Source organism: Pseudophryne corroboree, chromosome 1 (genome assembly GCF_028390025.1).
Source record: "Pseudophryne corroboree isolate aPseCor3 chromosome 1, aPseCor3.hap2, whole genome shotgun sequence".
NCBI classification, from domain to species: domain Eukaryota; kingdom Metazoa; phylum Chordata; class Amphibia; order Anura; family Myobatrachidae; genus Pseudophryne; species Pseudophryne corroboree.
Genome location: NC_086444.1, coordinates 695,819,928 through 695,892,016, shown reverse-complemented (window position 1 = coordinate 695,892,016; position 72,089 = coordinate 695,819,928). Strand labels below are relative to the sequence as shown.

The window sequence follows — 72,089 nt, the reverse complement described above, 5'->3', positions numbered from 1 at the left end:
CCTAGGCTAGCAATTTACTTCACTGGCTGCAGGCTACAGGTGCGGCCCAAAATTTTTCCTATATGATCCCTGATCCCAATTACGTGTGTTATAACTTTGCTCGTGTTCTTGTCTAGGGGGTCTGACTTTATGTGTGCTTTTATATCTGCAACTCCGTGCAATATGTCCTTCCTTATGGCAGTTATAACATTTTACCACATACGACTTACCATCAGGGATCTGGGGTTTAGGCTGATGTGGCTTCGTTGTCAGGGCTTTTATACTTACTGTCATCAGCTTATCCCCCTGTGACTCCCTGTGTTTAATGATGTTCCGATCGTGCTTAACAGCGGACTCTCTTAAGGCAGCCACCGAGATACCTCTCCAGTTAGGTTGAGTGGTTTGTACCCTGGTTCTCAACGCTTCCTTTAACCCGTCCATTAATACGGACACAGCTACCTCTCTATGATGCACATTATCCTTAATGTCTTCGATCCCAGTAAATCTAGCCATTTCCTGCAGTGCTCGATGGAAATAGTCAGAAGCAGTTTCACCTTCTTTTTGTCTAATGGAGAAGATTTTATTCCACTTGACAACAGTTGGGAAATATACTCCTAACTGCAGATTGATTTGTCGTACATTCTCCTGAGTGTACTCCTCAGTGAGAGGTACTTCTGCGTCTAATTTACAATTAGTAATACATTTTTCAGGGTCAATATTGGAAGGTAGACATACTCGTAGCACTGTTCGCCAATCTTTGTTTGTGGGTTCGGTGGCATTACCTAGTTCTCTAATAAACCTCTGACATGCGGCTAGATCTTTTCTGGGATTGGGAAATTCAGACATAATTGTTCTCAATTTTGCCCGGGACCAGGGACAATGCATAGCAATGTCCTTGACGGGAGTGACTCCCTGAGCGTCAGTCCTCCCATTGGGGACTGCAATCACCCTGACAGGATTTAGTTCAATTACACCATTTTGTGTTGACTCTACAATGTGAGGTGCAATTGTCTGTGCATAATGTACAATACCGTGGACACGACCTCACCTGACCCTCCGCTAGGGGGCTTTACTACTGCTCTTACTGATTGGGCCGTGCCCACCTGGGTGTCCTGTATGGTGGCTGCTAGAGAAAGTGCCGACATCGTGCTGGGCTCACTTTCTTGCTTGTAATCCTGAGGGAAGTTTAAAATGGGGTGCAACTTGCACGGGTTAGAATTTATACATTTATCAGTTTTACTCTTATCGTCATTAATACATTTATTACATTTACTCTTATCGTCATTAATACATTTATTAGGTGCACTCTTATCATATATCAGTATGCCATTCTCTGTAGCCATTTTCTCTCCTGTAATGTACGGTGGTGGTGCGGTTGCTATCAGTTTCCTGCTAGGGTTAGAACCAGCTGTGTAAGCTAGTTCCCTCTGCATATCACTCTCTCGTTGCCATAAATGTAAACAGTTTGTGTGTCTGATCCTCTGTTTTTGGGATTTTATCAGACAGATCCTAAGCCTTAGATTATGCAATACCTCTGAGTCAAAACTACCTATCCCAGGAAATGGTGCTTTAGCCCCCACAGTCATTCGTGTCCATTCATCACAAAAGGTCTCAGTGTGGGGACCATACTTCCCCCACATTACTAACCGAGCTGACCCCCTGGGTCTGAAATCTGCAGTCTGAACCCTGACTGCTGAACGTCCCTGTGTTGTGCACTTGGCTTCCATTGTGGACCTTTTTAACACGGGAAAACTTCCTAAAATGCACCAAACACAGTAGTCTACGGTGGAAATCCTTAAAGCTCTTCCACTGAACTTCTTCTGCTCCAAGTACCACGGATCCGCCTTCTTTAGCAGACACGTGTAGCCATTGCAGGCCCTACCTCTAGAGATTTTCCTGAGAGACCAGCGAAAATTCCCTAAACCTTTACTTTACACAAATCACGCTTGTATGTGCTTCCTACAACGCGTATGATGACAAGATTTACGCACAAATATGCAAAACCTCGTATCACGTTGCGTCACGTGTTGCCCATACAACCGTGCGGTCCAATCGTACCGCTTATAGACACTTGCTATCTATAAGTGGTAGGATCACTGGAGTCTCCCCACTGTGCTCCAAAGCAGCCGGAGCGTAATACCACGAAAACTTTATCACACTCCGTCGCACGTTTTACACCTGACCGTGTTCACCACGTTTTCATCTAGGCCGTGCTTCACCAAGCTTCACCAAGCTTCACCAAGCTTCACCAAGACCACCAAGACCACCAAGCGGGGTTCAATATATTCACACCCTATTCAGCCCACACTAACATTCTATAGTTTTCTGATCAGAAAAATCCTTTCCTGTTAACTGATAGCTTTCCCCAGAGGTAATACAGAAAAAAAGTTTTTTTTTTTAAACTAAATATTGGACACTGATCAATTTGTGCTATTATCGCGTGGCTGCCGTCTCGCCTAAACTGAAACAATGCTATTGTGTGATTTGTATTTAGTGGACATATCTGTACGCACGTTGCGTAAAATACGCCACGTATATAGGCCTTTACGTTGCGTACTCAGTCTCGAACGTTTTTCCGAAACACGTGTACAATGGCCGTATACGTCTGCAGTAATACAAATACCACACTTCTATAAATGTAAACGATATTTAACTATAATCGCTTACCAAACACCACACAGTATCTCCTGTATAAACCTTTATAACTAGGCCAGGCTGCGTGTGTGTTTTACATGTACTCCCTTAAATATTACTCTATATTTTTAACTAAATAGCAACACATTTTTCAGCACGGGTCAAAATGTATCTAATAATCAATGCTAATGGCAACAAGCGAATAGATATGCAGAATACATAAATAAAATACAGGTGTGTGTTACGTGTGTTGCGTGCGCAGTTGGCACCAAACAGAAATTTAACAGATTTAAAAAAAAAACAATAGCTTTACGTTCTTACCTTTCGGATCCCACCAGCATCCCTACAAACCATGCGGAGCAGACGCTTATCTAATCAGCACCAGTGTATCCACCTGACCATGAGAAGGCTAACAGGGGATACCTTTATACCTTCCCGCCCTTTGCTGATAGATAAAGTCTGCCTTGTTCTGCTAGGCTGCGGATATGAGGAGGACCGGACGAGCTCCTCAATTGATAATGTCAAATATTAACTTAAAACATAAAGCTATACACTATTACCGTGGAGCCGCTATGGCCGCTAGACTAATTACACACTCTACGTACTAAGTACGCTATTTGCGTAGAGTACCATATGGATACGCACTTAGCGTATCAGACGCTGTGCTGTGAGCGCGACGCACACGCGGCGCGGACGCACACAGAGGGATATACAGTAAACCTTAAGTAATGAAACAATGTAAGGATATGCTTATACTTTAATCCTTAGCAGCCTAGTACTGCAACGATGTAATACCTTTAAAACCTTAAGTAGCGCTGGCAGCATGAAGTACCCGCAGTGCTTACACCTTAACAATGCATATACACCTTATACCGATTAATACGCTATGAAAGCCCTTTGCAGGAAAGTGAAAACACAACACCGGTTTGTGGTAAACCACTGGGCTCTGACACCGCAGTGGATTATTCAGAGAAAAGGGGTAAACAGATACAAGTTATACACTACAGGCTAACAAGGAAATCTAAACAGAATAATAGAGAATAATGGCTACAGAAAATATACATACGTGGGGAATCGTTCGCAAGCGCGTCCTGGACCAGTCCTCAGCTATCAGGTAGAAAGCCTTCAGAGTCTTTGATAATGACCTGGCCTGCTGCTCGCTCTTTATTCAGTAGCTCAAGACATAATACAATAGACACTGTGTGCTCTTCTTCCATTGGTTAGGGGGTGGGGCATGTCCTGCACCGGGGACCATTGGTTAGTTCAAGAAGTGGGCAATGGCTAGGACTTGGGATGTGGAGTTCCCGCCCCCTAATCAGTTTAAACCCATCACATTAAACATAAATCCGGTATTATTAATATCTTAATGAGGTAAGTTTTAACAATGTTCTTATTCCCACCAGATTAATGTTCACGTGACTCTGAACAATATGAACCCACACATGATATTACTATCTATCTCAATCTTCAAGATATTCATATATCCACATATTCATATACATATATATATATACACACATATATATACACACACACACACACACACACACACACACACACACACACACACACACACACACACTCCTGCTATTACAATTTGTTAGGAATTATATATTTATTCACTTTTATATATATATATATATATAGAACATGGAAGCAGCCCGGCACTCCGTTGTCCCCAGCGGGATAATGCTCCGGTGCCCTCCTAGGGGTATGGCAACCCCAATATGTACAGCAAGGGAGAAGCGGCGGCAGTGTCCTGAAGAAGGGGGTCTGTCCCCCGAAACGTTGACCTAATAAATGCACCCTTTGCTTTATTATCCGTGAAAGTGAAAGTCTCTGAGTGCCGCCGCTTCTCCCTTGCTGTATATATATATATATATATATAAATGAATACCTCTATCTCCATGGATTTTGGACTAGGAATGTTAGTATTCTAAATTCCTATCTGTCTGGTTTTGTTGTGGTTAGCTATTGTTTCTGATCTTCCAAACATACTCTGCTCCTGGGCATTGTTCACCCTTGTTTGTCCCTTTCTTTCAGTTGAGACAATGGCAACTCAGCACTCATTATTCTGGAGAGAAACCTGGCCCTATTCATAAACAAAGGTGTATGCAGGGCAGTTTCTTGGGGCAGGCGAGCAGTGCAACCGCACTGGGAGCCCGTCGTGGCACTAACTGTGGCTCCCTGCTTCCCCCTCCTATTTCTCCCTGTCACAACTGAGGGCCTGAGCTGACGGGAGGCAGCCTCAGTTGTAGGGGCTGAGATGTACCGGAACCTGGGAGGTTGTATCAGACCCCTGGACATGTAAGTAACATGAATAATAACTGCCCGAAGGCGTGACCACGACAACTTGGATAAAAGTCAATGATGTTTATTATGACAACTCCGCAACACAGCAGCAGTAAAAGAAAACGTAAAAGTCAGCAAAGAATAAATACAGTTCCTGGGTACTACAGGATGGCAGGAGCCACAGGGCACTGGTAGTGTGAGATAGTTCTTATGATCTTCTAGATGGAAAGTCCTTACCAGGCCCGACTGTAGCAATGGAGATAACCCAGGATTGTGCCAGCTGGTGTTCCAGGAAAAGCTGGGTTGCTGAAGATAAAACAGCTGCTGTGGATACTGGCTGGAACCAGACTGTTGTTAGCACGGAGTGGATACTGGCTGGAACCAGTTAAATAATAAATGAACTTGGGAGCGATGAAATATGAACTGAAATGTAGAACTTGAGAGCGGAGAAATAATAATACCGGTGGAGAGTGGTAAAGTGTAGAAAGGACACCGGCCCTTTAAGGGAAGCTGTACTCTGCTGGAAGCTGAGCTGGAAGCATGTAATGTTGTAGCTGGAAACAGATGAATCCACAATGGATTGGAGAGTCAGGCTACACCGCAGGTGGAATGCTGGTGCGGGTCTCTATGGTGGAAGTCTTGAGACAGGAGCTGGAACCTGGAAGACAATCACAGGAGAGAGACAAACAGGAACTAGGTTTGACAACCAAAGCACTGACGCCTTCCTTGCTCAGGCACAGTGTATTTATACCTGCAGCAAGGAAGGGATTGGCTAGGCAATTATGCAGATTATCAATACTGAGAACAGATTGGTGGAAATGATCAGCTGACAGAATCCAAGATGGCTGCGCCCATGCAGACACTTGGAGGGAAGTTTGGTTTGTAATCCATGTGGTAATGAAAACAGTAATGGCGGCGCCGGCCACCGGAGACAGGAGGCGCCAGGCTGACAGATGCACATCCAACCACGCGGACACAGCGGAGGCCGCGGCTGACGTAATCGCCACTCAGACACTCTGCATGCAGAAGTTCAGGGACGGCGGCGGAGGCCGCGGGAGACGCCATGCCAGGTGTAATATGGCGTTTACTGTGACAGCGTCCCAGAGTGACAGGAGAGGATACAGGAATGTACACATCAGGATAACAGATGGGATCCGGTCCTGGAGCGCTGAGCCAGCCTTAGGAGGCATCTGATGGGTAAGAAATGGCGTCCAGATACCCGGATCGTGACACTCCCAGAGTAACCCGCTGACACATCCCCGTCACTCCGCGAAACTCCCCCCCCCCGAGCGGGGTACAGAGGGGGATCCAAGTTAGGAAGAGTGAAAGGCCGGCGTGAGGAGCGACTGGTGAGGCGGGCCGAAGAGCGGTAATCGCCTCTGTAAGTATTCTCTCTCTCTCTCTTTCTCTCAATGTGTAAAATGGGGACACCTGCCGTAATGTGTGAAATGGGGACTCTTGCCTGCCGTAGTGTGGGGATTTAATGTATCAAGGACATTGCGGTGTGTGGCATAATATGGTGCAGGGGCATTACTGTGTGGGGCTTAATATGGTAGAATTTTTTTTCCTGTGGTGGTCGTGATCTGTTGGAGCAGGGTCAAAAACTGGATTGTGAGGTAGTCTTTTCAGAAGAGGCCATGCCCATTTAAATGAGGCCACACCCATTTAGATGAGGCCACGCCCCCTTGCCGGTTGCGCGCGCAAGTTTTTTTTTCTCTAGGTGTGTGTGTGGGGGCACATTTTTTTATGTCATGGGGGGCGCATTTTTAAATCTCGCACTGGGAGCCAAATTGGCTATAAACAGCCCTGGGTGTATGCCCTCTTCATAAAATCTCAAAGCTTAGTGTAAACAAGGCCATTGTATCTCAGTCTGTCGGAAATTTTTGTGTGACTGGGTTCCATTCTTGTCCCCTCCCCATTCGTAATATATTTTAAATACAATTTTATATCTATATTCTACTTCTGCACATAACTATACGCAGGAACATGCGATTCTTTCCTAACTAACACCGGAATGTTACCCTTAAAATACCCTACAGCTGGATACTAGACATCACCTACCAACCTTTATCTGACCCTTCCTATCATGCAAAGACGAATCTCTCCGTCCAGGAACTGTTTAAACTAATATTACTCGCTGTCATGGTCTAGGGGAACTACATCTACAAAATGCACTATTTGGGTTAAATATGCTATGTTTTAATAGCACGCTACACGCTCACAAACTCTGCCGTAAATACACATATCATGCGCACGAGTCGCCGGAGCGTCTCTTACGCAACTTGCGGATATGTGTACGCACAGGGGACCAGGTGCACGAGCAGCGTGCATGTGCATGAGGGGTTAGAACAAAGGATATGTATAACAATAATTTTCGACTTTGACAGGCGAGGTCAAGAAACAACTGGTGCAAAACGTTGCTTTCTCCCTGACAGTTCTTCAACAAAGTGGTTGGCTCCTGAACTTGCCAGAATCACTGTGGATCCCAACGACGTGGTTGTCGGCGTTGGGAATACTGTTAGTTACAGAACTGTTGAGAGTTTGTTTCTTCCAGTGGAAAAAGCTCTGAGGATTCAGAGTCGGGTCAGATCTGAAACAGTGTCAATCCATCAATAAGTTCCGTTGATTAAAAAGATGGTTACGGCCTACGAGGCCATTCAGTGAGCAGGTTAAAAGCCAGAGTGGTTTTAGCGGGACCAGTTGGACATGTGGTCCGGGTCTCACCTGCACATGCACCGGAATAATCCTATCTTCCAGGACCAGAAACTCTCTCCTGTGGTGGCTGCACAGTTCTCACCTCCTAGAGGGACGCATGTTCGGGATCCAGGATTGGATCCTGGTGACCACGGATGCAAGTCTCCGAGGCTGGGGAGCAGTCACACGGGGAAAATTTCCAGGGAAAATGATCAAGCCAGGAAGCTTGCCTGCACATAAACATTCTGGAATTAAGGGCAATTTACAACGGCCTTCGGCAAGCGGAACCTCTTCTTCGCGGTCTGCCCGTCTTGATTCAGTCAGGCAATGTAACAGCAGTGACGTACATAAACCGCCAGGGCGGAACAAAGAGCAGAGCAGTGATGGCGGAGGCCACAAAAGTTCTTCGCTGGTCGGAGAAACATGCAAGCGCTCTGTCAGCAGTCTTCATTCCAGGAGTGGACAACTGGGAAGATTTCCTCAGCAGACACGATCTCCATCCAGGAGAGTGGGGTCTTCATCGAGAGGTCTTTGCAGAAGGGACAAGTCGTTGGGAAATTCCTCGAATAGCCATGATGGCGTCTCGCCTCAACAGGAAACTTAAGAGATATTGTTCCAGGTCGAGGGACCCTCAAGCAATAGCGGTGGACGCCCTGGTGACACCATGGGTATTTCAGTCGGTCTATGTGTTCCCTCCGCTTCCACTCATTCCAAAGGTGATAAAGATCATAAGAAGAACAAAGGTTCAGGCGATCCTCATTGTTCCGGACTGGCCAAGGAGGGCTTGGTATCCAGATCTTCAAGAATTACTCATAGAAGATCCCTGGCCTCTTCCTCTACGAGAGGACCTGTTACAGCAAGGACCGTGCGTGTATCAAGACTTACCGCGGCTGCGTTTGACAGCATGGTGGTTGAACGCCAAATCCTAGCCCGAAGGGGTATTCCCAGTGAAGTCATTCCCATACTACTTCAGGCTAGAAAAGAAGTAACGGCGAAGCATTACCACCGTATTTGGAGAAAAATGTGTCTTGGTGTGAATCCAAGAAGGCTCCTATGGAAGAATTTCAGCTGGGGCGTTTGCTCCATTATTGGCAAGCAGGTGTGGATGCGGGCCTAAAGTTGGGCTCCATTAAAGTACAAATTTCGGCCTTATCTATTTTCTTTCAGAAACAATTGGCCTCCCTTCCAGAAGTTCAGACCTTCGTGAAGGGTGTGCTGCACACCCAACCTCCCTTTGTGCCCCCAGTGGCACCATGGGATCTTAATGTGGTGTTGCAGTTCCTGCGATCTCATTGGTTTGAACCTTTGCGTAAGGTTGAGTTGAAATTCCTTACTTGGAAAGTAGTTATGCTGTTGGCCTTGGCATCTGCAAGGCGGGTGTCGGAATTGGCGGCTTTGTCTCACAAAAGCACCTATTTAATCTTCCATGCTGATAGAGCGGAGTTGAGAACTCGTCAGCAATTTCTGCCAAAAGTGGTTTCATCGTTTCACGTAAACCAGCCTATTATGGTGCCAGTGGCTACTGACGCCTTGGCGGAATCGAAGTCTCTCGATGTGGTCAGAGCTTTGAAAATCTATGTTGCCAGAGCGGCTCAGATTAGGAAAACAGAGGCCCTGTTTGTCCTGTGGGCTCCCAACAAGATTGGGGCTCCTGCTTCCAAGCAGACTATTGCACGCTGGATCTCTGATACGATTCAGCAGGCTCATTCTACGGCAGGATGCCCATTCTACCAGAAAGGTGGGCTCATCCTGGGCGGCTGCCCGAGGGGTCTCGGCATTACAGCTTTGCCGAGCTGCTACTTGGCCGGGATCAAACACCTTTGCAAAGTTTTACAAGTTGATACCCTGGCTGAGGAGGACCTCTTGTTTGGTCAATCGGTGCTGCAGAGTCATCTGCACTCTTCCGCCCATTCTAGAGCTTTGGTATAAACCCCATGGTTCTTGAAGCATCCTCAGCATCCTCTAGGACGGGTGGTCTTCAGTATGCCAAGTGTCGGGATCCCGGCGCACAGTATACCGGCGCCGGAATCCCGACACCCGGCATACCGACATATATTCTCCCTCGTGGGGGTCCACGACCCCCCTGGAGGGAGACGGTGTCAGTATGCCGGCGGTCGGGCTCCCGGCATACCATACTACACCCCTATAGGACGTATGAGAAAATAGGATTTTAATACCTACCGGTAAATCCTTTTCTCTTAGTCCGTAGAGGATGCTGGGCGCCCGTCCCAGTGCGTACTGTATCTGCAGTTATTGGGGATGGTTACACACATGGTGTGTTGCATTTAAGTCAGCCTGTTGCTGACGTTATTCATGCCGTGGCATGCGTTATGCTGTTATTGGTTGTGTTTACACACAGGTTGTGTTATGCTTTATGTCAGCATTTGCTGCATATTCTTCATGCCGTCGGCTGGTGTTCTATTGAATGCCACGTTCTGCGGCATACTGGAGGTGTGAGCTGGTAAGATGCTCACCGTGGTTTAACTATAAATTCTTTCCTCGAAATGTCCGTCTCCCTGGGCACAGTTACGTAAACTGGAGTCTGGAGGCAGGGCATAGAGGGAGGAGCCAGTTCACACCCATTCAAAGTCTTAAAGTGCCCATGTCTCCTGCGGATCCCGTCTATACCCCATGGTTCTTGAAGCATCCCCAGTATCCTCTACAGACTAAGAGAAAAGGATTTACCGGTAGGTATTAAAATCCTATTTTTCCTTCTCTTACACTATGCTATACTTTATAGTCCCTTTGATGGCACCATACCCTTGGTCAATCTCCATCACGTCTGTCTCGCACCCCCACACACACTCCTGAGGTATGGCTAGCATTAGCCACTGCTGTTAGGTGAGGGGGCAGGGGACACAGTGCAAGCCACAGCCTGTTCATGCCGGGACAAAAGAAGATGCACTGGGCTGCATGCTCAGTGTGGACCTACAGTATAGTGCAGCTACAGTAATACTTTGGAGGATGCTGGCCAGTACTAATAGCACTGTCCTGTCTCTGCAACATACTCCGTATTGACCTGTGGAGCATCTGAAGAGTACACTCTGTACTGATATACTATAAAGGGCACCCATTGCCTGTCATAGGGAGGCAGTCAATTTTCCGCCTGTCGGGATCCCAGCGGTCAGGATACCTACACCGGAATCCCGACACCAGCTGAAATACCGGCGGTCGGAGTCCCAACCGCTGGCTGGTTACCCCTCTGGTAACCGTGGGGCGACATACACATGGTGAGCGGGACACGCTGTGTTTGCCGCCGGGATTTCGGGCTCCCAGTATGGTCTCCTGACCGCCGGGATCTCGTACTAATCCCCTGTCATGTCTCTGGGAGATACTCAGTACTGCCCTATAGTGCAGCTGATGAACATACAGTAGTCAGTACTAAAATATTATTAAGGGCCCCCACTGTCCTGTCATGGTACTGACCTGTGGGTCAGCTGATAAGTATAGTCAATACTAATACACTATATAGGGCCCCCACTGTCCTGTCTCTGGGAGATACTCAGACTGACCTATAGTGCAGCTGATGAACATACCAGGGACGTGCAGTCAGGGGAGGCAGTGCCTCCCCTGTTATATTTCGATATGATAATGAGAATATTACAAAGATGATATTTATAACACAGATTCTGTGTTATAAATGACTTCTTTGTATTAATCTACTTATTATGCAGGTAAATCCTAGCCATATTTGGATGTGAAGCAGCGAGAGCGCTGCCTCCCACTAACAATTCTAAACTGTACAGAGCGGGGGGCGGGGCCACGGCCGGGGGGCAGGGAAATGCCATTGAAAAAGACAAGGGGATGCGGCAGCTGTACAAGTGCCTCAAAGACAGAGCTGTGTCTCCAGCTCACATCAAGGCACACCCCTTCTGATAGTTGATGCAGGGACGGATCCAGAGGGGGCGTGACACACTGCTGTCTGACCTCCCTGATTTGTTTCTTGAAAAAGGAGGATTGGTTACACTCACTTTCATTACTCACTCCTCGTTTTATAGAAAAGGATCCTTTGAGGTCAGCAGTGCCCAGTTCTGCTAAGGGAGGTGGGCCCCGCCAGGCTGATGCCTGCTGTGACATTAATGCTGACTGTGAGTAATGTAGGGCATAGTCGTAATGTACAGCTGAGCTCAGCTACACAGGTCCTTGTTTGCAGTCTGTCCAATCAGATCTGGTGGGCGGGCTGTGATGGCACAGGGAACTCTCTGTCATTCCCCAGCAGTTCTGTCATTCACAGTAAGCTACTGGGGTGGGCGTGGCCTCTGCTTACTATACGCTGGGAAGGGAAAGGAAGCTCCCATGACTAGCACTGCCTGCTACCTGCTGCCTGCTGCCTGCGGGGGGATGCTGCTGAAAGTCCTATCATGCCCTTTAGTGCACATGGGGATAGGGAAGAATGCACACTGCAGGTGAGTCAGACTCAGCAGTCTGGGATATATAGATCACAATGCCACTAATATGGGATGTTCAAACAATTTTTTTCCAGCATTTCCATAACAAGAACCCTACTCCCTCCCCTAACCCTGTGCACTAAGTTACACCCCCATCCCACCAGGTCTAAAATAATGGGGCATTACACCCCCCTCCCCTCACAAGCACACCCTAGGGCTAATAAAGTCCCCCTGGGTCATTAACCACCCTCACCCACGGTATTATGCCTCATTATGATTTAGAGCACAGCAAAGCACATGTTGGGGGGGGGGGGGTGATAATGCTGAATCTGATTTTTGCACTCACAGAGATTATCCAAATAGTGCAATTTGCACCTCCTCTCTCTCTCTCTCTCTCTCTCTCTCTCTCTCTTTCTCTGACTGACCCTCTCCCTGTGTGAGTGCTGCACCCTCATTTTTCTAACTCTGACACTCTCACTCTCCTGTTTCTGTACTTGTCCTCTCTTTTGCCCCTCTTCTTGTGTGACTGCTCTGTCATTGCCCTAACTAATTACCCCCAGCCACAGACCCCTTCAGTCTCTCCACCTTCCCATCTCTTCCCCTCTCCCTTTGTGACTGCTCTCTCATTGTACTGTTTTTGACACCATCTATTACCTCCCCCAGTCACCTCTCTCTGCCCCTATTCCTCCCCCTGTGTGACTGCACTCTCATTGTTCTGTCTCTAACACTACCCCCCCCTCTCTCTCTGTCTCTCTTTCGCTCATTGCACCACCCACACTGGCCAGTGCCTCCCCAGCCATTGACCTCACCGCACGTCACTGGAACATACAGTAGTCAGTACTAAAATATTATTAAGGGCCCCCACTGTCCTGTCATGGTACTGACCTGTGGGGCAGCTGATAAGTTAGTCAATACTAATACTAATCAGCTGCTCTATAAGTCACTCACTGATGGGTATAGTCTGTATTAATATACTGTACTGTCTCTGGGAGATACTCTGGACTGGCATATACAGCAGCTGATGAGTTTAGTACTATAGTCAGTACTCGTACACTGTAGAGGGCAGCACCCGCTGACTCTCCTGCTCTGTCACCGTGCAGCGGGTGAGCCTGGGAGAGCAGGGGTTACTGGCAGTGGGGTGTGCTGCTGCCGCTATGTTGCCCAGTGGCCATGTGCTCTGCCAGGTGCCGGGTATAGAGGGGAAGGGGGGCTGATACTAAATCCCGTGCTCAGCCTCAGCCAGCAGCGGGCGAGTCTCTCACTACTCTAAGACCAGCAGCAACTGTCAGGAACCCCAGGGGGTGCGGGTCAGTGCAGAGCCCTCTCCACTTGCAACCCCCTTCCCCCGCCCCTGAGATGCAACGGGGGGGCTTGGCACAGTGGGAGGGGGGGAATGAGTGAGCCCGAGGCCGCCCTATTGTCCCGCAAGCAGCGGCTGATGGCAGCGGGTGACAGGCTGCTGCTCGACTGCTTAATCTGCAGGAGAGGGGTGCCCTGGGGGCGTGAGGTCCGGCTGACAGTCCAGTGCCCGGGAGGGCTGTGCCTTCTTCCCCTTCCTGCAGCAGCAGAAGCCTGCACAGTGCACCCGGTTCGGAGCCGCTGAGCCCAGGGGTCAGTGCCAGGGTGTGCGCCGTGTGTGTCAGTGCTTCCTGGGGGTGCAGTGCTCCCCGCTGACATCCTATCAGACTTCCTGCCTCCGGGTGGCTCCCGCACCACCGCTGCCGGGTTGACAGGGGCAGCTAGGCAGCAGTGATGGACTGCCGCAGCTGCCCTTGAAACCTTCTCCCACCTCCCACTTCTTTACCGTCGCTGCCCGGGTTAGAGGGGCAGCGCGACAGCAGTAATATACTGCCGCAGCTGCCCCTGAACTTCCTCCCACCTCCCGCTATTCTACGGCCGCTGCCGGGGTGAGAGGGGCAGCCCGACAGCAGTAAAGCACTGCCGCAGCTGCCCCTGAACCAGCTCACGCTCCACAGTACCACCGCTGCCGGGGATCCTGGGCTGACGGGCAGCCCAGCCGGCAGTGACGGGGAAGTAGGTGGACACTGCTGGTCAGTGTCCGCCTACTTATCATTCAGTTGGGGGGAAAATTCCCCCTACACCTGAATGATTAGTTTGGAAAATCAAACAGGTTTGATTTTCCCAACTAGTTGGACCGACCGTTTCTGGACGTTTTTTTAGCATGTGGGAGCAAACGGCTGATAATCGTTTGCTCCCACACACTGCCAGATTAGCTTTCCATCCAGCCAAAAAGTTGGCTGGTTGGAAAGAAATCGTCCTGATGTATGGCCAGCATTAGGCTGAGTCAAGTTCCACAGAAGCATGATTGGAACACCAACATTCAGTGCCCAATGTGTCAAGCATCTGTTTTTTCCTTTATTGCTCCTCTCCTTGATGTCATATCATACATACCTCAGTTTCTTTTAAGTCACTGTGCTATACAATAGAGAAAACACGATCCAAATACATCCAGTAGCTTTTGCGTTATCCTGAAACGTACAAACAGACAAACAGACAAATAAACAGATTGACAAAAATTCAGAATTTGTTTTTTTCATCTCCATACATTAATAGTCCCTGGAAGTATATTTCTAAAAAAAAAAAAACCTTACCTGGAACCACTTGCTGCTGTGTATGCATAGACATGCTGCTGACACTCCTCCTAATTGCGTTGGCTGATTCCCACTGGTTCCTCACATGGACCAGGCCCTGCATGGTAGCTGGCAGAGGGCAGAGCTTGTAGATGCTGGACTCAACTTAAAAAAAACAGAGAACGTGATTGGGTTTGTTGCACTTCTGTTGGTTGCAGGAATTCAAATGCAGTCATCTTAAAGGAAAGATGTTTATTGCTTCAATAGTCATAAAATAGACTCTTCCCCTTTGCAAGCGGAGTGCAGCAAACAAATGTTCACAGTAGTACAACCTTCTTGATGTCACAGAAGATAGATATACTGTGATAGATAGATAGATAGATAGATAGATAGATAGATAGATAGATAGATAGATAGACTAGCTAAATACCCATGCTTCACTACGGAATTTCAAGTATAATCACAAAGATTTTATTCTACGAGACTCTGTAGTTTATGGGGGTAATGCAGAGTTGATCGCAGCAGCAAATTTGTTAGCAGTTGGGCAAACCATGTGCACTGCAGGTGTGGCAGATATAAAATTTGCAGAGTAAGTTAGATTTGGGTGGGTTATATTGTTTCTGTGCAGGGTAAATACTGTCTGCTTTAGTTTTACACTGCAATTTAGATTTCAGTTTGAACACACCCCACCCAAATCTAACTCTCTCTGCACATGTTATTTCTGCCCCCGCTGCAGTGCACATGGGGGGGTCATTCCGACCCTTTCGCACGCTACTGTTTGTCGCAGTGGTGCGAACGGGTCGGTTCTGCGCATGCGGATGACCGCATTGCGCAGGCGCGTCATTGCCCGGTGACCGATGCCGCTAGAGACAAAAGCGGTCGCAGCGGCGACCGCAAGAAGATTGACAGGAGGAAGGCGTTCCGGGATATCAACTGACCTTTTCCGGGAGTGGTTCGGTGAACGAAGGCGTGTCCAGGCGTTTGGAGGGCGGATGTCTGTCGTCAATTCCGGGACCTGCATCGCTGGAACGATCGCACAGGGTAAGTAACTCTTACCCTGGTCTTCTTTTACAGGAAACTTTTTTTGCATAGCAGGGCTGCACAAGCGTTCGCAGCCCTGCTATGCACATATACACTACCCCATAGGTGGCGTCTAGTTGATCGCACGGGCAGCAAAAAGTTGCTACGTACGATTAACTCGGAATGACCCCCATGGTTTTACCCAACTGCTAACAAATTTGTTGCTGCGATCAACTCTGAATTAGGCCCAATGTGTCTTATTTTTTGGACAACGGGAGATACCTAAAGTTCACTGGTTAGTTTATCATAGAAGATCAACAATTAGACTTAGTATGGGTACACACCAGAACGATCGTGATTGTTCGACCATCGTGAGATGATCCCTTCAGCTTCTGGACAGGCCATGGCTCACGATTTGGTAAAAACGGTGCATTTGTGTCAAATGATTCCGACCTGACTTCGACCCATCTCTGATTCGATGCATGTTGCTACACAGAACACCAGGCGACCATCTTGCCAATTGGCCTGAAATTGAAATAATGGGCAGGACTAGCTGAGGGGGTATAAATAGCAGCAGCCATTTAAAGTCTTTGCACTTCTGCTTTGTGATTAGTGAGGCTTGGTTTATACCCTGCTGAACGCTGCACATAGCTATTGTGCTTTCCTTTGTTTTGCCTGACATTACAAAGTGTGCTTTTCCTGTGTAGTAATGGATCCTTCACAGCATCAACTTCAGCTGTCCTATGCTGTGCTGAGGCTGAGATGTGAGAGGGCCCAGCGTAGAAGGGTGAGGTTGTGCCGGACAAAGCAGTGGTTGCTGAGGAGTGAGACTCATTCTCACATGCCACTGCTCATGGAAATTAGGGAGAACAATCCTGATGACTACCATAACTTTCTGCGAGTGGATGACGCCACCTTCCAGGAATTGCTGCGTCTGGTGACCCCCACATCGAGAGGCAATATACAAAGTACCACATGGCTATCCCTGCTGAGGACAGGCTGGTGGCAACCCTGAGGTTTCTGGCTACAGGATGGTCTCTGGCTGACCTAAAGTTTGATTCCCTCATCTCCCCGCAAGCTTTGGGCCTCATCATCCCGGACACCTGCAAAGCTATCATGAAGGTGCTGCAGTACCAGTATTGCAAGGTAAGGAAAAATACACCACACACTTGTTGTAAATACAAAAACCGTTTTATTAAAACTAATGAATCTGTGTTTGGTTTGATTGTTTAACACACTAGGAATTATTTATAAAAGACAGAATCTGTACAAACATATATAAAACATTGTAAAAATGTTGAATCATCCAGTTTTACAATTCGCAATAGGTATGGACCCATATGATAGACGGTGCTTCTGGCGCAGATATGCAAAGGTTCATGCACATGTGGTGCAAAGTGCAAAGGCAACAGCCCTGGCCCCATCTGCACAATGCAGCACATGTGCATGGCCCTTGGATTATCTGTGCCAGAAACAGCATACATCATACCCCTCCATACATACGCGGATGATAAAACTGGGGAACACTTTATTAAATGTATCCGAACAGAGGAGACTTCTGATCATCCTCCAGTAAGGACGTATACAGGTGCCTGTGGGTGGGGGAGCAGGTTGTGAGGAGAATGCTGGGGGAACAAGTTGTGAGGAGGATGCTGGACATGGTGCTGGCGGATATGAGGAAGAGACTGTTAAGCGGGTTGGTGGAGCGAGGTATGAGGAGGGGGTGGTAAGGAGGGCATTGGAGGCCCTCAGACAGAAGGATGGTGGAGTTGGCTCCGATGTCGTCGCAGGTACAGCCTCAGTGTACGCAAGGCCCACTAGTTGTGTGTGTGAGGTAAGACTCCCTTTCCGCTGTTGGAATAACAGTTCGCTTGCTATTCGCTCGAACTCCAGCTGTTGTTCTGCATCCATCTTGCGAAGCCCATTGGTCAGAAAGGTGCCGAATTTATTCTGGCGGTCGGGTGGCCTCCTCAGTGCCAGCTTAGCACGTGACAGCAAATCGCCTTCTGCTGCTTGTTTTCCCTTGCGCTGCTGTTTCTTTGTGGGGGGTTGTGGCGGGGTTGGTGTTTTGGCAGGTGGGCAAGCCAGGCCAGGAGTGGCTGCGTCAAAGATAGGTCTGGAGTCCCAGGTGTCTCTTGCTCTGGCTCTCCACTGTGAGTCTGTGGGACAAAAAACAGAAATATTTATTAATAACCTTTCTTTTTTTCTTTTTTCTTTCTAGTTCCCTACAAGCGTGGAAGAGTGGAAAGCCATCGGTGAGGAATTTGAAGAGTGTTGGAATTTCCCAAATTGCGGAGGAGCCGTTGACGGCAAACATGTCCGCATAACCCAGCCTGTCAACAGTGGTTCACACTACTATAACTATAAAGGATACTTCAGTATCGTTCCGATGGCAGTGGTTAATGCAAACTATGAGTTCATCCTTTTGGATATCGTCAGGAATGGGCGGGCTTCGGATGGTGGCACTTTTAAGAATACACCATTCTACTAGAGACTCACCTCCAACACCCTTCACTTGAAAACTGTCCAGGAAACAAAGTGTGGCCTAAATATTGTGTTTGTGGCAGATGAGGCATTCGCCCAGCACGAGCACATCATTAGACCATATCCGCAAAGGGGCCTTAGCAAAGAGAAGGGGATCTTTAACTACAGGCTATCCAGGGCACACCATATTGTGGAGAGTGCCTTTGGAATCCTATGCAACAGATTCCGTATCTTCCACACTGCCATCAACCTGAGGGTGGACAAAGTTTACTGGGTATCAGTGCGTGCTGTGTCCTGCACAATTTGCTCCGACACAAAGCCACGCAGCAAAGGCCTACAGGCACATCTCCACAAGAAGACCCAGACCTGCCAAAGGAGGTAGTGCCAATGTCCTCAATGGAAGCACCTGCACTTCAGTACACGGGGACTGCGCGGGCCAAACAAGTCAGGGTACAGTACATGTCCTATTTCAACGGAGTGGGTGCTGTCGATTGGCAGGAGGAATCCATTAGGTAAAGTACAGTGGATTATACCTTTTCTCCTGTCAATACAAACTTGAACATTGCTCAAAGAAATTTAAATACTGTGTCACTACTTACTGAAAGTGGCTGCAACCTTTCATCCACATTTGCCACTTCGTCAACCTCCTTCTCGGCCATCACCACGACGCCACACCTCTGCATCTCCTGGCTGAGAGTAAAGGTGAGCAGGTCATAGTACGAGAGGGAGGTCTGGTACACCTCTTCGGCTCCAGCACCAGATCTCTGGGAGCTATCCATTTTCTTGTGCTCCTTTAGGAAAACCGTACATAGGTTCTGGATTTTCTTGCGGGCCCAACCCACAGTGGCCTCAGGATAGTAGGATCTCCTAAAAGCCACCAACTCTTCAAGCGCTTTGGTCCTTTTGACCTTATTCATATACCCTTTTGACTGCTGGTACACTGCACGACGCTTGAGAAGATGGCGGCAGGTGGGAGTGTACAGGAAATGACACTCAAATGATTTGGGTCACCCGACGGTCACACGACGCAAACACAGACGATCGGCACCCAATCAGAGCTCGGATTGACGAATCTTGACTGCAGCAGGTCTAGATCTCCAATTTGACATACAAACGGCGAGTACGTGCATCGGATCGGAATCGTATGCAAAACAGGTACGAAACAACACTTTTTCCATTAGATTGCATAGAAATCGGGGCTTTATACACGATGTCGTCATGGTGTGTACCCACCCTTACAACAGGACATGCTCCGCCTGCCGCTGCCAATCTTTGTCAGACCGCACCTCTGGGTGGGCCTTCTTCGGATTGATGCTGTCAAAAGGCTGGCGCTGAAGAGAATAATCCCCCTCCTTCTCTGCCCCATCCCGGCTCTGATGTTGTCCTGCTCAGTGCTGTAAATGCTGGGACGACAGGCCAAGCTCCGCCCGCTGTATGTTAAATATGTAAGGTTTGCAGGGATAGGCTGACTCTATTTCAAAGGGCCCTAGGTCTCCTTGCTTAGCTTCTCGCTCTCCTTAGGGCTCCTCCTTTGAGGTAAAAAGGTAAAGATTTTCTCACAACACTTAAGGTCACTGGTAGAGCTGTCAGTACCCTTTACACAGCAGATAAGCAGTTGCTTACTATTAAGATTTCCTTTAATGCATTTAAGAGTCAAAATATCTAACTCTCCTTTCCTCCTATTGCTCTCTGAGAGGTTTGGCAATGTTTAGTTCAAGTGACAGGCGAACCTCTGATAATTGAGACACTCTCCTCTCCTGTCTGGAAATAGGCTGGTTAAGTACTTATATCTGAAATCTATATATAAAAGGCAAATACAACTGACTCATCACAAAATCTCCTGAACCATGCCTTGCCAGTGGTAGTTGCAGAGCAGTCCATTATTCAAATAGGGGAGCCATACCCAGTGATGTTTGACAGTGTTTAGGGGCGGCAGTTGATGTGGCTCCCGTATTTTAATTATGGATTGCTCTGCAACTGCCACTGGCAAGGAAGTCCAGGAACAGAGCATTGTGTCCTTCCCCCTCCGCTACTTGGTATCACCTGCAACATGCATTCTTCATAGCCCCGGCTGGGTGGGCTGTCTTAACTCTCCTCTGTGAGGGAGGAATTCCCAATAATCATCTCACCCCTTTAAACCTCTTTGTGGTAGGAATTTTGAAAAAACCCTTCTTAGTGGGTGCCTACGTCACAAGAGCAAGCTACTGTCCAAATGTCAAGTTCCTTATGGTTCAGGAGATTTTGTGATCTGACCTGTTGTTTTTACCCAATCAAATTAAATGCACGTGTCTTGCATGCCCAAGGCATGATCACCTTTAACATTGTCCCCAATGGACAGTGGGGAGTGGTCACTCCTCTGTACCGAAGCCCACCAGTGGTGGGCTTAGGTACAGAGGAGTGTCAAAAATTGCCCTAGGTGCCGGCATGTCTGGAGTGGGGGGAGAGTTCCCTCCAAAATGCACTGCCAGAAATCTGCTAAGGGACCCAGCTCACCATCTCTAGCCTTTGCCTGAGCTTCAAGGTGGATAGACAAGATCCCCCGGCAGGGTTTTCTGGCCACTGAGTGGAAACCCTTTAGGGCTCCAGGGAATAATTAGCAGGCTGTGGGTTAGCCAGTTTTCTCTCTGCCTACCCATGCCAATTTCATGGAGTAGGCATTCCATTCGTCTAGGAGGGAGGCCAGGGGCCCCAGCAGTCCACAGATACTTCCAGATTTCTCCTAGACCACCAAGGATGCAAGTAAGTGCATTTTACTTTTAAATCCATCCATTTAAACATTTTTAAAATACCCTGTACAATATACTTTGTCTGCCTTTGTTTGCCATGGGAAATGCAGTCCCTGCTCAGTGCTGCTCATACATTTTGAATTACATTTATACATTGTTTTAAAGATTCATATATTTGTCTTTATTTTACTGTGCTCAGCGCTCAGTGCAGTCTGGTACTGCTGGGATTTTCCCCAGGTGCCATGCAGTGGACTGGGGGTTAAACCTACTATTGGCCAACCTCTGCTGGTGGTCCAGGAAGCTGGCTCTCCCTGTTCCATAGCACGTAGCCATACAGCTCTACAGCCGCGGGACACCACACTGCCTGGCCGTGGCCAGCAGCTGGCAAAGGGTGGTGGGACTTTTACCCTAAAAGTGCTGGGTATACCTTACGCTTCGGGAGTTAACTGATCACATCACTGTGCTGGGAGCAGTCTTTCCTGCTCCCCTAACAGGTGGCGTGCTCTCTTCACAGCCCTGTAATACCGGGGTGCCGGAAGCAGAGCTCCCTTACTCCAGGGGTAGGCACTTAGCCCAGCGGCTCCGGGTTTCAGATCTGCGATAGCTACTGCCTGATTGACAGTTTTTTATTTCCTTATTTTGAAAACAGACCTTAAAGGAAAAAGTTTTGCTCATATTGAAGAGGTGAAACAAGAAATAGCAAAAGTACTAAAAGGCATCAACAACGATGAGTTTAAAATTTTTTTTGAGCAATGTATTGATTGAAGTGGAGAGTACTTTGTGGGGGACTGAAGTCTCAAAATGTGCAATTAATTAATTAATAATTGAGTCATTCTTTTTTTCTTTTGGGTACCCCCTCTTATAAGTGGATTTCACCAACTGCTTACTAGATGGTTGATACAGGTGAACACATTAAACAATGATGGACTGTTGTCAGACACCGGGCGGGATGTACTAAGGGAAAAATGCGGTAAAACACCAATTTTCTGGGTTTTTACCGCATTTTCAAATGTACTAAGACCCCACCGCCGGATTTATGCCGCCGGGGGTATCGCAATCTTTTGATGGCGATACCCTATAGAAGCCTATGGGCTTCTTACTGCCGCCGCATCCTGCTGCCGGCCTGCGTTGCTCACGACGACCTCCCTCCCCCCATCCTCCTTCTCCCCCACAGCACAACCTTGTCTCCTTCCGGCTGCAGGGGGGAGAAGGAGGATCACGGGCGGGAGCAGGGTCGGTTCTGCACCTTGTGGCGCCAAGTGCGAAAGTTTCCACTGGCGCCCCCCCCCCCCACGGCAAAACATAGGGGTGTGGCTTCATAGGGGAGGGGCGTGGCCACAGTTATGCCCCCAGTAGCTGTGCCCCAGGTTTGCCCCAAGTAGTTGTGCCCCCCAGTTGATTTGCCCCCTGTAACTGTGCCCCCAGTAGCTGTGCCCCCTGTAGCTATGCCCCCAGTAGTTGTGCCCCCTATAGCTATGCCACCAGTAGATTTGCCCCAGTAGTTGTGCCCCCTGTTGCTTTGCCCCCAGTAGTTGTGCCCTCTGTTGCTGTGCTCCCTTTTGCTGTGCCCCCTGTCGCTGTGCCCCCTGTAGCTATGTCCCCAGTAGATTTGCCCCAGTAGTTGTGCCACCTGTTGCTGTGCCCTCAGTAGTTGTGCCCCCTGTAGCTATGCCCCCAGTAGATTTGCCCCAGTAGTTGTGCCCCCTGTTGCTGTGCCCCCAGTAGTTGTGCCCCCTGTCGCTATGCCCCTAGTAGTTGTGCCCCCTGTAGCTATGCCCCCAGTAGATTTGCCCCAGTAGTTGTGCCCCCTGTTGCTTTGCCCCCAGTAGTTGTGCCCTCTGTTGCTGTGCCTCCTGTTGCTGTGCCCCCAGTAGTTGTGCCCCCTGTCGCTGTGCCCCTAGTAGTTGTGCTCCCTGTAGCTATGCCCCCAGTAGTTGTGTCCCCTGTTGCTTTGCCCCCAGTAGTTGTGCCCTCTGTTGCTGTACCTCCTGTTGCTTTGCCCCCAGTAGTTGTGCCCCCTGTCGATGTGCCCCTTAGTAGCCGCTTACAAACACACACACAAATAAAAAAAAAATACTTACCACTGCCCCGCTCCTGCTTCCCGACCGCTGCTGCTGCTGCTCCGTCTGGCCTCCCATGGCTCCTTTCTATGGAAGAGACGTCATGACGTCTTTCCCATAGCAGCGCCGCACAGACACTAGAGGTCAATAATGACCTCTAGTGTCTGTCACTGGAGCCGGCTGCAGCGGATGCCCACACAGCCCACGGCGTCTCCTGTAGCCGGGGAGCGGGGTGCGGGTAGGGTGGCGGTGCCTGCAGGATGACTACGGCCGTGCCCCCAGGCGCAGGCAGTGCTTGCCCGCATCATGAACCGCTCCTGGGTGGGATGTGACGGAAGCCGCCACAAACCCTCTCCTGCAGACCATCACTGATCGCAGGACACCCCTGGCATCGCTTTGAGATACATATGCGAGTACATGTGCGATTAGCATCACTGCAATGACTGGCGATGACCCGCAATCATTGATAGTACATCCCACCCTCAGTCTTTTTGAGGTCTACTCAAGATGGCAAGTACCAGTTCTTCTGGTTAACAGTTCTCAGTGTACATCAAATATTCCAACTGATACATTTTGGATTTCAAGCAAGAAATATTTTCAAAAGCGGATACTTAGTCACAGTGCCGTTTCTTGCAGCGGGCGAGCCGTACAACCGCACGGGGCGCCCGCCGCGGCACTTCTTGAACACTTTAAAATCCTCCCTCCTCCCAAGTACCCAGCTCGGGGGGCGGAGTTTTGCGGAATGACGCGGTGCATCGTGACATCACGACGCAATCGCGTCATTCCGCGAAACTCCGCCCCCCCAAGCTGGGTACTCAATAGGAGGGAGGAGGGGGAGCCAAGCCGGCGGCGCCGCGAAGAGGAGGGAGAGGCGGCGAAGAGCGGGAAGAACCACTTCAAGTGTAAGTCAGCCTCTCCCTCTCTCTCCCCCCCCCCTCTGCCACCTGCCATCATGTATAAAAAGGGGACACTTGCCTGCCATAATGTGTTAAATGGGGACACCTGCCTGCCATAATGTGTAAAATTGGGACACCTACCTGCCGTACTGTGTAAAATGGGGACACGTGTCTGCCATACTGTGTAAAATGGGGACACCTGCCTGCCGTACTGTGTAAAATGGGGACACCTGCCTGCCGTACTGTGTAAAATGGGGACACCTGCCTGCCGTACTGTGTAAAATGGGGACACGTGCCTGCCGTATTGTGTAAAATGGGGATTCTTGCCTGCCGTACTGTGTAAAATGGGGACTCTTGCCTGCTGTAATGTGTAAAATGGGGACTCTTGCCTGCCGTACTGTGTAAAATGGGGACTCTTGCCTGGCGTACTGTGTAAAATGGGGACACGTGCCTGCCGTAATGTGTAAAATGGGGACTCTTGCCTGCCGTACTGTGTAAAATGGGGACACGTGCCTGCCGTATTGTGTAAAATGGGGACACGTGCCTGCCGTATTGTGTGAAATGGGGGCTCTTGCCTGCCGTATTGTGTAAAATGGGGGCTCTTGCCTGCCGTAATGTGGAAAATGGGGACACTTGCCTGCCGTATTGTGGAAAATGGGGACTCTTGCCTGCCGTAATGTGGAAAATGGGGACTCTTGCCTGCCGTAATGTGTAAAATGGGGATTTAATATATCAAGGGCATTGCGGTGTATGGCGTAATATATATATATATTATTTTTTTTCCTTGTGCTCGCCGTGATCTGTCTGTGCAAGGTCAAAAACTGGGTTGTAAGGTAGTCTTTTCAGATGAGGCCACGTCCATTTTACAGAGACTACGCCCATTTTAGCGAGGCCACGCCCCTTTGCCGGGAGCGCACACTCCTTCGGCGCGCGCATACCTTTTACTTTTTATATCTATGGGTGGGGGCGCATTTTTTTGTTATGTCAAGGGGGGGGGGCGCATTTTTAAATCTCGCACTGGGAGCCAAATTGGCTACAAACAGCCCTGCTTAGTCATTTCCCAGAGAGACATAAATACCAATATTTGTCCAACTGCGTGAGGTTTCCAGATCCTGCAGTCGCTAAGATATCCAGTGGTCGATTTCCTTCTCTAGTACATTTACCCAGAAGCTCAACCAGAAGTACAGTGCATTCCACTATGCATTCCACAGTGTCACACTCAGAAGTATAATGTGTTCCATTAGTTTATCGCTGAGAAGGGGTTTATAAAATTTAGTTTAATTTAATATGAGAGAAAAGGAACCCCACTCAAGGGGGTAAATTTACTAAGATGGGAATTCTATTTAAGATTGGATGTTGCCCATAGCAACCAACTAGATTACAGGTATTATCTTCTAGAAGGTGCTAGGTAAATTAGAAGTAGAATATTATTGGTTGCTATGGGCAACATCCCATCTTAAATAGAACTCCCATCTTAGTAAATTTACCCAACAGACTTTTAAAGTGATAAAGTATACTTATCTACTTTAACTTCAAAAGTCATTGAGTTCCATCTATTCTTTATATACTGTATAATATTGTATACTAGGTGACTCATCGCGCCCTACGGGCGCTCTTCACACTGTCGCAAGGGGCTGCGTCCCCTTAACCCCTGCATGCCTTTCTGGCATTCAATATTATATGGAGTATTACCTGCATTCCTAGTTTTGTTAGTGGTTAAATATTGCATGATGAAAGGGCATCTGATAGTGAAGGGGGCGTAGCTCCTTGCGTCGGGGAGGGGGTGGGAAAGTGGGGGCCGCAGATGGGGAGGGTTCCGGAGGTGCTGCAGGTGGGGGAGGGGCGGGAGTGCCACTGCTGGGGGAGGGGCAGGTGCGGGGCTGTTGCAGATGGGGGAGGGGCGGGTGCGGGGGTGCCATGGGAGGTGTAGGGGGTCTGGTGGCGCCGTGGATGGGGGAGGTGGTTTTGCGGGTGGGGCACATACAGGGGTGCAGTGGATGGGGTCCGGAGCTGCTGCGGGTGGTGGAGAGGTGGATGTGGGGGTGTTTTGGGTGGGATAGGGGGTCCAGAGGCTCCAGGGGTGGGTGTGGGGATGCCGCGGATGAGGCAGGGGGTACGGGGGCGCTGCGGGTGGGGGAGGGTCGGGTGCGTGGGTGCAGCAGGTTATTTTCTAATGCTGGGTGGAGTCACAATGCTGGGCGGAGTCAGAGTAAATGAGTCACAGATCTGGTCCTAACTGCCATGTCACAGACTGTGTTTGAAAAATGGCAGTTAGGAGCTGATTGGCTGGTACTTTTTCACTCTCCATTGTATCACTTTCCAAGCTATGATGCATCTGGCCCGCGGTCTGGGGGGGATATTTAATTAGGGTTGGGTACGGGATGCCACCAGTTAGAATACTGGCAGCAAATGAAATTAATTAACCTTACTCATACCCTCCCTCTACACAGCCTAACCCTAACCATCCCCAGCATACTAACATTCAGGATGCCGGCTGTGGGGATTCCAGCATCATATATTTGTATGCACCTTATTGTGTTCAATCCCCCCGTCTGTAAATTCATTACTGACCCAAATACAGAGAAATCCTTCAGATTTTTGCTAGATGAATTCAGTGCTGCCCTCCAGTGGCCCCACCTAAAGCTGCCTAATGGTAGAGGCGGCCCTGCTTATTATAACTCACCATTGTCTCATTTTCAGATATCAATATAGCATCTGCCCACAGTCCTAGTATTCTGCAGATTTAGAGGCATGTGTATTAGGGAAGATACTGTGTACACATTGCATGATTTGAAATGCTGTGTTTTGGGACTGTACAGCATATACTGTATGAATGAAACATGCACTTCACACTGTTATGGGATGGAGCTATAGGAGCTCATTAATATCTGAATGCGGGATCAGTACGTAATCCCGCTGGACGGGATCCCGGCGGTCGAAATACCGACGCCGGAATCCCGACCACACAATCCCGACAGGGTTGGCGAGCGGAACGCAGCCCCTTGCGGGCTCGCTTCGCTCGCCACGCTGCGGGCACGGTGCCTCGCTACGCTCGGCACACTATTATATTCTCCCTCTATGGGTGTCGTGGACACCCACGGAGGGAGAATATGTCGGGATTGTGGCGGTCGGGATTGTGGCGGTCGGGATTCCGGCGTCGGTATTTCGACCGCCGGGATCCCGTCCAGCGGGATGTTGACCGCATCCCCTGAATGCATATGCGCTCAGGTAGTGTGTAGGTGAAAAGATGCACATATAAAAGCACATATGTATATGGTAGCATTTGCACCAGGCGGAACAAGTGTCCTCACTAACATTTCTTAGCATAGATTGTAATCTCCCATGAACAGGTCCGCACTACCTCAATGCCACATATCTGCCCACACTTTGCCTACCTGCTTGTACCTCTTATGTTTTATGCTGCAATTTTATTTAAGTGAGTATTATTCTGCCGAGTTCAATTTATAGGTATGATATCTGTACTTGTTTTGTGCTACTTGCCATTGTACTTGTGCAATCAATCTTATATTTGTACTGTGGCACCATAAAAATCAATAATGATTATAGCGTGGAGGGTGTTAGTAGTTGCGATATAATGTCATTGATAAACATCATGATTATTGCATAGCATTGTGCCAACCTTCTTAAGGCTAATCTGTGGATGCCTACACATCTAGTTGTGTCACAGTTATGAGAATACCACCCTTACTGCACTCGTACTGCAATTGCTCCTGGTCGACCTCTCCAGCTAAAGGGAGACACAAGTCATCAATGCACAAAAATGTATAGAAAGATATGCTGTATGCATTTGTGTTTTTGGTGAATATGCAAAGGAGTGACATCGATATCTTCATGATAACAACAGCTGCAAATGAACCCTGTAATGTATATTTTGACGTGGGGCTGTATTAAAATCATACTTCTCAATAATATAAATGTGCAGACACGGGCATTGCAGCAGCATAAGGCGCCATGGTCATAACAGGATATGTCTCACCCAATCTAAAGTACTTTGTTGCTACCTCTACCTTAAAAACATACTCGCCAGCAGGGCCGTAACTAGGTGTGTGCCGATGGTGTCTTGCCCACAGCGCAAATGCACTGAAGGTGCACCATCTGGCATCACCCCCCACACACACACACACCTCACGACCGTTATCTTCAGTAAGTCAGTACTGAAAGTCACACCACAGCCGCTTATGTTCCGCCTGTGCAGGGGCTGGGAGTGCTGCCGTAGCCTCCATCTGGCAGCACACAGCTTCCCCCTGTCCTGCCGCCGTCCCTGAGTCCCACAGACGCCGTCCCTGAGTCCCGCTGCCACTGCGAGGGACTGGGAGCTCTGCTGCTGCAGCCATCTGACAGGACTCATGTCTCCACTCCGTCCCTGAGTCCCGCCGCTTGCCTCGTGCCGCCTCTGACAAGGCATCTGGAGTGTTGCTGTAGCCGGCAGGTCCCGGTTCTGATGAGCGTCTCTGTGTCCTCGGGATGTCAGATCGTGCCCCCAGGTGAGTAAAACACACAGACACACACACACACACACACACACACTCTCTCTTTCTCTCTTTTATACCCCTTTTCCATCTGTAGCACGGGTCACAGCCGTGTCGCCTGACATGGCTGCAACCCGTGCTACAGCCCCCTTTCCCACAGCGCTCACCAACCCGGCATATTGCCGGGTTGGTGACGCTGCTAGTGACGCGGTAGCGCCGCCCTCCCAGTGCCGCCCTCCCAGCGCCGCCCTCCCAGCGCCGCCCTCCCATACACTGTGAACGGGAGACGTGTCGCCTCGACACGGCTCCCGTTCACACTACACAGCTTACCGGGTTGAACACGTGTTGATCCGGGAATTTACAGCGGGAACCCTTTTCCACTAGGAAAAAACATGGGTAAATGCGCACCCCTGCGCATTTATCCATGTATTAAAAGCTAGTGGAAAAGGGGTATTACTTACTCACACTCTCTCTCTTACCCTCACACTCTCTCTCACACTCTCTCTCTCATGTGTGAAAAAAGGGGGGAATGCCTGCCTAATGTGTAAAAACAGGGGGACTGCAGATGTGATGTGTAAAAAATAAAAAAGGGGGACCCTGCTGATGTAATATGTAAAAAAAGGTGATCTCTGCTGCCTAATGTGTAAAAAAAGGGGACTGTGCCTGCCTTATGTGTAAAAAAGGGGGACTCTGCCTTCCTAATGTGTAAAAAAGGGGGACTCTGCTACTGTAATGTGTAAAAAAAGGCAGACTCTGCTGCCGTAATGTGTAAAAAAAGGGGACTCTGCTTCTGTAATGTGTAAAAGGGGACTATACCTGCCGTACTGTGTAAAAGGAAGCTCTGCCTAACGTAATGTGTGAAATCCGAGCTCTGTGGCCACACCCCTTCCCCATGAAGCCACGGCCCTATATTTTTGAACGTGCATTGACCCTGTTTTGTATATGGGGGGGGGGGGGGGGCGCCAATGTTTTTCTTGCACACAGTGCTAAAATATCGCCAGTGATTGACTAGTTAGACATAATCCTCATGGCCTCAGAATAGCAGTTAAAGAATCAATATAAGCTTATTTCACGTGTCCTCCAGGGCCCAACTGATATCTGAATTTCTGCTGCGGGGTACGCTGGGCTCCACAAGGATTAACATCGGGGGTGTAGAGTAGGATATTGATCCGAGGCACCAACAGGCTCAAAGCTTTGACTGTCCCAAGATGCACAGCACCGCCTCCTCTATAACCCCTCCTCCGTGTACAGGAGCTCAGTTTGTAAGTTGGTGCCATGCAGTAAGCAGGCACATAACAGGAGGGCTGCCTTTTGCAGCCTATTGATAGCTTTTTAAGAAGAAAAAGATTGAAGATTACTTCTGACAAGACTTCAGGCTGCAGCAGGTAAAGTCACACTGACTTTTCTGACTGCAGCTTCATCACCCCCAGCGGCGCTGTATACTCCCGCGCCCTGGTTGCCAGGTTACTGCAGCGGAGGTTCCGGTTCCTTCCAGCGTCAGTCACACACACACCGCTGTCCTCCCGGATCGCGTGGCCGCAGTTACGGGGGAGGTAAGGGTCTCTTTGGCCACACTTTACCGCGCCACTTTACCGCGATCCAGTGTGGCCGTGGGAGGCGGGCCGCGTGTGCGCTGGCCTGGACACTGTTATTGGGCAGCCGCTCCACTAGCCACCAGTGACATACATGGGCACAGGTCTGGGAGTTTTTACACTCAATTACCCCAGTTTTCAAAGTCTGCAGCACCCGGTGGGGATGCCAGCAGGGGGAGCAGGCCCCTTCCCCAGCCCCAGGGCGCTATTTCTGTAAATGTGCCCGCCCTGGAGCTGCATTTCTCTCCCTCACTCCCTGTCAGCAGCCATCACAAACTGAGCTGAGCTGTTCCTGGGACTGCTGGGGCAAATCCTCCTCTGTAAAGCCGCCTGATCGCCAGCGCTGTGCATATTACAGGACACTTAAGTATTCTACCTGTCACTGGGACAGTGTTAGTTAAGAAAGAGTGCATACATTCAGGGTTGTGTGGTACAAACACCCTGTGATAAACATCCAGTATCTACTGTGCTTTGTTATATCTATTGTTGACACATATAGCCATACTGAGTATTACTTTGTATTGCTAGTCCAGTGCAGTTTTATGGTACATAATTTCTGCATGGTCCGCTTGTGACTATACATGTGTGTGTGTGCATGTAGCTGCTGCGTGGCTGCCTTATTGGGTATTTCACTCAGCATGCTACTCCTATATTCCTATACCTGAGGGGGCTAAGTGTATCAGGTTTTTTTCTGTATAATATAGCATTTGTTTCACAAGATATACTTGCTGCGTATTTTTACTTGTGATTTATAGTCACTCTATATATCTCTTGAACTCCCGGTTTGTACTTCACTGGGTGTTATTGCTAGGTATATTGCTGCTTAGACTTGTACCAGGTTGCTCGCTATTGTGCACATTATTATGTCAGCTACCCATGGCAACGGAGCTGGTGTTTCTCCCACATTGTGTGGTGGTGATGCCGCAGACGCTTTGGAGGACAATATGGCAGCTGAGAGTTCAGGTTCAGGGGGTTCCTTACCCCCCCCCCCCCCAGTGGGTCTGTAGCACTGGGGGCATCACAGGACCCACCTTGGGCTACCTTTTCCACGCTGTTAAACACGCTTGTAACTAAATTGGCGCCCCCTGTGGGACCACCTGTGCCAATGCAGCAGTTTATGGTCCTTGCTATTAATCCGCCATGGGCAGATCAAATCTCCACTCAGTTACAGCATTTGAACCGGTCATTGACTAAATCTAAGTGTCACTCTCGCCTGCCTAAGACTAAGTCATCTTCTAAACAGGCCATTACCTCCTCCCAATCCACTGCTATCCCAGACACGTCCTCGGAGGAGGATGGTGCATATACTGATCCCACAGACACTGACTCAGATGTTTCTGATGGGGAAGGGAAATCATTGGTGGATGTCCCGGATTTGATTGATGCAATTAGGCTTATTCTTCAGGTGTCTGATAATCCTGAGCCTGAGGCAGTCTCTAAAAAGCCGGATAGGTTTAAACATAACAAGGTGGTTAAACAAATTTTACCTCATTCTGAACACCTGGTTGACATACGTCAGGAATCCTGGGAAAATCCGGGGACTAAATTCACACCAAATAAGAGACTGTTGGTTCGCTATCCTCTCTGTGTGGAAGTTTGTAAAAATTGTAAACTCCTCCGCCTGTAGATTCTCATGTGGCGCGCATGGTAGTTTCCTTTGCTCTGCCAGTAACTACCGTCACCTCTTTGAAGGAACCGACGGATAGACGTGTGGAGGGTTGTTTGAAAGCGATTTACATCCTAACAGGGGCTGTGCATAGGCCAACCATTGCAGCAACGTGGGCTGATGAAGCTGTTGAGGCGTGAGCTCAGGAGCTTGAGGCGGAACTGCCTTCCAACGCCTCTGAGCATGCTCGACAATGGTTCTCATATATTACCACGGCTTCTCTGTACCTTAAAGGAGGCGGCCTCCGATGCCGGGGTGTTGGCGGCCAAGGCTGCTACTACGTCTGTCTTGGCCAGACGTATCCTTTGGTTGAGATCCTGGTCGGTGGCTATGGATTCCAAGAAAACCCTGGAGGTGCTTCCTTTCAAGGGAGACATTCTCTTCGGAGAAGACCTCAATAAGATTGTGGCTGATCTGGCTACTGCTAAAACAGCTTGCCTACCTAGTACGGCTCCTTCCGCACAGAAGGCTAAAAGTACTTTCCCTCTGCCCTTTCGTCCTCCAGGTAAAGCAAAATTCAGGCTTACCCAAAGCAAGCTCATGCTTCCAGACCTACAAAGCCCAGACCGAAGCGTGCCTGGGCCGCCCATCAGCCTGCTTCCAAAACTGACAAGCCTGCCGCATGACGGGGTGGGTCTCCCTCTGGGGGATCCCAGGGTGGGGGCCAACTTCTTGGTTTTGCCCATGAATGGTTAGAGACCACTTCGGATACCTGGGTAAGAGAAATCGTCACTCGAGGTTACGCCATACCCTTCAAGAATCGTCCCCCTCATCGATTTTGCCTGACAGATGTGCCTCTTGATCCGGCAAAAGCAAACACGATGCACTCTGTGGTACATTCCCTCCTGACCACAGGAGTGGTGGTACAGGGGCCTCTAGCTCAGAGAGGCAAGGGGTACTATTCACCGCTGTTCCTAGTCCCGAAACCGAATGGATCCTCGCGGCCCATTCTCAATCTGAAGTCCTTGAACAAGCATGTGCAGGTCTCCAAGTTCCGTATGGAAACTCTGCGCTCTATTGTTCTGGCCTTGGAGCCTGGGGATTTATGGTCTCCCTGGACATTCAGGATGCCTACCTGCATATTTCTGTTGTGGTGTCTCATCAGCAGTATCTGAGGTTTGCGGTGGGCAACCTCCATTACCAATTTCGGGCATTACCCTTTGGTTTGACAATGGCTCCCCGAGTTTTCACCAAAGTTATGGCGGTCATGACGGCTACACTCTGCCGACAAGGGGTCAGGATCCTACCGTATTTGGACGATTTGTTGATCCTGGCAAATTCCCCAGAACTTCTCCTGTGTCATCTCGATCTGACGGTCCAGTGCATGAAAGCCCAAGGGTGGCTGATCAACTGGAAGAAATCCTCCCTGGTTCCTGCGCGGAAGCATTATTGGACACTCACAACCAGCGGTTGTTCCTGTCTCAGGAGAAAGTCCTGAAACTTCAGGACAGGAATTGATGCTTCCAATCTTGTCTGCAAGTGTCGATTCATTCGGCAATGCAAGTGCTAGTTCTCATGGTGTCGGCTTTCGACATGGTGGAGTATGCTCAATTCCATTCTCGCCCTCTGCAGAAGTTGATTCTGTCCAAGTGGGACGGCCTGCCTCACCGGATCAGATCTCACGTGATCTACTTGTCTCCGGAGGTTCGTCTTTCACTGAGCTGGCGGCTTCGGGACCAACGATTGAGCAGGGGCCGTCCCTTCTGGATATCCAACTGGGTCCTGCTGATGACGGATGCCAGTCTGAGAGGTTGGGGCGTGGTGTTGGGACAACACTATCTCCAGGGTCAGTGGACCGAGGAGGAGTCACTACTCCCGATAAACATTCTGGAATTGCGGGCAGTGTTCAATGCGTTGACAATGGCCCAGCATCTGATACAGAACAGACCTGTTCAAGTACAATCGGACAACGCCACCACGGTGGCGTACATCAATCATCAAGGCAGCACTCGAAGCCGCATGGCAATGAGAAAAGTATCACGGATTCTTCAGTGGGCAGAACGCCATGTGCTGGCCATATCCGCATTGTTAATTCCGGGCGTTCTGAACTGGGAAGCGGACTATCTCAGTTGTCAGGACGTACACGCCAGAGAGTGGTGCCTCCATCCGGAGGTGTTTCAACTTCTCGTGGACACGTGGGGCCTTCCAAATGTGGATCTGATGGCGTTTCGACACAATCACAAGGTTCCGGTCTTCAGAGCAAGGACAAGGGATCCTCAAGCTGCATTCGTGGACGCTCTGGTGATTCCATGGAACTTTCAGCTACCGTATGTGTTCCCTCCATTGTCACTCCTGCCCAGAGTAATACGGAAGTTCAAGCAAGAAGGAGGAAACCTACTTCTGGTGCTCCAGCGCGGCCCAGGCGGCACTGGTTCTCCGATCTCCTGGGCCTCTCATTGGATCGTCCCCTTCTTCTTCCACAATGACCAGACCTCCTCGTTCAAGGCCCTTGTGTTTACCAGGATTTGGCCCATCTGGCTTTGATGGCATGGCTCTTGAAGCTTCCGTCCTGAGGGCCAAGGAATTTTCTGAGGCGGTCGTTCAAACTATGTTGAAGGTCCGTAAGCCGGCTTCTGTTTGGATTTACCATAGGGTCTGGAATGCTTACTTTACTTAGTGTGTGTCTCACAATCATGACGTTTTCAAGTTTAGTACGGCCAAACTGTTGGCTTTTCTACAACAAGGCCTGGAATTAGGCCTGCATCTGGCCTCCCTCAAGGTTTATATTTCTGCCTTGTCAGTTTGGTTTCAGAGAAAGATTGATACCCTGCCTGATGTTCATACATTTACTCAGGGTGTGTTGCGAATTCAGCCTCCTTATGTGCCACCTGTAGCCCCTTGGGTTCTGTCGGTGGTTTTGGAGGCCTAACAAGAGTCTCCATTTGAGCCTCTTGCCTCTGCTGACCTTAAGTGGCTTTCCCTTAAGGTGCTATTCTTGCTGGCTATTGCTTCAGCTCGAAGGGTCTCGGACTTGGGTGCCTTATCCTGTAAGTCTCCGTATTTGATTTTTCACTGTGACGGGCGGTTCCTAGAACGCGGCCAGGTTATTTACCCAAGGTGGTGTCTTCCTTCCACCTTAACCAGGAGATTGTGGTTCCGGCCTTTAATTCCCCTGAGTTGTCTAAGAGCGGTCTTTGGATGTGGTACGGGTTCTCCGTATCTATGTGAAGAGAACCTCCTCCATTAGGAAATCTGATTCTCTTTTCGTACTTTTTGGTTTTCACAAACGTGGCTGGCTTGCTTACAAGCAGACCCTGGCCAGATGGATTAGAATAGTGATTGCACATGCTTATGTAAAGGCTGGTCGTCCAGCTCCTGCTACCAGCAAAGCCAATTCTACTCGGTCAGTTGGACCTTCTTGGGCAGCCCACCGTGGTGTGACCCTAGAACAATTGTGCAAGGCGGCCACATGATCCTCAGGGAACACGTTTATAAGGTTCTATGCCTTTGATACTTCCGCCTCCCTGGATGCTTCTTTTGGACGCCGGGTTCTTGTGCCTGCTACAGTGCATCTCCTCCCATAAGAAACTGCTTTAGGACATCCCGGATGTTATTCCTTGTGGAACCCAGTGTACCCCGCAGCAGAAAACAAGATTTATGGTAAGAACTTACCGTTGTTAAATCTCTTTCTGCGAGGTACACTGGGCTCCACAAGGCGCCCACCCTGACACACTTAGCTTCTTTGGGTTGGTGTGGCATAGCCGCTGACACCCTCTCCTGTGGTGAGTGTGTGGTGTACTTGGCTACGAGCGATTGTCGCCTCTGGTACCTGCTACTGCATTGGGCTGGTTAACGAAACTGAGCTCCTGTGCACGGAGGCGGGGTTATAGAGGAGGCGGCGCTGTGCATCTTGGGAACAGTCAAAGCTTTGAGCCATTTGGTGCCTCGGATCAAGATCCTACTCTACACCCCCGATGTTAATCCTTGTGGAGCCCAGTGTACCTCGCAGAAAGAGATTTAACAATGGTAAGTTCTTACCATAAATCTCGTTATTTCTCTCCCGACCACCAGTCACCCGATCCCAACCCAACCCATCTCCTTATTTTTCCCTTCCATTTATTTTTAAATCAACCTATAATGGGATCCTAAAGACTAATATACTGCATATTCCCACAACAAAATAATCTCATTATTTCTCCATCTGAACCAACTATACTTCCTATCCTTGCAAAACAGCATAGGACAGACTCCCTGCTGCGATTATGACCAGCTGCAATACTCCTATCTAGTGATAACCACCAGTTCTCTTGTTATGTATGTGTGTCATTCCCAACGATTTCAACTGTTCTTTGTGTAGCATAGAACAGATAAGAGCTGACTCTGAGTTGGGAGCAAAGCAAAAACAGCAAGTAACTGTGCACCTTGGGAAAACCATGCTGCCCTGCAGCTGAGGCAGGAGGTTATAATGTGCAGAGACATTTACATGTGAGAGGGGCATATCCTAGCTACTATCTAAATCAAAGAAATAAAACTGCTTTTGTGGACTACCAATAAATTGTTTGTTTTTCTGAGTTGGCCCGTTATAATTTGTGGATGTTCACAGAATTGAAGACTTTAATTGTATGCGATTCTATTTGAGTTCTATTCTATTTTAAGTTTTGGTTTGGAAGTTTCCTGAAGCTATTCATGTGTGCATATCTGTGACTAATTCTTGGATTATATACATATCCTCTCTGTATTTTGTTGTGTGCAAATCTGCCTTAAGGGATCCTTGCCTTGGGGTTTGGGAAAGGACTGCTGCTGAAATAAGAGTACCAGAACAGAGACCTGAAAATCCTTCTCACCCCAAAGTATTACTGCCCCACTCTTCTCATTCCCTTACCACACCCGGGTACCACAGACTAATGTTCCACCCTGCCAAGTAGCTTAAGGCCTGATTCAGAGATGTAGGCAAATGCCTTCGAAGCTGAGATTCAGTATGCTGCCAGGATTTGTATTGAGACACCCACTGTCTGCTGCTTGTGTATGAAGACGCAACCATCGGATGCACGTCAATAACCAACCTGAGTAACTATATGGTCGCCCAGCATGGGCCTCAGAAGCAAGATACTGGAGCCATGGTTACTGCATACGGGATCACAGTTGCAAGCTGTGACATGCCTCTGATACAGTCGTGGCACACCTGCATTTGGATTACCACTCCCCCACTATATCCCACAAGCTCTCCCTCACTGTGTATCACTTTGCCTATAATTCCACACTGCAACCGCTGCCACAAGATCACCGTGACATATGCACAGTGTGTCTTAGACGCGGGGGCAGAGGCAAAGAAATGCTCTGCTGTGTATAACATTGACACTGTGCCCATCTCTGAAACAGGCCCTTGGTCGCTCCACTGCCGAGGGAAACTATTGTCACATGTTACTCTGTGGGGAAGAGGGCTGAAATACTGTTCCAGAAGCTAAAGAAAGATAGAACAATATTAATTGCCAGATGTACTATCATTGTGTACCCTCCCTGAACACTAGTCTGGTGTGTTTTTGCCATCATGTGCAAAGTTGGCAGCACTTCCACCAATGTTTCTTTACTTCTAATCATACTACATGTATAAAGTACAAAACTACTTGTACAAAGTACAAACAATACGTTATAGTGGTCTAACCCTTTTAACATTTTTTCTATCACTTTGTTTTAATGTTAGCCAAGGAAACCCTTGGACACCTTTCCTCCAATCAGTGTGAGTGTACTTTTATGCATGTTATTGTATCCTGCAAGGCCAGGAAAGAAAAAACCAAAACTGTTTAAACAGCCACCGTGATTAACCCTTCTTTTTCCACTGATCACCTCATACAGCACTGCAGTGTCCATGTACTGGGAGGCAGCAGAGACTTTTCATGTACGATTGGCTGATGATTGACACCCACCCACTCTGAAAACCTCTTTTTACCCTCTCTGGCCATAGTGTGAAAAGCAGCTGAATTATTGTGCAACAGGGTTACAACAACAAAAATGAAGTATCTGAATTCTGCAGGGAGAGAAGATACAGAATTACCCAGAGCATGGAATCAGAAATAATAAAATATATTTTTAATAAACAGTTTTTACTTATGTTAACCTACTGACATTTAAATGTGATGATGTAGTAATATAATCCTGCTAGTGTACTAGTACATATCTCATACCCATGGTGTGGTGGGTTTTGTATTTACATGTGACTGTCTAATTTTACTGCACCATTCATGTTCATTGGTGATTTACACCTTACTGACCACCACAATTTCTACCTGTTTTATCTGGGTTGGTTCAACCAGGAATATCAATTGCATATTCTATATTCATTCATGAATTCATTCATATTCTCACTCTGCACTTACTGTCTATATTCCTCCTCGGCACTTACTGTGTACCCTTTTTTCACACTTATGGGCATATATATTATAAAATTGTGCACCCCAAAATATTAAGAATCCTTCTTATTAGCTAGACTGTACCAATATCAATTTCGGGGCAACATACTCCGATGGAAGTCTGCCTGGCGATCAGAAAGACGCAAAGTTATGGCGTATGCATTCACTTTACTTCTACTAATAGGCCCCTTCACAGCTACTACATGCGTGGTGCATTAACTGCGTGATGCGCAGCGAGACTTCCTGCAGCCCGCTGGTGATGGGTATGAGAAGCAGCCAGCAATTAGAATTTTCACACCTTTTTTTCACTCCTCTGCAGGATAGTCGTGATTTTGACTAATGCTGTATGTTTCTTCTGAAGCTTTGTAGTTACATTTAGAGATGTGCGCCGACCAGGGTCGGACTGGCCCACAGGGGTACCAGGGAAACCACCGGTAGGCCCCACTGCCTGAGTGTTTTGGTTTTGCCAAAACCACCCTCACGTGTTTTGGTTTTGGATATGTATTTTTTTCACAAATTGATAGAAACTGGCTGGCTGACTAAGCTAAGGGACAGCAGTAGGCGGCACAAACACGTGGCACTTCACCTTTAAACATGGCACATCTAGGAAACAGTGGCACTTTAGTGGCAGACAGGATGGCAGTTTAATAAATGATGCGACCACATACAAAGTAACCAAGAATGTTTCAATCAAGAACTAGATCAGATGGAAAGAAGGATTGATTCGGAAGTTAATTAAATTGAATTCTTTAATTCCGAAAAATATTAATCAAGGGAGGTATTGAGGATGGTAATGATTGACAATTCTTCTTTCATGGCCTTTTCCCTTCTCAGTTCCTAGGATTAGCTTAGAATTTGATGGCAGATAAGAACCAATTGGCCCATCTAATGCACACACACTACAGCTAATCTTTTTGTTGTGAGCCAACTCAACTACCAGTATATGGACATAGTGGAAATCAAACCCAGGACATCAGTGTTGCGAGACAGTGATGCTAACCATTACACCATCCATACTACCCTAGTTAATTAATTTAATTTAATTGTTTTATTCTGAAAATCTTAATCACTGGGGGCATTGGGGATAGTAATGACTGGAAATTCTTCTTTCATGGTGGTAATGATAAAAAAAAAATGTTCCTTCATGGCCTTTTCTCTTCTCAGTTGCTGTAAAAGAAAGAATGAAAGATTGATTAGTTTATTAATTTAATTTGTTTGATTAACTAATTATATTTATGAGAGCGGAGGGGGAAGTAGCATGGCCAGAGGGCCATTAATGCATTTGGTTTTAGATGGTTGAGGACAATTGTCTCCCCGTTACCAAATTCCATCTCAATTCCATTCTACCAGAACAGCAATTCCCTGCCTGTACTGGGAGGTTAAAAAAAAATTTGGCTTACAAAATGCCATTTTACCCAGTATCCACTTAACCACAGATATGTGGACAAGCAGAACTGGTCAAACAAAAGATTACATAACTGTGTATCGCCTTCAGCAGCAGTGGCAGTATCTAACACACAACACCAGCTCATTCACAGACGGGCTAATGTATCACCAGCTTCACTAAGAGGCAGACCAGTGTCAACCTGTTAGAAAAACTCAGAAATTTCATAGTTAGATGGCTTACCCCACTAAAACTCTCCTCAGAATTGTAATTTCTGATAACGCATGTAACATTCGTGGTCATTCCGAGTTGTTCGCTCGCTGCCGATTTTCGCAGTGCAGCGATCAAGTGAAAAAACGGCAAAAATGTGCATGCGCATTGTACGCAGCGCGCATGCGCTAAGTACTTTCACACAAAACTTTGTCGATTTACACAAGGTGGAGCAACGTTTTTTCTTCGCTCGAGTGATCGTAGTGTGATTGACAGGAAGTGGGTGTTTCTGGGCAGAAACTGCCCATTTTCCGGGAGTGTGCTAAAAAACGCAGGCATGCCAGGTAAAAACTCAGGAGTGGCTGGAGAAACGGGGGAGTTGCTGGCCGAACGCAAGGGCGTGTTTGTGTCGTCAAACCAGGAACTAAACGGACTGGGGTGATCGCAGTCTAGGAGTAGGCCTGGAGCTACTCAGAAACTGCAGGGAATTATTTAGTAGCAGTTCTGCTAATCTTTCGTTCGCTATTCTGCTAAACTAAGATACACTCCCAGAGGGCGGCGGCCTAGCGTTTACAATGCTGCTAAAAGCAGCTAGCGAGCAAACAACTCGGAATGACCACCATTGTGAGAGCATTACAACTTGGTGAATTTAAACATGTCCCATGTTTTGCCCACAAAATAAATTGTTGGTTCGAAAAAAAAATTTAAATGGCAGATGCCGCCTGTGGCCTGAAAATGTCTAGACATTTTCGCCATTCATTCAACAATCGTACGTAGAAGATCACAATGGCTGCAAGAACAGTTCCATTTACCATGCCAACTGAAGCAAGAGGTAGTGAACAGGTGGAATTGCACCCTTTATATGCTTCAGCTTGACTAGCGCCTGGGTGTTTTAATTAGGAAAGTGTTCCTATCATTTGCAGACTGCATTTTGGGAAGGGCATTATTATGGTAAGACCTGAATAAATGTATACAATTTGACAGTTTTTGGGATGAGCTTGGGGTCATGAGGCCCTGGGTTGGTGTGGCCTGGATGCCTTGGGGCATCACATTGCAATATTTAAATTAGTACCTTTTTAGTACCTTATTATTATATTACCTAACAACCTATGAACATTACCTCTCACCCACATACCACTCTTAACACATAGCTTATGATTCTTATGAACACTTAGGGACTGTGCATGTGAAGGACCCATTCTGTGATCTATTTCTGCATTGTCTTTGGGGGTGGACCGGGAAATGTACAGAAAACTTGGACTGTTGGCTGTCAAATTCTGGATGTGGCAAAACCAATGGCTGCGTCCTGGGAAATCCTGAATGGATAGCAGCAATGAAAAAAAGCTGAAAGGCCACAGCCCATCGGGTGAAGATGCCAGGGAAGTCTTGGGTGGACAGCGACCATGAAAAAGAGCTGGAAGGCGAAGGTGCTGGCTAATAAAATATTTGTATTTATGTATAAGTGTATAGCGAGGATTGGCTGTAGAATCTGCGATCAGGTCAGCAGAAGTTTTGTATAAACAGTCTGATCTACAATCTGATCTGCTGAGGATTGGACAAGTGTGTAACCAGCTTTATGGGCCCTACACACTAAGCGATAACACTGAAAGATATGATCGATCTCGTTCATTAATGAATGAGATATGGTTCATATTTTCAGTGTGTATGCACCAACAATGAACGATGCGCGGCCCGCGCTTGTTCATCACTGGTGCTGGCTCGTTTATACATACATGCCAATATGGACAATCTCATCCATATTAGCATGCAGGGGTATGGTGATGGGGGAGTGAAGAAACTTCACCCCCCCACGTGCTGCCGGGGCGTCCGTTGGCCGTATCGGCCGTCGTGCACCTCGGCGGCATATCTGCCAGTGTGTAGGACCTATAGCTCAGATGTTCACACACTTGAAGATGCAGCATCACGGCATCAGATCACAGAAGCTGTCAGTGGGTGTCTTTTTACTTAAGACACATCCTGTTGCTCTTGCATATTTCGCATAAAAATGCAAAATTAGTGTCCACCACTGAATCAGCCCTGTAGTACATACATACATACATACATACATACTGTGACAAGAACACTGGAATAGTGTTTGAGGGCAGGAATGTTTGTCCCAGGTTCTTGTCTTACATGTTTTAGAAAAAGGAAAACTTCAAGGAAAATGTTTTGTTTTGTTTTGTTAGAACCTTTTCAGTTTGCTGGAAAAGCTGGATGAGGGCCCTGCGAGAGAGAGAGGGCAAGTTCCAGACAGTGGGCCCAGTTCGGGTCTTTGGCCTCACAGAGGGCTAATCAGGGTTTCAGCTGTGTAAGAGTGTTATAGGGCTGCTAGCCTGATTAATGTGTGCAGACTGCCTGGGAAGACTGCAGAATCTCTGTGAGAGAAATACGCTTCCTTATACAAGTGAGCCATACAGTATTGACTGGAAAACTCTGTGGTTTTGTTTAGAGACAGTTAGGAACATCTTCTGTTTAGTTAGTGCCGGACAGGCAAGGTATTTTCTTTTGATGTTTGTTTTATTTTCTGTTTAATAAAACTGGCTGTGGCCAGTTGCACCATAAAAACTGGACTATGATTTCTCAGCTGCTGCCTGCTGCCATCTACCCCAAGAAACGGGATCTGGTTCCCCTACAGTGTTACAATACATATAACTGTCATTTGGGGGAACTTATGCATACAGTAACTCCTTACTGCCACTGAGGTCCCATAGTCAGAGACACTGCAGTAGGACCCAACTGAATGGCAGGGATGTCTATAATGACAGCTGTCTCATGCATCAGGTTTTGTTGGCAGTCATGGTCACAAATGCAAACTTTTTAGCATAAATCTAAATTGGTAGAGCTAGTATTTAATATTGGAAGTGAGACTGCTTGCATTTTGCTCACTGGCGTATTTATAATGGGTGCAGTGTGTGCCGTGCACATGGGCCACCGGGGTCCAGGAGGGCCCACACCCATTATTTTTAATACTTACCATCCGGAGTCCCGCGGTGCAGCAGCAGTGCTGCAGAAATCACAAGGAAAATGGGGCGGCACCATTTCCCCGATGTAAGTTCAGCGGGACCACGCATGCACAGTAGTCCCACTGGGTCACTTCGAAGCCCCTGTCCCTGTGGTTGCTGGATGATACATTCTTCCAGTATAATTGCATATTGCACTGCTATTCTGTGCACTTATATCACACCCAGATTGCATTGTATATGCAATTACTAATAAATGGACCATAGAGTTCTAAGGCAGGGTTGGGTAATAAGCAGCCCGCATGCTTTTTTGAAACTACTCATGACAGCATGCCCTGCAACAGTTTTGGCATGGCTAAATAGCAAACTGTGTCTGGCATGCTGGGATGTGTAGCTCTACAGCAGCTGGATGGCCACTGCAATGAGTCAATTTATGAAGACACCTAAAGAAAATAAATAGATTTTCTATCACTGCTCATTGTAGTCATATAAAATATTGCTTATGGCTATTTATCAGGAAAAAGTTTCCAGGAAAGCTTAGTGCTGCTCAGGTCCCCAGCGACACTGCCAGGCCAGTATTTACCAGCTCACACATGCACACATTTGCCCAGGACCTGGAAGCATGACTTGGTATGCCAGTTCTAGATTTATTACAAAAATAGAGAAATAAACTTGTGTGTTTAATGTGTGTTTAGCATTATATTATTGCAGATTTCAGTTATGTGTGTCTGTGTTATGTGTGTTTTCTACTCCATTGCAGATTTGCAAAGTATAAAAAATATTATTTACACAGCTGAATTCCTGATTGACTACTTGAATTGTAGCCATCTGTCAGTCAATGTTGTGTTATGTAATAGGTGTTCACTGCACAGCTCTCAATGTGTTACTGAAGTAAACACTGCTGCACGTCTGTGTGCAAATTATTCTAGCAACATCTTCCTGCTAATCTACATCCATAGCAAGAGATTGCAAAATAATCTGTCTATTTTAGGGTTAATACTATACATTGACACTGTGCACAATAACATTGTCACCCCTCCCCCTGAGTGTCCTGTGACAGACGTGTTCCAGAGTGTTTATGATAGAGGCCACTCCCTCCATCTCTGTCCTGTACATACCGTTCTTCCTCAAAGGCGGTTAAATTATATCACGAGTCTTGTGTGTGTGTGTGTGTGTGTGTGTGTGTGTGTGTGTGTGTGTGTGTATGTGTGTGCTGTATGTGTGTTTTCTGGAAAGACGTCTTCGTGCACAGTATACAGTAATTCACTGCCTTTAACCTTCCAACCTTACAGAAAAAAATGTTATCAATTACATTTTATGTTGCAGTGTTTCCAGTAGCTCTTATGAGCTTATCTTATATGAAACACAAATACATTTGCAGAATAGAAAATAAAGAACATGCTATTTTATAATGCAGGGTAAATGCAAATTGGGTTTGGGTGACCGGTGTTTGGGATCCCGCCAGTCACCATACAGACACCGGGATCCCGATCTTTAGATTGCCGTGTGGGGGAGGGCGAGCGTAACGAAGCCCCCCCCCCCCCACAGTTGCGCTCACCAAAGGTTCTATTCCCACTCTATGGGTGTTGTGGACACCCACGAGTGGGAATAGTCCCTGTTAGTCGGCATGCCGACTGTTGGAATCTGAGTCGGCCGGGATCCTGGTGTCGGTAACATAACTAAATCTCGTATATGCAGTACATAATGTATAATATACAAAACTTCAACAATTTGGACATTAGGGAGCTGATTCAGAAATGAAAATACATCTGTTGAATGAGTGTATCTTGTATGTTTTCACACTGTGCATGCTCTGGAACTCGGTGTACACAAGTGAGGCCTAGAGGGCGGCACCGTCATTGCCCTGCAATATCTGCATTTAGCATCCAGGGTGCCTCATACTTGCCAACACTCCCACACCCTACAGGAGGCTCCCGTTCCAGCAACAAGCTTCCCGCTTCTCTACAAAGCCCATCCCCCAGCCCCTTCTGAAATGCAGACTGTGCATGCTCTGGTCCAGCTGTGATGGGAGCGGAGATTAGCGCAAGCATGCAAAATAGGCCTGTCACGCACCTCAGCAGAGATTGCAAGCGGTAAGCCGCCAGTGCAGGGTGGGTATGGAGACCTTACAGCAGTTGCCCTCGGCAGCTGCCATGGCAGCAGTGTTTGATCCCTCCCCACCGGATGCAGGGAGCTGCAGGCAGTGAGACTCTTAGGAGGGGGAGTGATGGATGAGCTGGCCCAGCGTGGAGACCAGCCCTTGGGGGATATTCATCATCACTTAATTTCTACAAAAGTAGGGGAAAATTAAAATTTTCACCTACTTTTGAAAAAATTAAGTTTTGTGGGCATTCATCACAAAGGTAATGCAGGAGATATCAGTGATATCTCCTGCTTACCTTTCATTTTCGATCTGGTCCAAGGCACCCTCATTCATCAAGCTCCAAAAATATTGTCTTGATCGTGGGAGCATTTGCCATCTACAGAAAGCGAATGCTCCCTCACCCCGCTGCATTCCTATTGGAAGCAGTCCCGGCTTGCGAAGGCCGCTGGGGGCTTTGTGCACCTGTGTGAACCCTATTAAAGACTATAATTATTAAAATAAGAATTTACTTACCGATAATTCTATTTCTCGTAGTCCGTAGTGGATGCTGGGGACTCCGTCAGGACCATGGGGATTAGCGGCTCCGCAGGAGACAGGGCACAAAAGTAAAAGCTTTAGGATCAGGTGGTGTGCACTGGCTCCTCCCCCCATGACCCTCCTCCAAGCCTCAGTTAGGATACTGTGCCCGGACGAGCGTACACAATAAGGAAGGATTTTGAATCCCGGGTAAGACTCATACCAGCCACACCAATCACACTGTACAACCTGTGATCTGAACCCAGTTAACAGCATGATAACAGCGGAGCCTCTGAAAAGATGGCTCACAACAATAATAACCCGATTTTTGTAACAATAACTATGTACAAGTATTGCAGACAATCCGCACTTGGGATGGGCGCCCAGCATCCACTACGGACTACGAGAAATAGAATTATCGGTAAGTAAATTCTTATTTTCTCTGACGTCCTAAGTGGATGCTGGGGACTCCGTCAGGACCATGGGGATTATACCAAAGCTCCCAAACGGGCGGGAGAGTGCGGATGACTCTGCAGCACCGAATGAGAGAACTCCAGGTCCTCCTCAGTCAGGGTGTGCCCCTGACCAAGTAGCTGCTCGGCAAAGTTGTAAAGCCGAGACCCCTCGGGCAGCCGCCCAAGATGAGCCCACCTTCCTTGTGGAATGGGCATTTACATATTTTGGCTGTGGCAGGCCTGCCACAGCATGTGCAAGCTGAATTGTACTACACATCCAACTAGCAATCGTCTGCTTAGAATCAAGAGCACCCAGTTTATTGGGTGCCTACAGGATAACAGCAAGTCAGTTTTCCTGACTCCAGCCGTCCTGGAAACCTATATTTTCAGGGCCCTGACAACATCTAGCAACTTGGAGTCCTCCAAGTCCCTAGTAGCCGCAGGTACCACAATAAGCTGGTTCAGGTGAAACACTGACACCACCTTAGGGAGAAACTGGGGACGAGTCCGCAGCTCTGCCCTGTCCGAATGGACAATCAGATATGGGCTTTTGTGAGACAAAGCCACCAATTCTGACACTCGCCTGGCCGAGGCCAGGGATAACAGCATGGTCACTTTCCATGTGAGATATTTCAAATCCACAGATTTGAGCGGTTTAAACCAATGTGATTTGAGGAATCCCAGAACTACGTTGAGATCCCACAGTGCCACTGGAGGCACAAAAGGGGGTTGTATATGCAGTACTCCCTTGACAAACTTCTGGACTTCAGGAACTGAAGCCAATTCTTTCTGGAAGAAAATCGACAGGGCCGAAATTTGAACCTTAATGGACCCCAATTTGAGGCCCATAGACACTCCTGTTTGCGGGAAATGCAGGAATCGACCGAGTTGAAATTTCTTCGTGGGGCCTTCCTGGCCTCACACCACGCAACATATTTTCGCCACATGTGGTGATAATGTTGTGCGGTCACCTCCTTCCTGGCTTTGACCAGGGTAGGAATGACCTCTTCTGGAATGCCTTTTTCCCTTAGGATCCGGCGTTCAACCGCCATGCCGTCAAACGCAGCCGCGGTAAGTCTTGGAACAGACATGGTACTTGCTGAAGCAAGTCCCTTCTTAGCGGCAGAGGCCATGAGTCCTCTGTGAGCATCTCTTGAAGTTCCAGGTACCAAGTCCTTCTTGGCCAATCCGGAGCCACGAGTATAGTTCTTACTCCTCTACGTCTTATAAGTCTCAGTACCTTGGGTATGAGAAGCAGAGGAGGGAACACATACACTGACTGGTATACCCACGGTGTTACCAGAGCGTCCACAGCTATTGCCTGAGGGTCTCTTGACCTGGCGCAATACCTGTCCAGTTTTTTGTTCAGGCGGGACGCCATCATGTCCACCTTTGGTCTTTCCCAATGGTTCACAATCATGTGGAAGATTTCCCGATGAAATCCCCACTCTCCCGGGCGTCGGAATGAACACTGCTGACAGTGCTATCACCTGATTTTCCGCCCAGCGAAGAATCCTTGCAGTTTCTGCTATTGCCCTTCTGCTTCTTGTGCCGCCCTGTCTGTTTACGTGGGCGACTGCCGTGATGTTGTCCCACTGGATCAATACCGGCTGACCTTGAAGCAGAGGTCTTGCTAAGCTTAGAGCATTGTAACTTGCCCTTAGCTCCAGTATATTTATGTGGAGAGAATTCTCCAGACTTGATCACACTCCCTGGAAATTTTTTCCCTGTGTGACTGCTCCCCAGCCTCTCAGGCTGGCATCCCTGGTCACCAGGACCCTTCCTGAATGCCGAATCTGCGGCCCATTAGTAGATGAGTACTTTGCAGCCACCGCAGAAGAAACACCCTTGTCCTTGGAGACAGGGTTATCCGCTGATGCATCTGAAGATGCGATCCGGACCATTTTTCCAGCAGATCCCACTGAAAAGTTCTTGCGTGAAAACTGCCGAATGGAATCGCTTCGTAAGAAGCCACCATTTTTCCCAGGACCCTTGTGCAATGATGCACTGACACTTTTCCTGGTTTTAGGAGGTTCCTGACTAGCTCGGATAACTCCCTGGCTTTCTTCTCCGGGAGAAACACGCTTTTCTGGACTGTGTCCAGAATCATCCCTAGGAACAGCCGATGTGTCGTCGGAAACAACTGCGGTTTTGGAATATTTAGAATCCACCCGTGCTGTCGTAGAACTACTTGAGATAGTGCTACTCCGACCTCCAACTGTTCTCTGGACCTTGCTCTTATCAGGAGGTCGTCCATTTTCTTTGAAGAAGAATCATCATTTCGGCCATTACCTTGGTAAAGACCCGGGGTGCCGTGGACAATCCAAACGGCAGCGTCTGAAACTGATAGTGACAGTTCTGTACCACGAACCTGAGGTACCCTTGGTGAGAAGGGCAAATTTGGACATGGAGGTAAGTATCCCTGATGTCCCGGGACACCCTATAGTCCCCTTCTTCCTGGTTCGCTATCACTGCTCTGAGTGACTCCATCTTGATTTGAACCTTTGTAAGTGTTCAAATATTTCAGATTTAGAATAGGTCTCACTGAGCCTTCTGGCTTCAGTACCACAACATAGTGTGGAATAATACCCCTTTCCTTGTTGTAGGAGGGGTACTTTGATTATCACCTGCTGGGAATACAGCTTGTGAATTGTTTCCAATACTGCCTCCCTGTCGGAGGGAGACGTTGGTAAAGCAGACTTCAGGAACCTGCGAGGGGGAAACGTCTCGACTTTCCAATCTGTACCCCTGGGATCCTACTTGTAGGATCCAGGGGTCCTGTACGGCCCCAGCGTCATGCTGAGAAACTTGGCAGAAGCGGTGGAGGCTTCTGTTCCTGGGAATGGGCTGCCTGCTGCAGTCTTCTTCCCTTTCCTCTATCCCTGGGCAGATATGACTCTTATGGGGACGAAAGGACTGAGGCTGAAAAGACGGTGTCTTTTTCTGCAGAGATGTGACTTAGGGTAAAAACGGTGGATTTTCCAGCAGTTGCCGTGGCCACCAGGTCCGATGGACCGACCCCAAATAACTCCTCCCCTTTATTCGGCAATACTTCTTTGTGCCGTTTGGAATCTGCATCACCTGACCACTGTCGTGTCCATAAACATCTTCTGGCAGATATGGACATCGCACTTACTCTTGATGCCAGAGTGCAAATATCCCTCTGTGCATCTCGTATATATAGAAATGCATCCTTTAAATGCTTTATAGTCAATAAAATACTGTCCCTGTCAAGGGTATCAATATTTTTAGTCAGGGAATCCGACCAAGCCACCCCAGCTCTGCACATCCAGGCTGAGGCGATCGCTGGTCGCAGTATAACACCAGTATGTGTGTATATACTTCTTAGGATATTTTCCAGCCTCCTATCAGTTGGCTCCTTGAGGACGGCCCTATCTGGAGACGGTACCGCCACTTGTTTTGATAAGCGTGTGAGCGCCTTATCCACCCTAAGGGGTGTTTCCCAATGCGCCCTAACTTCTGGCGGGAAAGGGTATACCGCCAATAATTTTCTATCGGGGGAAACCCACGCATCATCACACACTTCATTTAATTTATCTGATTCAGGAAAAACTACAGGTAGTTTTTTCACACCCCACATAATACCCTTTTTTGTGGTACTTGTAGTATCAGAATTATGTAACACCTCCTTCATTGCCCTTAACAAGTAACGTGTGGCCCTAAAGGAAAATACGTTTGTTTCTTCACCGTCGACACTGAAATCAGTGTCCGTGTCTGTGTCTGTGTCGACCGACTGAGGTAAATGGGCGTTTTAAAGCCCCTGACTGTGTTTGAGACGCCTGGACAGGTACTATTTTGTTTGCCGGCCATCTCTGTTGACATTATCACGTAATTCCTTGAATAAGCCATCCATTCCGGTGTCGACTCCCTAGAGAGTGACATCACCATTACAGGCAATTGCTCCGCCTCCTCACCAACATCGTCCTCATACATGTCGACACACACGTACCGACACACAGCACACACACAGGGAATGCTCTGATAGAGGACAGGACCCCACTAGCCCTTTGGGGAGACAGAGGGAGAGTTTGCCAGCACACACCAAAAACGCTATAATTATACAGGGACAACCTTTATATAAGTGTTTTTCCCTTATAGCATTTTAATATATATAGTCATATCGCCAAATAAGTGCCCCCCCTCTCTGTTTTAACCCTGTTTCTGTAGTGCAGTGCAGGGGAGAGCCTGGGAGCCTTCCCACCAGCATTTCTGTGAGGGAAAAGGGCGCTGTGTGCTGAGGAGAATAGGCCCCGCCCCCTTTTCGGCGGGCTTCTTCTCCCGTTTTTCTGAGACCTGGCAGGGGTTAAATACATCCATATAGCCCCCAGGGGCTATATGTGATGTATTTTTAGCCAGAATAAGGTACTATCATTGCTGCCCAGGGCGCCCCCCCCAGCGCCCTGCACCCTCAGTGACCGCTGCTATGAAGTGTGCTGACAACAATGGCGCACAGCTGCAGTGCTGTGCGCTACCTTATGAAGACTGAAAAGTCTTCTGCCGCCGGTTTCTGGACCTCTTCACTTTTCGGCATCTGCAAGGGGGTCGGCGGCGCGGCTCCGGGACGAACCCCAGGGTGAGATTTGTGTTCCGACTCCCTCTGGAGCTAATGGTGTCCAGTAGCCTAAGAAGCCAATCCATCCTGCACGCAGGTGAGTTCACTTCTCTCCCCTAAGTCCCTCGATGCAGTGAGCCTGTTGCCAGCAGGACTCACTGAAAATAAAAAACCTAACAAAACTTTTACTCTAAGCAGCTCTTTAGGAGAGCCACCTAGATTGCACCCTTCTCGGCCGGGCACAAAAATCTAACTGAGGCTTGGAGGAGGGTCATGGGGGGAGGAGCCAGTGCACACCACCTGATCCTAAAGCTTTTACTTTTGTGCCCTGTCTCCTGCGGAGCCGCTAATCCCCATGGTCCTGACGGAGTCCCCAGCATCCACTTAGGACGTCAGAGAAATGGAAGCTGTGATAAGGCACAGGCACTAAATAAGTAGCTGCATCTATGGTCATCCAAACATGCTCCAAGAGAGTTTCTCGTTAAGTCCCAGAGGTGAATGGTATTGAGCTTGTAGATCCACTTTGCTTCCAATTGAAGCAGTTTACCAAACCTATCTCTTTCCCTTATTGACATCGGAATATGATCAATTATCATAAGTTTTAAATTCTGGAGAATGTGTCCTGCTTTGAAGTGGCGTGCAACCGGCTGCTCTGATAAGGGGGGTAATTCAGACCTGATCGTAGATGTGCTAAATTTAGTACATCTACGATCAGCTTCCCTGACATGCGGGGGGACACCCAGCACAGGGCTAGTCCGCACCGCATGTCAGGCCCGGCCCTGCACAGCAGCGATGCTTTTGTACTTGAAGAGTAGCTCCTGCGCGCTGGCAGGGAGCTACTAGTCGCTGCTCAGGTCACAGCGGCTGTGTGTGATGTCACGCAGCAGCAGTGCCTTGTCCCGCCAACGGTCCGGGCATGCTTTTGTTGCCCGGACCGCTCTCACTAAATAGCGGCCAAATGCCACTGGCCCGCCCCCACCTGCCCTGCGACCACCTCTGCCTGTCAATCAGGCAGAGGCGATCGCAGGGCTGAGACAGCCGCCAGCTGTCTGGCATGCGCCGGCGCGCTTCAGTGCCGGTGCATGCGCAGTTCAGACCTGATCGCTGCTATGCAAAAATGCACAGCAGTGATCAGGTCTGAATTAGGCCCAAGGATCCAGATAGGGCCACCTTATTTGCGGACCTGTGGATGGCCATTCATTCTCTTACACTTCAGGTGGTCTTACCTATATAGAATAGATTACATGGGCATTTGATCAAATAAATGACGTGATTAGACGTGCACGTTAATACATGCTTGATGGCCAAATTCCTGTCTTGATGGGGATGTTTGAAAACTGAGCCCATGAGCATGTGGTTGCAGGTGGTACAGCCCAGACATCTGTAACACCCCATTTTCCTATTTAGGAAGGTCGCTGGTTTGGTACCCTGGTTAGACAAGTCGGTGATATCAGTGCATAATATCATGACTTTGACGGTGTGGACTCTTTTGAAACAGGTCATAGGCTTTTTGTTCTCGAAGCACTTAAGGCTCTCATCAGTGGAAATGATGGGCCAAAGAGCCCTGGATGCCCGCGGAAGGACTGGACTCAGTGTGTTGTATGTGCTAGTCCAGGGAATCACATCCTCTGGTTCCCTCCTTTTTGGGCTGAAAGAGCTAAACACAGGGAATATTTAGAACTATCACCTTCTGAGCCCTTAGGACTGTTGGATTGTATCCCCGGGAAGTGAATTTGTGTACCACTGTATCTCGCTCCTTCTCCAGATGGGAAGATTCACTATTGATACTGGCAAATCTAATCACCTGTGATTTTGTGAGCCCCAATTTTAGAGCCCGTGGATGGTGGCTGTTTGTTCTTAAGAGCGTATTCTTATCAGTCGGTTTTGAATAGACCCCGCATTCCTGATAGTTGAATGATTGGGTGGAGTGTTGAAAAGTAATTTTGATAGGCATTGGTCTATTGTTGATGGAATCGTAAAGTTGGATCAAACGCTCCTCCTCGGCTGTCAATAAAATTAACAGGTCATCAATGTATCTTGCGTATAATGCTGTAGAACTCTTAATTGTTGGGTCCTGGAAAAACATTAGGTTCACCTCATGGAACATAAATATTGGCAAAGTACAGAGCAACATTGCTCCCCATCGCGCAACCTGTTCGTTGAAGGTTGAACCTACCATCAAAGAGAAAGTAGTTGCGGATGAGGGTTAGTTCCAATAATCTCAAAAGCAGCTCTAGATTGAGGTCCTGCATATTCTCTTTGATCAGGAATTACCTCATTGCTTGCAGTCTCTCTCAATCAGGAATGCACATAGACAGATTCCATATGTCCATGGTACAAATAATGATACCAGGGGGTACTGTTCCGAAGTCATCTACGAGGATTAAAAATTTTTGTTGTGTCTTTGTTAAACATGCTTAGGGGACCCCTAATTTTTTCTCTGCTTCCCCCCCCCCCACCCCCCCCGATGTCCCTACACCATGAAATTCCCCCCATGCATGTAATATCCCATAGCAGCATATGAGTTGAAATATAAATGACCCTCAGCTTGGGACAGGGAGTTTGGCGCCACTGAAGAGCTTGTGTCTCTTCCCTGGCCAGCAACAATGTAGCCGGTGAAAATTGGCCCCTAACTATTGGGTCCCAGGGTCGCAGTTCAGACTATACAGGGGGAGGGTTGTTGCTGGTGCCCTGGGAGCCAATGACCTTGCAGAAGGAGCTGGACCTATATAGGGAGGACCGCACCACTGATAGGAGGAGCTAAAGGTGGACATCGGGAGTCAACCATCATATGATGGCTAGGCTTCCACCATTGACACTTTCAATGCGATGGTTACTAACCATCGCTTCAAAAGTATTCGATGGTGAAAACTATTTATATGACTTGCGAATGTGCTAAAACCCTGCAACACGGTTGGCAGGAGGTGGGATTGGGGACAGGATTGGGGGTGGGGCCAGTATACTAGCCTACAATGCAGGCTGCATGTGGTGTGTATATGTATGTATGTATGTATGTATGGTTATATATATATATATATATATATATATATATACACTGCTCAAAAAAATAAAGGGAACACTAAAATAACACATCCTAGATCTGAATGAATGAAATATTCTTATTAAATACTTTGTTCTTTACACAGTTGAATGTGATGACAACAAAATCACACAAAAATTATCAATGGAAATCAAATTTATTAACCCATGGAGGTCTGGATTTGGAGTCACCCTCAAAATTAAAGTGGAAAAACACACTACAGGCTGATCCAACTTTGATGTAATGTCCTTAAAACAAGTCAAAATGAGGCTCAGTAGTGTGTGTGGCCTCCACGTGCCTGTATGACCTCCCTACAACCCACACAAGTGGCTCAGGTAGTGCAGCTCATCCAGGATGGCACATCAATGCGAGCTGTGGCAAGAAGGTTTGCTGTGTCTGTCAGCGTAGTATCCAGAGCATGGAGGCGCTACCAGGAGACAGGCCAGTACATCAGGAGATGTGGAGGAGGCCGTAGGAGGGCAACAATCCAGCAGCAGGACCGCTACCTCCGCCTTTGTGCAAGGAGGAACAGGAGGAGCACTGCCAGAGCCCTGCAAAATTACCTCCAGCAAGCCACAAATGTGCATGTGTCTACTCAAACGATCAGAAACAGACTCCATGAGGGTGGTATGAGGGCCCGACGTCCACAGGTGGGGGTTGTGCTTACAGCCCACCACCGTGCAGGACGTTTGGCATTTGCCAGAGAACACCAAGATTGGCAAATTCGCCACTGGCGCCCTGTGCTCTTCACAGATGAAAGCAGGTTCTCACTGAGCACATGTGACAGACATGACAGAGTCTGGAGACGCCAAGGAGAACGTTCTGCTGCCTGCAACATCCTCCAGCATGACCGGTTTGGCAGTGGGTCAGTAATGGTGTGGGGTGGCATTTCTTTGGGGGGGGCGCACAGCCCTCCATGTGCTCGCCAGAGGTAGCCTGACTGCCATTAGGTACCGAGGTGAGATCGTGAGACCATATGCTGGTGCGGTTGGCCCTGGGTTCCTCCTAATGCAAGACAATGCTAGACCTCATGTGGCTGGAGTGTGTCAGCAGTTCCTGCAAGATGAAGGCATTGATGCTATGGACTGGCCCGCCCGTTCCCCAGACCTGAATCCAATTGAGCACATCTGGGAGATCATGTCTCGCTCCATCCACCAATGCCACGTTGCACCACAGACTGTCCAGGAGTTGGCGGATGCTTTAGTCCAGGTCTGGGAGGATCCCTCAGGAGACCATCCGCCACCTCATCAGGAGCATGCCCAGGCATTGTAGGGAGGTCATACAGGCACGTGGAGGCCACACACACTACTGAGCCTCATTTTGACTTGTTTTAAGGACATTACATCAAAGTTGGATCAGCCTGTAGTGTGTTTTTCCACTTTAATTTTGAGGGTGACTCCAAATCCAGAACTCCATGGGTTAATAAATTTGATTTCCATTGATAATTTTTGTGTGATTTTGTTGTCAGCACATTCAACTGTGTAAAGAACAAAGTATTTAATAAGAATATTTCATTCATTCAGATCTAGGATGTGTTATTTTAGTGTTCCCTTTATTTTTTTGAGCAGTGTATATATATATATATATATATATATAATATACACAGTGTTCCAGCACTAGGAGTACCCTCTGTCAGAGGTGTAGCAAAGTGTCATGGTGCCTGGAGCAAGGTATGTTTCGGCGCCCCCCTCCCCTGTACTGAATTGGGGGCGTGGCTACCTGGGCCGGTTCTAGACCTTGTGGCACTCAGAGCGAAAGTTTCTTTTTTGGGCCCCCACACACACACCCGCAGGCGAAACATAGTGCGCGCCAAAAAAAAGGATCATGGCTTCATAGGGAAGGGGCATCGCCACAGTTGTGCCCCCTGTAGCTGTGCCCGGAGTAGTTGTGCCCCCAGTAGTTGTGCCAGCGATAGATTTGCCCCTTGTAGTTGTGCCGTCAGTAGAGTTTCCACCTGTAGTTGTGCCCCCTGTAGCTGTGCCCCTGTATATTTACCCCCAGTAGCTGTGCCCCTGTAGCTGAGCTCCCTGTAGATTCGCTCCCTGTAGATTTGCCCCCAGTACTTGTGCCCCCAGTAGCTATGCCCCCAGCAGAGCCGGCAACAGAAATCTCGGGGCCCCGTACAGTGATATCTGTGGGGCCCCATCTAATTTTATATATATATATATATATATATATCCACACAAAGAGGCTCCAGCAGGGGCTATGCTGCAGACAAGACCAGCACTCCATTCATAGCATAAAGTTATTTAATGTCATCCAAGACACGACTAGTGCAAAGTCAGCATATGGCATATTGGAATATTCTCACAAATAACATCCATGCTGGGGACATGTGTCCAACCCAGCTGTGGCTCCCTCAGTCTGTCTGTCCCCAATGACTACATGCTGCATTCCCAGCTCCCCTACCCTATGCCAAAGCAATTTATACCCTCACCAATCCACTCTTACCCCGGGGAGAGATTCACCTACGCTGCACTTTCCACTATCCAGACCCGCACACCACACAGCAGGTACCATGCGGCCCTCACACCCCACCAGAAGAGGCCAGCACAGGGCACAGGAATCCTGCCCAGCGGAGCTGCTGCCATGTCCCATAACTGCTTGCAACAGATAGGGACCCGGAATAGCAGGTGCACACTTGTGCCGCATAATGACTGTGTGTAAGAGGCTCCTGTCACTTTGAGGCTCCATTGTAGAGAGCACACCCCCTTTTTCATTTTGTACTTTTGTACTGAGCCCTTAGGGAGCCCTGGAACTCTCCACATGGCCAACTGTCTCAGTCCTATACAGCGCAGACTTGCTACCCCCGCCCTCCTGTTTACTCTGAGGCTGCGCCCACACCACCTACAGCTCGCTGCCCTATTTGGACAAGACGGCTCACATCCCTGACGGTCACTAAGTGGCATATCCTTGGGGCCCCTCTGACCCTTGGGGCCCGGTACGGTTGTCCCCTTTGACCCCCCCTGTCGCCGGCCCTGGCCCCCAGTAGGTGTGCCCCCTGTAGATTTGCCCCCAGTAGTTGTGCCCCCTGTAGATTTCCCCACAGTAGTTGTGCCCCCTGTAGATTTCCCCACAGTAGTAGTGCCCCCTGTAGATTTGCCCACAGTAGTTGTGCCCCCTGTAGATTTGCTACCAGTAGTTGTGCCCCCTGTAGATTTGCCCATAGTAGTAGTGCACCCTGTTTATTTGCCCCCAGTAGTTGTGCCCCCTGTAGATTTGCCCACAGTAGTAGTGCCCCCTGTAGATTTGCCCACAGTAGTTGTGCCCCCTCTATATTTGCCCACAGTAGTTGTGCCCCCTCTGTATTTGTCCCTAGTAGTTGTGCCTCCTCTATATTTGCCCCCAGTAGTTGTGCCCCCTGGTAGCGCCGCTTCACGCACACAAAAAAACGAAATAAAAAACAATACTCACCTGTCCCGCTCCTGCTGCTCCATCTCCGCAGTCCTGTCCCATCTGGCTGCGGCGCATCTCCACCCGTCGGGCATCTGACGTCATGATGTCAGCCGCCCGTGCATCACAAAGCATGGAGCAGGGGAGGGAACTGACGCTGCTCCGGCTCGCAGCTGTCAGTGACTGACAGCTGCTAGCTCTGTGCGGCCAGACGGAGGTCCCGGTGGAGTTGAGCTGCGGTGCCCTGTAATGTCTAGGGCGCCTGGAGCTCGAGCTCCACCGGAACCACCCTCCCTACGCCCCTGCCCTCTGTATACACTACTTCATCACTGGGCACTGTGTGTGTATAATATATATAATGTATGCACACAATGCCCAGTGATGAAGTAGTATATACAGAGGATACTCCCAGTGCTGATGGAGCAGTGTGTATATATATATATATATATATATATGGAGTGCACACATTATGTGCTATCAGTCACACTGCATGTCCTGAGCTCCGTGTATCAGACTGTGTGGAAATTGCTGTGTGTGTGTGACTGGCTTCTGCAGCAGGGAGAGGGTTGTGCTCCGATTCGCTCTCTCAGTGAGAGTCAGTGAGAGCCAATCAGAGCTAACATTGTGCACTGTTGCTTAGCAGCAGCCTAGAGAGGGGAGGGAGTAAGAGGACTGAGCTGGCTCACGTGTGAGGCAGAGAGTCAGCCTCCAACGAGCCCAGGAAGAGTCTCTGATATGGACACAGCAGCCAGGGGAGGCATCCTATCAGCAATAAAAAATAAAATAAAATCCACCATCGGAACACCATTGAATGATCACCATTTGATGGTGGCAAACATTGGAAGGTCACCATAGAATGGCAAAAACACTACCATCGAAAGCAAAACGATGTTTCAGAAACATCGACCATCGCTGTCCATCAGTAGGAGGAGCCCCCTGGAGAAATGGGAATGTGTATCTGGGGAAGTGGAGCCATGTAGTGTCCAGAGCCAGGAGACCGGAGCATGCAGCACTTGGTGGATCGTGGCCAGAGGAACTTGGGAAGCCGGAGATCAGGAGTGGCACCAGACTACACCCCTGGAAGGACTAATGTGAGAAGAGCGGTGAAAGAAACACTCACCAGGACAGAGGATCGGGGAGCCGTGGAGTCGTCGGGACCATTGTGGAGGAGTTCAGCTAGCTGCAGGATCCGAAGAAGACCAGCGCCGAAGAGAGGGGCTGCCTGTGATTCTGTCAGATGGAGCAGAGGACGGGTGTCCCGCGGGAGAAGAGAGCCTGCTGCAGGAATGCTCACTGTCGAGGACCAGCGTGACCGCAGCCTGTGGTGAGCACCGCTAGCAGCCGAGGATGGGAAGAGGACCAGAGAGGGAAGAAGGCAGGCACCGCGGAGGACACCCATCGCACAGGATAAATGACCCGGGAGGACCCCTGGCAGCTGGAAAAAGGACAGCGCGGATCGGCGGCTGGCTGCAGGAAGCAGAAGACTCTCAGGGCGGTGCGACTGGAGACCAGAGAAGACCCGTCAGCAGACTCCTACAAGGGTGCATCCCTGGTGCAGTGCTCTGAATCCTGGGTGGCACCGAAGACTAACGCCGGACCGGAAGTGGCAGAAGTGGAGCAGCTTGGGGTGAGATTCATTGTACACCTTCCGCTGCCATACTCTGCCCCTGTATCCCTTCCTGTGTGCCACTCTGCAAATGGAGACATATTATTGTGGGTAGGATCCCCACTTCTCTCGCACCGCATCATTTATAAGCTTATAGGGGGTAAGCTCCTCTCAAATCAGTGGCCCTATCTAAGTATGTGTAGAAAAGGGGGTAGGCTCCACTCCTTACTACTGTGCCTCCTCAGGACAAATAAAGTAAAAAGGGGGTAGGCTGCCCATAAGTGCTGTGCCTGGCAAGACAATGTTGAATGGGGTAGGCTCTCCTCAATTACCTGCACCCCTGTATAGCAGAGAGAAAGAGGTAGGCACCCTCCTTACAACGTTACCCAGACATCTTTTCTAAGGGTGTTAGAGAGTATTTAATGCTAATTCTGCTACTGCTGGTACATCATTGACTGTTTATGCAAGCTCCGCCCAGCAGTGTTTCAGTTAAAGCTTATGCACCTGTCTGCTATTCTACTAATGCTGGTACATCATTGACTGATTATGCGAGCTCCGCCCAGCAGTGTTTAAGTTAAAGCTTATGCACCTGTCCACTGTTGTATAATAAAGCCGGTATTCGAGACTGAGTTAGTACAATTATAGCCAGCTGGTTTCATTGTGCATTTCCCTGGTGATTCCAACCAACAACTTGTTACTGTTGCAAATGGTTTGGGACTGAAATGTAACAGTTAAAGTTGACTTGCTTATTTGTTTCATTGTTACCGGTTCCAAAACGCTAACAGACTAAATGTTATGTATCACTGTTTAAATTGCATACTTCAATTATATTTTGTTACTGTAACAATAAAATGGAGTTGGATCCAGCATTTTGTGTGGTCATTGTGTCTGACGGGTTAAGCAGGTCTGCCCCTCTGATCTTAACCGAACCTGGTTTATTTCAGTACCCCACACTTAGTTTTAAGTTCCGGCACCGGATTTGTGGGCATTACATGCTTTGTTTAAGAACCAACGGTTGAAGTGCTAAGGGAATCATCTCGGATAAATTACATAAGGCCTTATTACAGGATTTCCCAGTGGCACCCATCTTGTTTACCGTCCCCAAAGTCCATAACAGTTTTACCAGGCCCCCAGGGAGGCCAATTATTTCTGCATGCCATTTCCTGTACCAGCCCATTTCCCAATTCCTGGACAGCATCCTCCAACCATTGGTTCTCTTTGTTGGAACCTCATTGATATTTTGTACAATATGTATCTCTTTTCCGCCCTGCTTTATTTATGTCACTTTGCTGCATACATATTTTTTTCTACCTTTCTTTATTTTGCACAGGGATGTTATATGATATTTTGGTGGCTTTAGTTTCTCTATTGTTCTTCCTTTTATCAGTCGCAGGGATGTTCAGACAGGCACCACACGAGAGTCCGGCGTTACTATGGAGATGGATTTCCCCGGCTGCGCTGACGTCATCTCTCTTGGAGATGCCACAGGCGGGTGTGCCTTCTGTTTCTCTCCGGCTGGCGGGCTTTCTTTCTATACGATTTGTCTTTTCAACTCAATGTCTTTTCAACTCACATTGACAAAGGGGCACGATTGGCCCAGAAATGTTGGTGTCATGTTTGTGTGTATAACACACGTATAGTTACCAGCCCCTGAGTGCCGCTGTGTCTCTTTTTTTCTGTTGTGTACATTTACACTGGAAGGCAATGAAGCATTTAATGTGAGTTAGTGGAGAAAATAGAAGTTGCTGGCATTGGGAGGGGAAGGGACAACAGACTGAGAGAATGTGTACTTGGACAAGGAGCAGGTGTGCTGGGACTGGAAAGGAGAAACAGCAAATTGGGAGCAAGGGTGCTGGGACTAGGAGGGGAAAGAACAGCAGACTGGGAGATTGGGTGCTGGGATTGGGAGGGAAAGGGCAGTAGACATAGAGCAGGGGTGTTAAGACTGGGAGGGGAGGAGACAGCAGACCGCAAACTGGAGTGCTGGGGCTGGAGGGGAAGAGACAACAGGCAGGGAGCAGAGGTGCTGGGACTGGGAGGGGAAAAGACAACAGAAAGGAGCAGGGTTTCTGGGACTGGAAGCAGGGGTGCTGGGACCAGTAGGAAAAGGTGACAGCAGACTGCAAACAGGGGTGCAGGGACTGGGAGCAGATGTGCTGAGACTTGGAGGTGAAGACACAGCAAACTGCAAACAAGGCTACTGGGAGAAGAGATAACAGACAGCGCATACTTACCAACATTCTGGCTGCCCCATGTGGGAGGGGGCAGCCAAGTCGGTCAAACAAAGGGCATGGCATGATTTGGGGGCACTCCTTCTACCTCCCTTCAGCCCGGACTACTGCTGCCGGGTCCCACCGCTGACCGTACTCGGCACAATGATAGGGGGAAGCCCTTGCTTCTACCGTCTCCAGCGTTACCTGTTACGCAGGCCAGGTGCCGGGCAGCTCAGACTCCCCAAACTACTGCTATGCTCCAGCGCTCTCTTGCCTTACTGGAGACCCCGGTTGATCAGGGAGCCAGAACAAGCATCTTTACCTCCGGCTCCCCCTGTTCCGACCGCTATCAGTGAGATTGGTATCCCCAGCAAGGAGCAGTGCAGAGGGGTGAGGAGGCATCCACAAAGCAGCACTGGACCTTTGGTAATATGGGGAGAAATGTCACAGGGGGAGGGGGGTCTTCTGTGCTTAGGGAAGATAATCTATTTGGGGGTGGGGGGGTCTTCTGTGCCGTGAGGTGTATAATGGAGGATATTGTAATGTGAATATTGAAGGAATGGGGGAGCTTTGATGTAATGAAGTGCGGAGAGTGCATTGAAGTGGGGGAGTGCTGGGAGGTAGGCATTGAAGGGCAGGTAGGGGTGCTCTGCCCAGACCTGGTTACAGACTCTCTCACCCTGTCACCCAAACATCTGCCCTACAGACACTTAACCTGAGCCATACCAAACACACACTCACCCTGTCCCCTACCAGACCTGTCCCTGCACACTCACTCTGTCCCCTACCAGATCTGTCCTTGCGTACTCACCCTGTCTCCTACCAGACCTGTCTACGCACACTCACTGCATCCATCCCATACCAGACCTGTCCCCGGACACTCACCCTGTCCCCTACCAGACCTGTCCCTGCACACACACCCTGTCTCCTACCGACCTCTCCCCACACACTCAACCTGTCCCTTATCAGAACTCTCCCCACACACTCACCCTATCCCCTACCAGACCTGCCCCTGCACACTCACCCTGTCCCCGCACATCCACCCTGTCCCCTACCAGACCTGTCCCCGCACATTCACCCTGTCCCCTACCAGATCTGTCCTTGCATACTCACCCTGTCCCCTACCAGAACTGTCCCTGCATACTCACCCTGTCCCCTACCAGATCTGTCCTTGCATACTCACCCTGTCCCCTACCAGAACTGTCCCTGCATACTCACCCTGTCCCCTACCAGATCTGTCCTTGCATACTCACCCTGTCCCCTACCAGAACTGTCCCTGCATACTCACCCTGTCCCCTACCAGAACTGTCCCTGCACACTCAGTCTGTCCCCTAGCAGACCTGTCCCCGCACATTCACCCTGTCCCCTACCAGAACTGTCCCTGCACACTCAGTCTGTCCCCTAGCAGACCTGTCCCCGCACATTCACCCTGTCCCCTACCAGACCTGTCCAAGCACACTTACACTGTCTGCTGTCAGACTTGTCACTATGAGGTTGTGGCTCATTGGCATGGCATTGCTTGTGAGGCCAAAACCCTTGTTATGATACCACACCCAGAAGCGTGCGCAAAAGAACTCCCCCCAGCCTTCCCCTATCATGGTGCCCCCCCTGTCATTTTGTTCTGGATCCGCCCCTGGCCATCCCTAGTGCAGGGGTTCTGAGACTGGAAGCACAGGTGCTGGGACTAGGGGGATAAAGAACAGCAGACTGGGAGATGGGGTGCTGGGAATGGTAAAGGGGAGAAACAGCAGACTGGAAGCAGGGGTGCTGGGACTGGGATAAGGAGAGACAGCAGCTGGGAGCAGGGAAGAACAGCAACTTGAAGAAGAGGTGCTAGTGTGGTACTCTGGCAAGTGGTGTGCAGACCCCTTTAACACATGACTCATAGGTCCACAGCAGCACAGGGGGCGAGCGCGGCACAGCAGGAGTTAAAGCCGAGACCCTGGTCCGATCACACGATCAAGATGCCAACTGCTGATTGGACAGGGGCAGCCTGGGAGAAGAGAGTCTTATGGGAAAAAGAAGGTGGAGCAGTGCAGAGCGAAAGGAGGTGTAGAACGCTGGCTGGACCCGGTGCAACGCCATAATTCTGCACCATGAGTGACAGTAGCGGCCCTCACCAAGGGACACCTGGCAGTGGGTGGAGGGTGAATGGTGGCACCTTCATATGCTGGCTTTACAGAAATGTTGGACTGACAACTCCCAACATGGGCTAACATGATTTATAGTCTGTTATGCAAGTCAGTATGAGCATGATGTCACACGCAGCTGCTCCATTGGAAAAAATGTCGGCGGGCCGTCTGCCTTTGCAGCCGGCATCCACAGTTGGTAGGACTACAGTGTAATTGCGGTGCAATTGCAATTACATTGCAGTCACAGCCATGGAGCAGCGGGCAGCATGCTTGGCGGTCTTACCCTGAGCTGGGCGCTACCCAGCATACGATAGAAATGATTGCAGATTCTGATCGCATGGGCGTTTGCAAGGTGATTGACAGGAAGAGGCTGTTTGTGGGTTGTAACTGACCGTTTACTGAGAGTGTCCGGAAAAACACAGGTGTTCCCAAGCATTTTCAGGGAGGGTGTCTGATGTCAGCTCCGGCCCCGATCAGCCTGTTCATATCGCACTGTAGGAGTAAGTCCTGGGCTGCACACAGACTGCACAAACTGGATTTTAGCAGCTCAGTGTACACATGCGATCGCACACTTTCACAGCAAATTTACACTCCCCCTTGGGCGGCGACTATCTGACCGCAGGACAGCAAAGTTAGCAGCACAGCGATCCAATCTCAATTACTCCCAGAGTTTGCTGCATTGGAAATACCCCCATTGCTAAGTAAGTTGTATCTGTTGAGAGACACTACCATCCCTTTGCCAATTACATCCTCTTTGCATAGAATTGTGAACAATTGTCTCTGATATCATCCAGGATTACCCTCTGCGCCAACTCTTAGAAGAACTGCAAAGTTAACAGAAGTAAAATTATCATACCACTACGATAAATAATCTGGTCCTCCTATCCCTGGGAATAAGGTCTTGGTGCTAGTGCCAACCTGAGAAAGTAAGCTTTTCGCTCATTGGCAGGGGCCCTGTGAGGTGGTAGAGGTGATTGGCCCTGTGATCTAAAAAGTCCAGCAGGCCGGGAGGTGGAAGGAAGAGCAGATATATCATATAAATTTATTGAAACCATGGCATGATGAAAATTCAGTGCCAGGGATATTGAGTAAGGTAGTAGAAAAGTACTTAATTACCATAAACCTAACTTGTCCACAGAGCAAAAGCTGCAGGTGGAAGAGATGGCACAATGGAAAAAGTATGTGTTCTCTACCAGAACACTCGTCTTTGATTGAACATAATATTGTCACACCTCCTAGGGTAGTAGTGAAACAAAAGCCCTACACAATGAGGTTAGAAGGGAGGTGGAGAGTATGGTCCAACTGGGGGTTATTGAGGAGTCTACCAGTGAGTGGTGTAGCCCGATTGTGCTGATTATAAAACCCACTGGCAGCTTATGGTTCTGCAATGACTTTAGAAAGTTAAACAGCATTTCCCAGTTCGATGCCCATCCAATGCTGCGGGTGGATGAACTGGTGGAAAGTTTAGCTGGCAGCAAATATTTAACCATTCTGATCTCACAAAGGGCTTCTGGCAGATTCCTCTTATGCCTACAGCTAAGGAAAAGACAGCCTTTTCTACTCTTGAAGGCCTTTTCTAGTTAAAAGTCCTAAAACTTTGTTTTGCATGAGCACCACACACTTTTTAAAAGGTGATGAACAAGGTACTGAAATCCCATACTGCCTATATGGCCAATTATCTAGATGATATAGTTATACACTCATAAGACAGGGAATTACCTCTTCCTATGGTTGAGGCAATACTGGCCTCATTGAGAGCCACAGGTTTCACGGCTAACTCTGACAAATGTACAGTGGCCCTAAGAGGCGCTAGCATTTTGGGTTGCGTAGTTAGGGTCAGGAAATACCTTAGATAGGAAAGGTTGAGGAGTCTAGGGTAGAAAAGACTGCCTGGGCCATTTATCTGTATGACTAATTCCAGAAAAGCATCCGGTGACTAGGGAGTAGATCTCAGTTAGTGACAGGGCCATGAACAATTGCTTTGCAATGGTTACTGTTCTGCAGTCATTCTGATAAAATAAAACTGAAGTGGAGAAGTCCAGAGTGTGCTTCCACTGCACAGCTTCTTGTCACAATATCTAATATATAAAATGAATTGGTATGTTTGTTTATTTGTCTGTCCGGTTTTGCATTCAGACACCCCCTGCACTGATTGGGATGAAACTAATGCAAAGTGGTCCAGTTGGATCCTGGCCGGGTTTTAGGGGGGTTTGGGGGCTTAGACCTCCCGTTGGTGTATGCTGGCCAGGACTTTGACCCATGGAGCCTGTTCTGAGCCTTCCACTGGATGGATTTGGATGAAAACGTCACAGAGTGGTAACATTGGATCCAAGAAGACATAGAGTACTAGGGTTGGGGTCCAGTCGCGTCTCCTGTTGGTGTATGCTGGGCAGAACTTTGATCCAGGGAGCCTGGTCTGGGCTATCCATTGGATGGATTTGGATGAAAACTTCAGAGTGGTAACATTGAATTCCAGAAGACATACTAGGGGGTTGAAGTCCTGGTGTTCACCAGGTAGAACTTTGACCCCATGAGCGTGTTCTGGGTCATCCATTGGATGGATTTGGATGAAACCTTCACAGAGTTATAACATTGGGGCCCAGAAGACATACTAAAGGGTTGAGGTTCTGGTCAGAACTCCCATTGGTGTACGCCAGAGTGAACTTTGCCAAAGGTAGCTTGTTCTGGGCCTTCCACTGGAAGGATTTGGATGAAAACTTTATTGAACTGTAATAACTGACAGAAATAACCATAATTCAATAACCCCAAATAACTGACTGAAATTACTATAAATCAATGAACTAAAATCATTGACAGAAATGGAGGTGGGAAGACACAAAATTATTGTATTCCCAAAAGCCTTGGAATAGCAACGTTGATAACAGAAGGAAAATTTTAAACCCATCTCACAATGGAAAAGTGATTATAAAATTGAACAGCAGCCACCTGGAAGAGCTGCTACTGTAAACTGCTAATTATTTCTAAAATGTTGACAGTTACATCCAACTCATTGATAACTTAAAGATTTAAACCTGGGCAATGCTGTGTACTTCAGCTAGAATAGACATATAGATAGATGCAGAGTCTAGGGGGTATATTACTAAGGTGTGAGCTTTTTTAAAAGTGGAGATGTTGCCCATAGCAACCAATCAGATTCCTCTTAACATTTATCCAGCTGCTTCTGATTGGTTGCTATGGGCAACAGCTCCACATCTAAAAACTCACACCTTAGTAAATATCCCCACAGGTGCTTAGGGGGATACCCAATTAGCTGGAATAATGTGATTTGCGATCACAGTAAAATTTATCACACCTATGTCCCGAAAAATCAATTTATCAAAGCCTGTATGCTCCCATTTTTCACACTTATCCTATATCAAAATGTCTAGCCCTAACCGTCCATGTCCTGCAGCCTAACCCTAACCCACCCCCACAGTCTAAACCCCCCCATCCCCAACCCCCCCCCCTCCCCCCCGAGCTGTCAGATGTTTGTTTGGGATCCCAGCGCCTGTATTTAGTATCCCTAGCAGTGTTGGGATTCTGACCGAATCCCATTTAATCATCTGCTGGGCATACACTATACAATTATCTGGTAGATAATCTGTCAGATCTGGCTGGTTGGAAAGAAAATCTGGTTATGGATGAGAGCAGGGGCGAATCCAGAAGAAAATGATAGGGGGGGCACCATGGATGGGGCAAGTACATTTGCGTGCCACTTTGGTGCATGTGAGGTGCAGGGTGCAGTGTGCAGGGGGCAGCGTTTGAGGGGCAGGGGGCAGCGTGTGAGGGGAAGGGTGCAGGGGGCAGTGTGTGAGATGCTGGGTACAGGGGGCAGTGTGTGAGGGGCAGGGGGCAGCGTGTGAGGGGCAGGGGGCAGCGTGTGAGGGGCAGGGTATATGAGGCAGCGTGTGAGGAGCAGGGGGCAGGGTGTGAGGGGCAGGGTGTGAGGGACAGCGTGTGAGGTGCAGTGGGCAGGAGGCAGCGTGTGAGGGGCAGGAGGCAGCGTGTGAGGGACAGGGTGTGAGAGGCAGGGTGCAGTGTGTGAGGGGCAGTTGGCCCCCAGTAATAATGTCCCCCAGTAGTTTGCCCCCAGTAGATGCCCCCCAGTAATTATGTCCTCAAGTAGTTTGCCCCCAGTAGTAATGCCCCCCAGGAGTTTGCCCCCAATAGATGACCCCCTCAGTAGTAATGCCCCCAGTGGATGCCCCCCAGTAGTAATGCCCCTAGTAGATGCCACCAGTAATAATGTCCCCCAGTAGTTTGCCCCAGTAAATGCCCCCCAGTAAAAATGTACCCCAGTAGCTGCCCCCAGTAGTAATGCCCCCCAGGAGTTTGCCCCAATAGATACCCCTCAGTAGTAATGACCCCAGTAGATGCCCCCCAGTAATAATGCATGTGAGGTGCAAGGTGCCGTGTGCAGGGGGCAGCGTTTGAGGGGCAGGGGGCAGCGTGTGAGGGGAAGGGTGCAGGGGGCAGTGTGTGAGGTGCTGGGTACAGGGGCAGTGTGTGAGGAGCAGGGGGCAGCGTGTGAGGGGCAGGGGGCAGCGTGTGAGGGCAGGGGGCTGCGTGTGAGGGGCAGGGTGCAGGGGGTAGCTTATGAGGAGCAAGGGGCAGGGTGTGAGGGGCAGGGGGCAGCGTGTGAGGTGCAGGAGGAAGGAGGCAGCAAGTGAGGGGCAGGGGGCAGGAGGCAGCGTGTGAGAGACAGGGTGTGAGAGGCAGGGTGCAGTGTGTGAGGGGCAGGGGGCTGTGTGTGTCAGTGTGTAAGTGTGGGGTTGAAGAGAACTCTCATATGTGGGCTGCAGTATGTGGGCTGCAGCCAGGGAAGTGAGTAGTGAATTGGTCACAGGGGTGGGTTATTTTGTTTCTGTGCAGGGTAAATACTGGCTGCTTTATTTTTACACTGCAATTTAGATTGCAGATTGAACACACCAAACCCAAATCTAACTCTCTCTGCACATGTTATATCTGCCTCCCCTGCAGTGCACATGGTTTTGCCCAACCGCTAAAAAATTTCCTGCTGCGATCAACTTGGAATTACCCCCACTACGCAAATACTCCAGCCGCAGCAGCGCAGTGAGAGGCTGCCAGCCTGGATATGTGGGATGCCCGGCCGCTCTCTGGCTGCGGCTGGAGTACTTGCATAGTGGGTGGGTGGCAGTGCTTAAAGTGGTCCTAGAGAGGTGGTGGAATCCACCCCCCTCCCCACGGCGCCCAAGTAATAAAGGTATTGCGCGCCCCGCAAAAGGGGCTTGGTCTCCAAAAGAATGGGGCATGGTCACACAATAGTAATAATGTCCACAGTAGTAGCACCCCGTAATACACATAATGCCCACCACAGTAGCGCTTCTTATACAATGCCCACAGTAGTAGTGCTCATTATGCAATGTCCACTGTACTGGTAGTGCCCCTTATATAGACCCCATAGTAGTGGTGCCCCTTATGCAATGCCCGTATTGGCCCAGAAGTAATGTTGCTTGTAGTAATGCCCCCAGTCGTTTAGCGCCGTAGTAGTTATGCCCCCAGTGGTAATGCCCCTGCAGTTATGACCCCAGTAGTTCACCCCCCCTTTAGTTTAGCCTCCCAGTGATAATGCCCCCAGTAGTTTGCCCCATTGTAGTTTAGCCCCTGTAGTTATGCCTCCAGTAGTTTAGCCCCTGTAGTTATGCCCCCCTTGTAGTTTAGCCCCCAGTAGTAATGCCCCCAGTAGTTTGCCCCCTGTAGTTATGCCCCCAGTAGTTTGGCCCCCCTGTAGTTTAGCCCCCAAGTAGTAATGCCCCTATAGTTATGCCGCCAGTAGTAATGCCCTCCTGTAGTTTGCCCCCAGTAGTTAGCCGCTTTGTAGTTTGCCCCCTTGTAGCTTACCCCCCAGTAGTTTGCCCCCTTGTAGTTGGCCCCCAGTAATAATGTCCCCCAGTAGTTTGCCCCCAGTAGATGCCCCCCAGTAATAATGTCCTCCAGTAGTTTGCCCCCAGTAGTAATGCCCCCCAAGAGTTTGCCCCCTATAGATGACCCCCTCAGTAGTAATGCCCCCAGTAGATACCCCCCAGTAAGAATGCCCCCAGTAGTAATGCCCCCAGTAGATGCCACCAGTAATAATGTCCCCCAGTAGTTTGCCCCCAGTAGATGCCCCCCAGTAAAAATGTCCCCCAGTAGCTGCCCCCAGTAATAATGCCCCCAATAGATGGCCCCCCAGTAGTAAAGCCCCCAGTAGTTTGCCCCCAGTAGTAATCCCCCCCAGTAGTAATGCCCCTTGTTGATGCCCCCCCAGTAGTAATGTCCCCCCGTAGTTTTCCCCAAGTAGATGCCCCCGCTGCACTAAGGAAGAAAAAAAATCATACTTACCGAGCCCCGTTCCCACTTCCAGACCGCTGCAGTCCTCCTCTCTTGGCGTCTCTCCCATAGCGCACGCTGCACAGTGACAGCGCCGGAGCTCAGTACTGAACTCCTGCCTCCAGCTTTCGGTGAGGAGAGACGGGCACCCGCTGGTAACACAATCTCAGCGGGCGCCCGTCATCTCCCTGTGCCACAAATGACATGGGGGGCACAGGCCCGAGTGCCCCCCCCCCCCCTGGATCCGCCATTGATTATTTAGACGTGGATGTTAAGTCTCTTCATATTGACTTATTTAAACTGGAAGTTTGGGCAGCTATTTGGAGAATTAGGTTTAATATAGAAAAATGTTAAGTTATGCACTTTGGGACTAAAAATAAACGTTCAACCTACAAATTAAATGTGTAAAATGTAGGGGAAATGGTAACAGAAAAAGATTTTGGGGTGTTCATTGATAGTAGATTTAGCAGCAGTACGCAATGTTAAAGTGCAGCAGCGAAGGCAAAAAAGGTATTAGTATACATAAAACAGGGAATTGAGACAAGGGATGAGAGATGAGAGTATAATCCTCCCTCTGTATAAGTCACTGGATGGCCGCATCTTGAATATTGTGTACTGAAGGGTTAAATCTCCTCTGTCAGTGTGCATTGTGTAAATATTGTTTCTTTTTCTTTTGCCTTGGATTTAGCTTGCATTGCATAAAATGAATATAGCTCCACCCATAGTTTGTTGGGAACTGTGTGAAATCACCACCCCTAGATGAAGTACTAGGCTGTATCCTACATCCCCCCCCATGTAGCCTGTTTTATCCCTCCTATGCAGTAAAGTTAAACCAATAAAGTATTTACTTTTGCCTACCCCTCCCTGGACATTCCAATCCCTCCCTAGACAATGATGCCTTATATACCATTGTTATGAACAATAAACGCAGAGTGATTCTTAATTACATGGTGTCGTGTATAATCTGTAATTTTAAGGATTGCTCTCACTGACGTCAGTGGCCATCAAATCGAGGGGTACAAGAAGAGGCTGATATCCTTTCAAGTGGGGGCTCAGTCCTGGATTCAGTTGATCGCCCCCGAATCGGTAAGATAGAGAATTCATTGTCTGTCTTTTCCGTAAGGGATTGCGTTCAAACACTGAATTTGAACTCGCTCCGTGTTCCGGGAACACGTGACAAGGTAATATTTAAGTCCGGGACTTAATATTACGTAGTTTTATGTAAAGCCATAAAACAGGTATCAGGGATACCATATAATCTTTAATGTCTGGGACTTAAAGATACGTCTGAGAAAAGCGCAATTCTCCAAAGACGTTAGTATCTGGGATACTTAAAAAAATAGACCTGGGGTCTATACGTAACGTAGAAAATACCCCGATTTGATCGCCTATATTCTTGTATGCTTGTAGTGTGATAAGTTCTTATGTTTGGTCCAGACGGCTGGTAAGTTTTCGTCTGCCAGATATCTTTACTCAAAACACTTTTCTTGCTTCCTGTTTAAAACGCTGTATTTTTTCTGACATCTTGTACGAAGGTAAGCGTACCCGTCAAAAGATTTCATGTTCTCATTATACAGATAATATTGTGATATTGTCAATGACTAATTAACTGGTGTTAACTAATGCATGCATAGAAAGTTTTTGTAAATTGCATAGAAAGTCTTTTTGTTGTGAAGTTGTATAGAAGGTTTTTTTTAAACTGCATTTTTGTTGTGATATTGCATAGACAGTTGTTATAAGTTGTTGTAGAAATTGCGTAGAAAGCTGGTGTAGATTGTATTCTTTACTATGGGAGGGGGTCAGAGTAAGACAGTCATTTACCCCCCACCTTTACCAGGAGAAACATGTAAGGAATATGTTGCCCGTAACTCCACCACAGATTATTATTTAGTTAACCCTTGGGTGGATAACTTAGCAGGATGGACAGAGAAAGTTGGCAGCCCCAGTCCATTCCCCCGTGACGGTATTAATTATCCCTTTTATATGGACATGGTCAAAGGTCTTTGTCTGGAAGACAAGGAAGCCTGGCCATGGTACGATCATGACCCACAATGGGACATGACATATATGCGTGCTGGAGGAGAGCAATGGCTCACGATAGCACCTCATTGGTATGACAAGAATATCAAGCAGAAACAGCGTAGAATAAAATCTGTAACTTCCAGACTGCATAAAGCTGAGGAATTTAGAAGCAACAAGTTTCTGAAAAATTCTTCTCCCCCGCCTTACAATCCCCTATACCCCTCCTTAAAAGACACAGATCTGTTAGCTGCAGTTGCTTTGTCACGAATTCCGATGCAAAGGGGAGGGGGAGGAGGGGAAGGGGAAGGAGAAGGAAGCTCAGTTGCTTTGTCACGAATGCCGATGCAAAGGGGAGGGGGAGGAGGGGAAGGGGAAGGAGAAGGAGGCTCAGGAGGAATAGCCCCCCCTGACAGTACCCTCCACATAGACGTAACCACCCCCGCCCCTAGTGCCCCTACTCCTAACAGACAAACCGCCTCCCGCCGCAACGCTGACTTAACTATTGCTACTGACAACCCTCTCACCCCCTCCACAACGCGATCCGGCACTGGTTTCCTTGAAAACAGTGCTGATGCCAGCAGTGTCGCCACCCAGCACCTGCCCTTCATGACAGTAGGGGATCAGTTGTTAAAGAAACCCATTGAAATAGAGGATTTAGACAGAATTGTTAAGAACTGTCCCAAACCCACTGTTGCACCTGACGGCTGCATAGCTTACTTGAAAAAGGCTTGCACAGGACGCAGCTATACTCAAGAAGATATGAAGCTGATCATAGATGGGGTTATAGACCATTACAACGGGTGGGATTGGAAAAAGATTCCCACCATAAACACTCCTACCATCCTTAACGATGCCGTTCGCTACCCTCTCAATACTGGGGACGGTGTAACGGAGATGTGGAAGGAAATTGAGACCCATATGAAAGAGATTTTTAAAACCCGAGCTTCTCTTCCTATTGCCGTAGCATGTAAACAAAAGCCCACTGAAACTGTCACTGAGTTTTGGAAGAGGTTTAAAAAGTGTTGGTCTGAAGATGCAGGTCTTACTCTTGTAGATACAGACCATTTACTAATTTCTACCTTTGTAAATAACTTGTTGCCATCTGTTATGGTCCCTGTTAAGCAAGGTGTTTCTTCCTGGACCTCTGATAATATTAAGGAATTTGAAAAGCACTTATATGAAAAGGAAGCTGCAGGATGCTTTGATGTTAAAAAACCCTTGCAGAATGCCCCAACTCATAATTACCAAAATCACAGAAACCGGGGAGATAGACGCCAGCAGCACTTTACTGG

At 48.5% G+C, this 72,089-nt stretch overlaps 1 long non-coding RNA gene across 1 annotated transcript; it reads right to left on the bottom strand.

Moving 5' to 3' along the window:
* Positions 1-38,479: 38,479 nt before the first annotated feature.
* LOC134907524 (uncharacterized) lies at positions 38,480-58,176 on the bottom strand. Its single transcript, XR_010175776.1, has 2 exons — positions 57,615-58,176; positions 38,480-39,026 (listed from the first exon to the last, which is right to left on the bottom strand). It is a non-coding gene; the product is annotated as an uncharacterized LOC134907524 (long non-coding RNA).
* Positions 58,177-72,089: the final 13,913 nt, after the last annotated feature.